At 38.0% G+C, this 72089-nt stretch overlaps 2 protein-coding genes across 4 annotated transcripts; one reads left to right on the forward strand and one right to left on the reverse strand.

Annotated features, from left to right (window-relative positions):
- The first annotated feature begins 1651 nt into the window (after positions 1–1651).
- Positions 1652–20448, forward strand: FRRS1 (ferric chelate reductase 1). Of its 3 annotated transcripts, none has more exons than XM_057373278.1 (17): positions 1652–1726; positions 5646–5793; positions 8432–8627; positions 8860–8996; positions 9631–9725; positions 10393–10543; positions 11372–11551; positions 12427–12525; positions 13046–13193; positions 13722–13838; positions 14616–14731; positions 15058–15144; positions 16070–16167; positions 16350–16408; positions 17164–17307; positions 18393–18454; positions 18559–20448. In XM_057373278.1, the coding sequence occupies exons 2-17, from the start codon at positions 5743–5745 to the stop codon at positions 18649–18651; spliced, it is 1833 nt and encodes a 610-aa protein (XP_057229261.1). In that variant the 5' UTR covers positions 1652–1726; positions 5646–5742; the 3' UTR covers positions 18652–20448. The 3 variants fall into 3 exon arrangements, with proteins under 3 accessions (XP_057229261.1, XP_057229251.1, XP_057229268.1); XM_057373268.1 differs by lacking the exon at positions 1652–1726 and adding an exon at positions 4472–4697; XM_057373285.1 differs by lacking the exon at positions 1652–1726 and adding an exon at positions 7080–7195 and having other exon boundaries at positions 5773–5793.
- A 2151-nt stretch (positions 20449–22599) lies between these two features.
- On the reverse strand, positions 22600–48387 carry PALMD (palmdelphin). Its single transcript, XM_057373298.1, has 8 exons — positions 48066–48387; positions 42800–42880; positions 37150–37280; positions 30590–30704; positions 29684–29717; positions 29477–29587; positions 27659–28756; positions 22600–23538 (listed from the first exon to the last, which is right to left on the reverse strand). The coding sequence occupies exons 1-8, from the start codon at positions 48108–48110 to the stop codon at positions 23495–23497; spliced, it is 1659 nt and encodes a 552-aa protein (XP_057229281.1). The 5' UTR covers positions 48111–48387; the 3' UTR covers positions 22600–23494.
- Between the last annotated feature and the right edge of the window lie 23702 nt (positions 48388–72089).

A 72089-nucleotide genomic window follows, 5' to 3' on the forward strand; every position in this document is an offset into this window, starting at 1 on the left:
ACAGCATCAGATTAATTTGATATTAATAACTGCAAACATGGTGACTTGACAAACAAAACTAAGTATCTGAATTATATTCTTATACCATTTAACTTAGTTAAGTATAAAATAAATTCACATATGCTTGACCAATTTTTGTTGTAGAAAGAGAACATATACCAGTGTGCTGAACCACTACCAACACTTTTATCTTCCTGTGAACTGTTCCATTGAGCACTAGTGAGATATGCTGAGATTTAAGACTTCAGTGTATCTATTCCTAAATGAACTGTAGCAATGTCTTACCAAGTAAATCTACTACTTCAGTTTTATATTTTCTCCTCAAAAATAAATATTCAGAGTGTCTCTTGCACACTCCATCTCATTTATGAGATTCCTTCCTAATATATTAAGCTATACTGAGAACACCATGAATATTTTTCTGGTACATTAAAATAATAATTCTTAAATCTTACATAGATAGCTCTTTAAGTTCAAATGGGAAACACCTGACTGTGCTTTTCTGTTCTCTAATTTTGACATTTGTTTTTTAAGCAAAGAAATATTTACCTGATGTTATCTGAAAGCTTATATTTAGGACTGTAGTCCTGCTCTGTTATCTTTCAGTGCAGACAGAATTCAAGCCAGGGTAATTTAATCAGCCTAACATGGTGTAACATGTTGCAGAAGGACAATATTTCATCAAATGCATGACTACAGCAAGCATTTCTTCTAAAAGATGTTAAATATGAGAAGGAAGAACAGGAAAGATGATACAAGAGTGATTTGCTCTAGAGTACTAYAAAACTAGAATTCAGACTGGCAAACCTTTTGCTCTACAGCAATCAGAGCACCTGCTTCAACATTTACAGTTGAATCATCACCAAATGATGCTACCAGAAAATATAAGTTCTTATTTAGTGTTTGTCTTATTGATGCAATCATGTCTTTTGGTTATCCACAAATTTAAGTTTAGGATTACTGACAGGAAGTAGTTTGCCCCTAACTGGGCAGTGGCTCCCGTATGAACACCCAGGACCTAGGAATCAGTCCTGTACTTTGGGGCAAACTGCTGCTGCTGCCCAGTTTTTTTGAGTATCCTACCTCTGCACAAAGCACTGGCTCTCCATTTCCACTGGAGGAATTAATGTCTTATGCAATAGAGCAGCTTTGATATTTTGCTTCTGAGAAAATTTGGAACATCCTTGGATTAGCTTCCAAAGTAACTATGTACTAACCTGACAGTGCAGGAGGCAGCTTTCCATAACATCTCTGGATGGGGTCACTTTACACCTTGCTTGATATTCATTCCTCTGTGCTTATCAGTCCAGGATTGCTGCTTACAGGACTTGAAAACAGGTACAGAACAAACTTCTCTCCCTTATTCTTCTCACAACTCTCCTATGCTGGATATGCCTTTTACCAGCTCTGTCATTGTCTGACCAGTTTATTGGCTTTTGAAAGTCTCCGCAGACATTTAGGTGAGACTTGCTAAAGTAAGATCTAAAATCCCTGCAGCCATTCCCATGGAGCATACTCAAACGTGACCACATGATTCTCCCTCAGGGCCACTGGCCATGTACTAACAAGAACATTTCTACAACTCACAGTGCTGCGCATCGTCCCTCCAGCAGGATTGCTTGTGCTTTAACTCAGAGAAACTGCAAAACCCACAGACACTCTGGATCTGAACAAATAATGCATTTAGAAGCCATGAAGGAGTCAAATCAGGAGCTGCTGAGWAAAGGTGAAAGAAATARAAATGGGTTGTCTGTGAAAGGATATCTRAGATGAGATGAAAAAGGGTAGGAAAATTAGTTCCTGATGCAAGTGAAAGAGCAGAGGAAAAAAGCTGKGGGCAAAGGGGGAATTGAGATTGGCTGGCAAAGAAGCTGATAAGTGTGTGAAAGCTCTCTACAAGATTTCACTTAACCTTAGCTTCACATTATGAATTCTGTAATCAGGTCTAAAGTGCCTTAAACTGAAGCACTTAAAGGTCAATGCCTTTGCCAGCAAGCTCTTTGCTCCCTGTAAAGCAGAATAGAAACTTATCACATCTTGCAGATATAATAAAATTAATAATTAAAAAAAAAAGATAGCAATGGTCAGAAAATGTAGAAAACTCAATGAGGTTAATAATGCAGTACTTTCATTAAATAAAATATTCAAATAGTATGCCTCAGATAAAGCACTGACCCACATCACTTGAACTGGGTGAAATAATTTTACTGAAGCCCTGTATCCATTCATTTAATTGTGTTGTGCACTACATTAAGTGGAGACTCTCAAAAAAGTGACAGGTTGTGTGTCATTTTATCATAACACCTATACAGATCTGTCTCAACATTAGAGAACCAGTCTTAATTATTTCGTTTCAGATAAACAAGGCAGTAATTTTTAAAAAAATAATCTATTTAAGTCAAAGTGGATACATGTTTTGGTAGAAAGCTATGGTGCTGGTACTTCAGCTATTGTGTCAGAATAGACGTGCAAAAATTAAGTTAATTCCCGTGCAGTCGACTGCCAAACTTCGAGTGGCTACTGCCACCAGGTGGCTTGTTACAGTCATTGACTGAAAACTGAAAGTCGTTTTACTTCTAGATAAACAAGTACTTTTGTATAAATACGATTGCGAATTTAAACTTTATGTGTGACATAAAAAAGAAATTAAAAATTATTAATTAATTATTTGTTAGTAAAGAGAAATAAGAACCAAGAATGCATACTGTAGAAGGAAATTTCTAAACATAAGAGGAATACGTTAACCTAGTTTGCAAATTAACAGTTAGTTAGTAAAAAAGGTAAGTATGAAACACTGCCAAAGCTCAAGGGAAAAGAAATTATTAATTAGGGAGAACAACATCTCATYCTACATTGTGACTTTATCATCATGATGACTTCTCATGGTCAGAATTGTTTCAATAACTCAACATTCTCCTGTCTTTGGGAGGAAGAAACCCCATCATGTGCAAATTGATTTGGCAGGAAGAATTCTTCCCATCTAAGATAAAAATACTGTTATTGTTTCCCTAAATGCTGAAAACTTAAAAAATCTTGAAACGCATAGTCTCGCATGTGTGGGATATGCAAGAGAGAGGTAAGTAAATATTGGTGCCAGAACAGCCACTTTCAGAGAAAGCCCAGTATCCAGCATGTATTTGGCCAAATCCAAATGCACTTTTTCAAGCATGTCAGTATTTCAAAATAGATAACACTAGTAACAAAAAAATTATTTGATCCAAGTTATCCATCATCAAAACAATCAGATAGGGATTCAGCCTCTTTGCACATCACTTGATTTGAACTCAAGTGATGTTTTATGGCCATAACCTTGCCAGTAACAGAGCCCAATGCACATGTATATGAAACTTGTGCAAGGTCTGACCTTCAAAAAGACCACAGTTTTGCTGAATAGTTAGGTTAATAACTAAGAGGAAAGTTGATTACAAGGAACYACATAGTAACACAGCTTCTYTTCAGATCRAGCTTGTATGGCTTATTGTTTTCCRTAGAGCTTTGGGCTTAAAAAATAGAATAGTTATCAGTATAGAAGTTGGACTGCACAAAAGTTAATTTCCAAAATGATATATATTTTACTTAATTATTTCCTCGGTTCTTAAACAAAAGAGATTCTTTTCTATACACTTGGAATGAAGTCTCCTTCATTGCCACTGCTTTCAAAATTATAAGCTTTCCCTTACTTCCTAAAGTCCCTATAATATACTATGCAAGAAGACTCATCAGCTTCTTTTCATGTTAGGTAATGTGTTATGCATTTGCTACTTGACATCCTCATCCTCTGAGACAGGTCAGTAGTAGGTTACACAGCTCTGTATCTCTTCAGGCTTGCACAAAGATTCAAACCCACACCCCGGCACTCTTATGTCTCTATTTCATTTGGTTAAGCCAGACACTTCTGCTTTGCAAGAAATACAGAATTGTTATGAACACACTAACAACGGTTGCAATACACTTTACAAAGAAGATGCAATAATTGTATTTTTGTGCCACTTCATCAGCAATTGAGAACTTGAATTTTAAAGTCAGAGAAGYCTGTGTAAGCAATTGCAGTTTCTGCCAACAAAGCCCCAGTTACAGCCAGTACTTATTTGCTTTCTTGATAAGAAAGGCCTGATTTTGCAAGCCTGTATATGTGACCACCTTTCGGCACACGAATAGCATCGCGAATGAGCTCTGCAAGCTTTGACAAGGACAATCTCTCAGTAAAACTAGTTGTAAAACCAGGACGGCCATGCAGACCTCCAACCTTGGGAGGCTGCAGAGAAATCCGTGCCCTAACCCCTTTCCCCGGGGCCCCGGTTCTGGGGGCTCCCGGCGAGCAGCACCCCGGGAGGCTGCAGAGAAATTCCGTGCCCTAACCCGTTCCCGCGGGGCCCCGGCTCTCCGGGCGGGCACACGGAGCGTTCGCAGCGCGCCGATTGGCGGCTCCCCGGGCGCGGCTCCGCGCCCCGCCCCGCCCCGGCCCTCCCGCGCCCCTCAGCACCGCATGCGGGCCGCCCCCGCAGCCAGAAAAGCGCCGCTGCCTCGGGGCAGGCTTTAGTAGAGCAAGGGGCGGACTGGCCCAGCCGCACCTTTCCCCCCCTCCCGCCTTTTTCCTCGGCAGCGGTGCTGGAGAGGAGAGTGCGGCTCCTGGAGCGAGGGCGTGCGAGGCTGAGGAGCTGCTGTGGCCCCACACTGCTTTGGTTAAACTGACGCAAGTGAGTTCTCATAGTGTGGATGCTACAAGCTTTTTGGAAAGTGTATTTGATTAATAGAACATCTATAGCAGGTATGAAGCAAAGTAATATCTGGTGGCATTTTTAAAGTACCTTGTAGCTGCTGCCTGTCATGCAATATTTTTGAATTGCTTTAGAGAAAACTAAACCTGTGTGCCTTAATGAGTAAAAGTAAGCTATGGCTTATTTTAGCTGGGAGCCATACCAACCATATTCCTCTGGCATCTTGTTTGCTTCTTGTTATGTGACTATTAGTTTTTTATTTTGTTTTTTTCATTAATGTGCATAGGAGATGGCTCTATGATAACTGATAATAAATGTGCTCATGCTGTAGTTGAATTTACTTGTTGGGGTAACACACTATGGCTTTTTAGGTCAGTCTCTGACTTTATGTTCTTCATATAAATAAAAGTTTGCAAGATTAGAGCCTTAAAGATAATGTGCAGAGCAGCTGCTCAAGTAAAATAATTAAAGTAAAGAATTGAACAGGGCAAAATCCTTGCATCCTGTTCATTCTTAGTGAGATATATGGAAAAAAAGATGAAGTTTCCATATTTTTAAGATTGTTTCTTCTTGTTTTAAAATAAAGTGCCTCTTTGATAGGGAATAAATGCATAATGAGCTGTAAAATAATGCTGCAAATTTGTGTCAACTGATACTTGGAGGAAGAAGGTATCAGAAATTGGTTGTAGGTTCTCTTCTCCCGTAACTGCACCTGGAGATAATTAAATAATTACTTAGTATCAAACTCTTTAAGGTCTGGGGAAGTAAATGTGTGACAAAGCAAAGGAAGCTGCAGAGTCAGTGTTTCATTACTGCTTCATGCATTTCAGCTGAAGTGTAGGGAAGTCGTATGAAATACGTGCCTGAAGTAAAGACGCTCTTACAAACCTTAGTTTTTTTCTGTATGTATTGTTTCTTTTTTTCCAGATATGCTTCCCGGATGCGGTGAAGGTTAATGCTGTTAGATGCAAGCTAAATAGAAGAGATTACAAAGTAATATAAGTTTACTACAAGTAGAGAGCCAATGGCAGTTTTACTCAGACTTTGTCACTGTAACAGAAGGACTGGCTGTAAGGTAAGTACCTTCACTCAAATTGTTATAAAAAGTAATTTTGAAACACACAAGCCCTTGAAATTCTCTTTTGTAGAAAGAACGAGATGCTGAGGTGTGTATGTTTTGTTGTTTTGTGTGCATGGGGTGTGAATGTGTTTTACAAGTAATGAATTATTATGAATGTCAACACTAAAATTTTTTTGTCCTTGCTCAATCCAGCTGGTGTGATATGACCACTTTTAACTAAGCAGTAGAAGTCAATCCAAGCTTTTTTTTTATTATTTTTTTTTTAAATTTTTTTTTAAAATTTTTTTTTTAAACTCGGAGGGAAGGTGACTCTTGGACAGCAAGACTGCTTTCTCTTTGCTGAGGTATATTTCTAAAGGAATGGGTCATAAACCCTTTATATTAATACAGCTTATTCCCTTTCAGGTGGCTCTCTCCTTTTTTGCTTACCCTCTTGTCTGATRGTGCTCRGGAGAAAATGYCTGTGGTAGTTTTTGTGCYTTTGAATTAACAATATGTTTGCCTTGCCTGTTGTCTTATCTCTTGTTCACCTCTGAAATGAGGTTTTAATTTCACAGTATGCAGCTTATGTTAAACAGTTAATAGAAGACTAACTTCTGATAAACAGCTGATAGAAGATAATTTGTGTGAAAAGATCCTGTATTGGAGTGTAAGCATTGTGCTTATGAGCTATTAGACTACCAGGGCCCTCTTAGATGTTGATACCTGCAGGGTCTGTAGGAGTTGTTTTCAACACAGGAAGGAGTAACTTGCTGCTCTCTGTTAATCCAAATATTTTTCAAATGTCTGTTAATCCAAATATTTTTGGTCTTTTTTGAAAATTATATTAATCTCTACTTAATCTTTTTCTTCTGCTAGCTTTTGAGTTGGTTGAATCTGATAAAGAATATTTCTTGTTTCATTTCAGTCCCTACCACATCCTTTGCTACTTAAAGCGGAATACTAYCCTATTTTTTTTCTTGYCTCTGCARTATGCAGYCTTATCTCTTCTTGTTTTGAAGATTTCTCTGTTACATATAATTGTACTGAACCTTAGTTTTTAGCTTTCTATAGGCTTCTTTAAGTTATGAATAAAATCACATTGATGTAAACTTTTGACAGTTTGGAGAAGCATTGGAACTAGAAGGAAATATTTTAACAACTAGAAGTTGAAGATATGGTCATAATGTTATCTTGAATATTTGAGAGGAACTGAGTGTTGGGTTTTTATTTTCTAGTTCCTGAAACCTAAATATTCAACACTTTCTTGCCTCTGATTTTCTTCTCTTGATTGATGTAAGGTTGCTGAGGAGCCCTTATGTTGAAGTGCACATATAGCATTGCCTTGGAAATTGTGGATTTTTGGCACTGAATATATGAGAACTTTGGAGGAGTTCCTGTTGATGACTCCTATTGTGTAAGACTAATGATTTGCCTTTCTCTGCATTTGACTGCTTTTTAGGTGTCAAGAGTTCAGTCTGAAATGACWGTGTGTTTCTTATCTTCCTGTCCATCCGTGCTGTCAGGGAACTTCATAACCTGATACTTCTTATCTCCTGCTGCAAAATGGGCATGGCCCTTCCAGAAGACAGACCTGCTTGCCTGGTCTGTGTTCCACTAGAGCTCATAACTCATTTCTTGTACCTAAGGATTGAAAGGTTTATCTCTGTTTCCTGGCCTTTTGGATATGGAGACACTTTCTTTTGTGGGTTGAAGTATTCTGTAAACCACAGTACAGCTGTAAGCCCTGCATGCTACTGAGTAGCAAAACAATTATCACTGCTTTTATAGAAACAGTATTGTGGTGGAGCAAAACACTGTATGGTGAAAGCTGAGATTAGGAGTTCATATAACTTTGAGGATCTGTGGTCCTACTACCCCATGTCTTTCRTGCATACTATTCCCTTGACAAGAGTGTGACAAGTAACCCATTGTTTGACTAGTTGTCTGGAGGTCCAATATCCAAAAGGAAAAGTTCAAAGAAGGAGTCTAGTGCTTGTCTGCAACAAACGTACATATTTCTTTGTCTAAATCTTCATACCAAATTCTCACTCTTGCATATATAAAATTGATTTCTGATATTTGGCAATTTCAGTTTTCTTGCAGAAAGAAGAACTTGTTACTGGGGAATTATTTGTCATATGTGAAGAAGTAGACACGGGATGTGGAAAGAAATGGCAGTCTGTAATGATGTAAAAGTTGAAGCTATGATTAATAAAAGTGGGCCTAATACTAGCTGTGTAGTTCCTCAATACTGTCAACTTCTAGACACTGTGAAGCATACTTTAAGATCCATCTGTYCCGTGTTTAAGGAATKTGATTTTTTTTTGAGAGAGGGAACAGGAGAGGGATAGGCAAAAGACATTTTACAAGTGCAATCTAAATGCATGGAAGGAAATAATCCACCCAGTGGATGGAGGTATCCACCAACAATCCATAGATGTCCTGAAATACAGTATTTGAACATTCCTGCAATGTCTACCAGTTATTGGAAGCAGAAGTTATTCAGCAGCTGGGAGTGGTATCTTCTCATGAAGGCTTTTTCTAAACACAGTTTTGTATTTTACCATTCAACTCATTTTTAAAGATGAGTGGTGACTTGTAATGTAAATATTTTTGTAAGTAAGTGCCTGTAAATGTTATTTTAATACAGATGGAACTGCCTGATTTTGCTGTTGCTGTTTGGATGTTCGTTTGCTTCTGTGCACCTGTGGGTGGCTATCCAAATGGAAAAGTAAGAGAAGCCTGCACTAGCATGGTGCCCTGTCATGGTAGCTCTCCTCAACTGTCACCTGAGCACACCATTACAGTGAATGGGACTGAATTTAAAGCAGGGGACCACATAGAAGGTATTGTGTCAGTTCCAACGAAGAGTTTAATTTACCATTTCTTTGTATTATAGTGTGCCTTTCTTCAGTTTTCTATGCTGGATTTATCTAAGCAATTGAATCTTGTTTAGGTAATCCATTAACCATCATTCAGTACTTGTGAAATGAGCATCTGGTAGTCATTGCCATAGAAATATTTCCTTCTTCCTCTGGAGTAGAGTTAAACTTTCTTTTATTTTTCTTCTTGCTTCAGTTCATCTCTCTGGACCAGATTTTGAAGGATTTTTCATCCAAGCCCGTGATGCAGAACACCTGGATAGGCCTGCAATAGGTTCTTTTGTGTTAGCTGACCGGAGACGTTCTCAGCTTCTGACGTGTGGTCGTACCAAGGTATAGTCCAGTGCCTTAAAATGAAGTATTGGGCACTGAGGGCTTTGTACTAGACTATGCAGGAATAGGACAAAGCTAATCTATGTAATCCTATTTGAGTTCAGTGAGCCTCTTGGAAAATTTGTCCAACTTGAAGTATAGAGGCRTGACTTACTGCAGCTCTGAACTGACCTTATGAGGTGTTTAAACTWTCCTACTGACAGAAGGCTATTGACTTCTGCAGGAAGATGCAGCATTTGTAACAGAATTTTCCCTTGTCCACAATGAATGTAGTGTATTCCTAATATTAAAAGAAGTCATTTTACTGTCTCTTATTGTCAAAAAGTGGAGCATTATCTTACTAAAAAAACCTCACAATTTCTGCATAAATGCTACAGGGACCTCTGTCTCATTGCTGGAATCATTTGGGTTGAAAGTCATTCCTTTTAGCCTTGAAGTTTGTTAGTATGCCTAAATTGCAGTGTTGCACTTCACCTGAGCTGATCATGACTGACTGGGGAAAAATCAGTTGCCCTGTGGCTATGCAGTGTAACAGTGCAGTGCCTCTTTAGGATTTTGTTGCAGCCTCTGCTGAATGTGTTAACTAACAAAATGCATATCCCGTGTGTGACTCTTGATATGTGTTTGTTTCTAGAATTCAGCTGTCAGTCACACAAGTAAAGCAAAAAAGAAAGACATAAAAGTTTATTGGATTGCTCCTGGAGATGCTCCAAAACATGTACAGTTTCTGTAAGTAAACCTAGTACCAATTCTAATTTATTAAAATGCAAACAAGGGAAACCTGTACCATTGTCTGTGTCAAATATTGTCCAGCAACTGAAAAGTCATTGGACCAATGGCCTGAAAAGTCAACATCCCTTACTTGCTGCAGAGTCTACGATGATGTGGACATTTGTTTTTTAGGGAAAGCTTGAAGGTGATTTTCTTTTTTCTTTCAGGGAGAGTATAAGGGGATTTGGAGAGGGGTTCCTTTAGTCTTTCTAGTTAACTTCTCATACCTGCAATATACAGTGTTAAGAATCTTTTTCTTTGCTTGTATCTAATCAAATGATATGTATACACTCCTGTTACACTACCAGCTTTTTGCAGACTGCAGGATAAAAACAATGCAGCTCTTTTCTGAAGTTCTATTCTATGCTATAGGCATGAATGTTTCTTATATCCTCTGCATGTGGTATTATGTTTGCAAATTATTTTTTTCTACTGAGATTTAAGATATTTTCCTACTTTAATCCTACTTATAAAATAATAGAGCTCTCCATAAAGATGAAGATTTTACAAATAACTTTTTTGCACTAGATTTATTTTTCCTTTTTTATTTTTCCTTTTTTAAAGTGGCAGTCACCTATAAATGTATGCACTAATGACTCTGTGTGTGTTATGTGTTTTTTTTAAGAGCCACAGTTGTGAAGAAATACAGGATTTTCTGGGTAAAGATTCCAGGTCCCATTGTTTCTCAGCCTGATGCACTGTCCCCAACACCATCTTTGCCTGCAATATCAGAGGCTATGTCAACTTCATACCCAGTTTCCTACATATCAAAGCCAGTAAGTAAGGATAAACCTAAATCAAGCTCTCTTGTGATGAATGGAGTTTAAYGAGACTACATTGATACAGGCTATTAACAGAAAAGGGGAGATGATGGGTGAGTAAATTTGATATGACTTAAGAACATGGACAGCTACTCTTCTGTTTTAGTTGAGTTGCCTGAACTTCTCGGGGTTAAATGTTCTTGTGCTGCACACAGGTCAGAAGATTAACAGAACATTTAGAAATCAATGGTCAGAAAATATTATGCATACTTGTCATGAGAAATGAGAGAAGACTTACTTAGTCTTTACTAATCACTTCCTATTTAGCTTCTGAGCCTATSGTTGCTTTCTTCTCTGAATTCATCTGTTACTGACTTTYATTATTGAGTTTGAATGGATTGAGCCAGCATTGCTGTTTGATATAGGATAACTGTAACTTATCAGTGTATTTTCTTTRTATGTTATCAGTGGAGTTTATACCTTAAAAAGCAAACTAAAAGCTGGAGTCCCCTTAATTTCCTCTTCATMTTACAGCTGATATTACCTCTCCAAATATTAAACCAAAGGAAGTTTGTTTTTTTTTTCTGAAGTGTTTGCTGTAGTTTCAAAGATATTCTATTGTAATGTCTTTAAAGTGAAAGTTTAACTCAAATGTAGCTTGGAGTTCACCATTGTTTTACTTAGTAGTCCTAGGATAATTGTAGATGTGGTTTAAGAGATTGGTGTGTAGATGTAGATGACATTGTTGTTCCTTGTGTGCTTTTTTTCTACCATGGGTAGAAAGGGAGGAAGAGAATGGAAAGTTTCATTGCTCACAATTTGTTTGTTTGTCTAATTGTCTAGTTTAGTGCATCAGGTTGTGGAAGTATGAAGTTCTGCATTAGGAACCCTTCAAACTGTGATCCTGGAAGTGCTTCCTGTTTTTTTCTATCCTTCCAACAAGAGGAGAGTTCAGTTTTTATTGAAATGAGTGGTCCAAGTGAAGGATATTTAGCATTTGCATTGTCCCATGACCAGTGGATGGTGAGTGTTCTATTTTATTTTCCATAGTTCCTTTTGTGATGATAGTGAAGTTTGAATGAAAATGCATATGGAAAATAGAAATACTGTCAGATGTCACACAGCATGTGACTCTCCCGTAGTGCTAAAACACAGGTTGTCTCTTATAGATGGATTGTCTCTTATAGCTCAGGACTGACTAATTGCAGCAGAATTTTCCTATAAATAACTGTTACAGCAGAATTCAGCCTGTCTGACTGAAATTCCTGGTTAAATCAATTTTTATTTACCCATCCAAAAAAATCTTACCTCTGACAAGCTAAGTTGTTAGTTGAAAATAATTTGCATTTGATCCTTGAATGTCACTCCTATGCAGTCTTAAAAAATGTTTAAACGTACTTCTTTCTAACTTTCGTGTTAAAATGAAGGGATGATGTTGCTGACAAATGCATAATCCATAAGCTATTTGTTGCACAAAGGAGATGCTGTTTATATCCAAATCCCTAGTGCAGAAACATTTAGTTCTTAACAACACTTCTTTAACAGCWGTCAAGGAAAAAAAATCTTGTAATTGAAGTGGATTTTTCAATAGCTTCAACATCCATCTCTCTCTTGTCTAGTTAATTTAGTAAATCTTAAATAATTAAAGAAACTTCTGATAATGTGGTTGTTACTGTGGGARGGGAGTGTGAATCATAATGCGTATTTCTATGTGTCATCTCTTTGACTTAATGTGGCTCCTCAGTAATAATACTGATGTTTTTAATAGATGGATAATGGACAGCAACACCTTAGATATTTTTGTAGTTATCAAGCTGTTATCTTAAATCAAAGACCTTTTGAAGACTGCCAGTAGTGTTTTTATTGGGCTAAAGAAATTTTTCTTTTCAACTCTGCAGGGTGGTGATGATGCATATCTGTGTGTTAATGAGGATCACYGTGTTCACGTAAGCACTGCCCGTCTGAAGGAGCGAAGTCATCCTCTCTTGGATTCAGAGGTTTGTTTGAAATCAACCCAGACGCTTTGACATATGTAGCTTTAAAGCAAGATATTCTGCTGCTTTGTGCTTTTATTTTGCACAGCAGGTGTAAATTCTAAGGTGGATTCCATAATTCATAGGGAGACAGTGGCTGGGCTCACACTTCCTAGTAAATGTTAACTTTGAAAGTCTAAATTTAACTTGTAAAAACATTCACATGATGGGAGCTTGCTCTCTTTAGAAACTTTGTGCCTGTTGTTACTCTGTCCCTTTGCTAGAACTGCAATTGCAACTGATATATCCTGGGTTAAAGATTGTTATGAGTTGTAAAATTTGGTGATAATAGCAACCTGTATTTTGCTGTGTTGGCTTACTGACAGACCTCTTGCCTGCCAATTTGAAGGTATCCCCCTTCCCTGGATCATTCATATTCTTTCCTTCTGCATCAATGAAATTCTTGTCTTTTGCRGGGTTACTTTAAAGCCAATTACTTTGCCAATCTGAAAACACTAGGTATTAAATACTTCCTGTTTTACAGAATGCCCTTGAAGATGTGTCATGGAGGCTTGCGGATGGTGTTCTTCAATGTTCTTTCAGAAGGAGTATTCATCTCCCTGCTTATAAAGGGAGATTTAATCTGGATAACAGTTATTACATCTTTCTGGCAGATGGGGAAGCTAGTGAAGGTAAACTTGACTTATATGTTTGKTTTTTTTTGAACAGCTAAAATGAGTTAGTAACCCTTCTGTAAGACATAGCTTAGCTGAGAATTGGTGTCTGAACTAAGGTTTCCAAGTTAGAGGTGTTTAATTCAGTCACCTTTACTGCTTCTCTGGATCATGGGTTTGCTTGTGGAAGTTGTTGCAAATTTGCTCATTTATGTGTTGTGTGCTCACTTGATGATAGGAACCAGTAGTTTTTTGAGAACTGGCTAAATCCTTTTATTAAATGGCAACTAGCATCAAAGGGAATTATTCTTCATGTCTTGTGCATGTAGTGGAGAAAGGCATTTTCTGTAGCTGGGTGAGTTGGGTTTTGTACATTAAGTGTGCAGGATAGCTTAGATGACAGGTTCTTACCAGATTGTGTGTTAGCTTGTATGATTATGCTCTGCAGTCACAACTGGGCTTGCATTCATGAATAAGGAGTGGGCGCACTTACAAGTGCAGTGGCTTTTGTTAGTGGTAAATAAACCCCTTTATGTCACTGCTCAGGTGGACTAATACACAAACACCATCGTCAGCCCCTGGTCACCGATGGACTGTACAATGTCACAGGTCTTCCTCAGGATATCGGAGGTTCCCGGTCCCCACGACTTATCAAGGCTCATGGTAAGCTGCAGTTTTTAGTTTTGTCTTCCAGYTCTAGACTTGCTAGGGCTGGAGAGTTATTGCAGATTGGTCTTGTCTTTTTGGCATTTATGTTGTATGTTCTGTTGTCTAGCAAGGTCTGAWACTCTTGTGGCAGAGTGAAGTTGCTAATAATTTTTCATTTCAAGAACAGTGTTGTAAAATTCTTTTTCCCAGAAAAATGAGCCCTCACTTGCCTTTTCCCTTAATTTATAATTAGGACYTGTTTATCTCTTTCTCTCTATTTCAAGTTGGTTGTTCTAGTTGCATTTTTGGTTTTGTTCTATTTGAAATGAGAAACCACTCAGCTGGCAGTCTGAAGACAGTGAAATTAATGTTTRTTTTTTCTCCATACTAACTGGACTTTTATGCAGGTCTGTGAGAGAGCTGTCATGCATTCTTTGTCACACAGATTGTAGCAATGCATATTTCATCMTCTCATGGCTGAGTTGGTTTAGAATGGCTTCTCTCACCACTATGTACCAAGTATATTAGTATGTATGAAATGTGCAGTATCCAGAGCTGCTCTGTGGTGATGTGTGGGCAAAGTATGATTATCTTTTGCATGGATGTTTCTGTCCTCTAGCAAGAGAAAGGCTGTAAAGCTGTAGCCTGAACCAGGTGATAGGTTWGTAATCATTTGTACATTCTGACCCACATGCATATGGACTAAACTATTATATAATCATTGAAGATGTATTCACTTAAATTACTAATTTACCTTGTTGGGTTTTTTGTTTGCTTGTTTTCAATTTTCAGGAGCACTAATGTTTGTTGCTTGGATTACCACAGTTAGTATTGGTGTTATTGTTGCACGATTCTTCAAACCCGTCTGGTCTCATTCATTCCTTTTTGGAAAGGAGTTGTGGTTTCAGGTGGGCAAAATCTCTACATATGTCCAGCTGCATTTCCTAGCATTATTGTAAGCAGAATTATAAACCTGCTAGATCCAGGAAATAGACTAAACATGGTGTGACTAAACATCTTTCTTAAATCTTATGAAATGGAGCAATTGCAAACCCGAAGTTTACTAGTAAAAGTAGTTTAAAGCAGGCACTAAGGATCTTCTAACTGTATTGGTCTGTTTAATAATGTAAGGTAAATAGAGGTAAGRTAAATAGGCAATAAGGTCTATTTAATGTCTTTTATTTATGTGTTAAGAACGCTGTAGAGTTTCTAAATGCAGGCTTTACTTTTCTAGGTGCATCGTATGCTTATGTTGACCACAGTCATGCTTACAAGCATTTCTTTTGTGTTGCCTTTTGTATACCGAGGAGGTTGGAGCCAAGTAAGTGTGTACTTTTTGTACTGTTTGTTAACTCAAAGTTAAAGGTGGGACCAAATGAATGAGGAAGTCMATTGGCAACTAAGAAGTTACGACTATTTCTAAGCAAATTTCTGTGAAAGATGTTCTTAAGTAGGCTGGTGTCAAATCCTAGCAGCACAGAAGAAGAATATTGTCTCATTTAAACTACAGCTGAAAAATTTCAGTGTTTTCCTTCCTTCCTCTCTCTCCCAAATAAATTCCATGTTCACAGTTTATTTATATGTCCTATTTCGGTCTTACTATTTCCTTATAGAATATGAATTTGGGAAGAGAGTAAGGATGTGATGGCTGACATCAGCATGGTAAACCTGCTGGGAATAAGTGTTCTTGTGAACTTAGATGTATCTGCATCCAGTGATAAGCTTGGTTTGGAGCAGTAGCTACATAGAGATTGTATACGAATTGCTGTCACCTGTTCTGTTTGCTGCAAGGTGACATCAAAAATTGGGAAGTCTACAGAGTGTCTGGATTCAAGGTGGAAGAATAAGGTCATGGGTGTGAATTAAGGGAATTGAAAAAATGTTTTTGGGTAAGAGAATACCGGTGCTGGGATGAGTTATGAAATAGGCCTATCCTGAAGACACAGGATTGAGGCTGGAGAGCTCAGACTATGATTTCTATAGTTGTATTAGTCTCCCCTTCAGTTGATAGAATTTCTTAATACAGCAAAAAGGTGGGACAAACCCTGGGCAGACATACCACTGTGTCTGCTACCAAGGCAAACAATCTCCATCTGGCTGCAGGGCAGCTTGTTGTGTCCTGTTGCCTCTGCCAGTGCTKCTCCATTGCAACTTACTAATAAAAGAATGAATAAAATTTTCAACTTTTTTGTGTCTTATCTSTGTTTATATAGATACTATATTTATGAAAAATGTCCTCTGTTTAGCAAGCAGGTTTTCATCCCTATCTTGGCTGTACTGTGATGGCTTTGACAATCTTTCAACYGCTTATGGCAGGTTTCAGACCATCTCGTCATGCACCAAGGTACAACCAACTCATTAACATTTCATTAAGTTACAGCCTCAGCAATTAAATGTGACTGTTTCTTTAAAAATTCTTTTTACAATGGAAAGTTTTTACAACTGGAAAGAGCACAATAATGTTCTTTGATTTCTGCCCTCTTCCCCAAATATGTAATCAATAAAATGTGTTTCACTGTTTTGCAGGAGGCAATTGTTTAACTGGTTTCACTGGAGTACTGGTACAACAGCTAGAATATTAGCTGGTGAGTAGAAGTAATAGTTGTAACTGCCATTTAACTGATTTAAAGGAGCTTTGTTCWTTGTCTGGGCTGCTGTTTATCTAAAGCACCTGTGGAGACATCCAGTCCAGGCATGTCTGAAGATCCTTTTTCTTGTTGGCTGTCTTTTGTATGTGTTTTAAGTGGCCATTGGATACAACTTCAGAGAGAAAAAGTGGCTTTAAAACCAAAGGAATTACCAACAAATCTGAAATACCTCTGTAATGAGGACCTATTATTATCTTCATAATTTTTTTTGTCTTGGAAGATATGAGGATAGTGTTCTTACAGTAGCATAGTTCAAGGTCATTTAATGCGAGAATTTCACTTATAGACCCAGAAGCTAAATTAAATTCTATTAATGGATGCAAGTTTCCACAGGAAGCCTAAGCACTAATATTGTGTTGACTGGTCTTGTTGGTAATCACAAATACTAGTGGTTGTGTGGCTGGAATGTGGTAGGGCACTAAGCAGGTTGAAAACCATCTTGGCCTTTTCCCCATTTTTCCAGTCTTGGTCTTCACACTACCAAACAAGCCCAAAACAACCCCACCCAAACAGTCCCCTATGCCCTCCCAGAAAACCTCAACAGCTTTCAGCAGCATTAACTCTACCCTCATTCCTCAAGCAGTTTTAGGCAATTCATGGGAAATCTATTTACAAAAGCATTCAGAGCATATTTTAAGCACGCTGGCGCAATATTCTTACTGGATTTTTTTAATCTTGTTTTTACTGAATAGTGGTGACTATGTTCTTGGGAATGGATCTGCCAGCACTTGACCTGCCAGACCCATGGGACACCTATGCAATGATTGGCTTTGTAGCTTGGCATGTCGGTACTGATGTTCTTCTGGAAATACACAGCTACTGTCTCGTTCGTAAAGGTACAAACTCAGGAAAACTCCCGTTGTCCTCTTGCTTGTTGAGCATAAAACCAATGTGGGTTGAATTTCAGGAGGTGTTCTTTAGCCTCTAAAGAACAAGCTGAAAGGGAGTAACTCAAGTAATAGTGTCCTATCTTCTCTATATAAATAAATATGGAAATAAACCAGTTTTCAAGAAAAAACTGTTCTAGAAAAGTGCATTTGTGCCATTTTAAATAGTAGCTTCTCATTTCTCAAACCACAGTTCATAGGGGACTGAAATGTGCAGTCTAAAATGTGTAAGTATTCTCCGAGAACCTCTTATTTTTGGCCATAATTTTGATCCCAGATGGGTATGTTAAATCCAGKTAAAGTCATGCAGATTTAATCTGCATTTTATTGTTGACAAATTGCTATTATGCATGGCTGTTATTGCAGGAGCAAGGTTGAATGTTTGCAATTTTGACTGAATAGGGAAATTAATGTGAAATCGTGCCTCCAATAGTGAAGATGAGTGGTAACTTCATTGGAAATTGTTAGCTTCACTGGCTGGGGTCTGTGAGAGGTGACTGCACATGTGAATGACCTGAGTCTAAGGCTGAGATGAGACAGCTGCAGAATTGAAGAAGCGTGATTAATTAAGAGGCTGTATAAGGTGGCATGTAAGGAAGGACTGATTATAAAAGATGTGGATTTAAATTTAACTGCAGTAATTAGTTCCTAGAAATAGACAAATTAATCTGAAATGTTTGGACAATGARTGTTCTCATGTTGGCTAATGAAAAATACTTTTTTAATGAAACCTAGTTATCTTAAAACACAAAAGGAAAAGGTGTTAGCTCAAAACCCAGTGTTTTGTTTATTCAATCTAGCAAGAGACAAAATGTTTTTTTACTTCAATGTCCAGAATTTACTTTCTTTAGGTCAGCTACAGAATAATTTTTCATTTGTGTTGTTATGGTAGTAACAGGTTATGAAATGAGGCTTCCAAGTCCTTTACAGAYTTGATGCTCTGTAAGACAGGATCGAGACTTCTGCAGTATAAAATGATGCTCCCCCTTCCTCCTAAGGGCAGACATGACTTCTGTTTTTCTTCCCATGAACAGTTGAAGTGATAGATGAGGACAGAGTACAGATACTGCAGTCTCTCACATCTGCAGAAGCAGAGGTAAATCACAATTTGACAATTAACTACTATGAATTGGGATGATTCTTAGTTTAAGCCATGTTTCAAAAGCCTGTTCAATGACCTTTCTTTCCCTTTTCTTKCAGGGTCGTCTGTTTAAACAGATCGTGTTAACCATCTATGTATGTGGAAATATAGTATTCCTTGTTGCCTTCCTGATAGCAATCAACCAAGTATGAAATAAGTGTTTGGGGATTTTATAATGAAATACTGTGCACTTGAAAATCTACAAGGAATACTTTTTACTACTACTTTTTTTCTCCACATGTCCCTGAAGGTATAATTGAAGAATAACAGCACATGTGTGTCATACTCAGTGTTAGGGAGATCTGGAATGCAAAAACCCCTCTGTCTGCTCTGAGAGCAGTGACTTACACAACAAGCATAGGAGTTTGAGAACTTCAGTCCTTTAGTAAAACCACCATTTGCCTCCCCCAAAATACTGCTCTGTCTCATCCCTCTTGGTGCTTCTGAACCATAAAGAGAAAATGTGTTTGCAAAATATAATGCATTAAATCCCATTGTAACTTGTCCAAAACTTAAACCAGGAAGAATCTAGATGTGTTTATGGATTTTTGTTTTGCTGTCATTGGTTGCTTATGGCTTCTGAATTACTTGACTGTGTGAACAAGATGGATTTATGCCAATTGATGCTTTAATGGAAGTGAAAATATTTGCTCTGGAATGTTGCAGTTGTATTTGTGCTGTTGASCAAAACATGATTTGGGAGCTAGGCTGGCTTCAGGAAAAGCAGCTTCTGTTAGTGTTTAATGAGAATTCTTTGAGCTGGCATATCTAGAAAACAGAACTATAAGAATTCTATAACAATTCTATTGTGGAAGAATATCGCAGCGCAATTTTTAGTCAACAAAAAGGTTCTCCAGATATATGAACTACATACAAAGGATAAAAGAGACACTATTGTGTAAGTTTTTTGGTTCCTGGTTTGCCTACCATGAAATGGAATTTTAAAAATGAAACCTTAATATGCCATGGAGTTACCGTGCTTTGCAGTTGTGTTTTGTGGCTCTGAACAGCTTGCTTCTGCACATCTTTGTTTTTGTTACTGGAAAGTATCAATTTTTAGTTACAACAATTTAAAAAAAATATTTTTAGGCTAGTGCTACTAAACTAGCTGCGAATGAAGGTGTTGGGAGTATTGAATAGGATAGTAAGTAGTGAGGCCTGACTGGGTACAGACTTCTACAGCAGCAGCTCTACAAGTATGGCCAGCTCTAAAATACTTGCAGGGGTGGGCCASGTGGTGGTTCTCTGCAGTTACTAAAGCTGCCTGGTTTCTTCCTCCACCTCCCCAAGTCCATAGTGCAGCCTGTTGCATGGACAGGTAATATTTAGGAAGCTACAAGTTTGTTTATAGTCAGTGATCTTCTTGGCTGCTCAGATATCTGATTTAGCCATAAGGGCATTTATAGAACTGGGATTATTCCCTTTGTCAGCAGCAGCTGGCTGTGAGTGTCTCAGTTGAATCATCTTCCTTAAAAAAGTCCTGTGCAGTTTGGGAAAGGGGGATTATGAAGAAATGAGTCACAACCCAGGCTGAAGAGCAAGAAGCATGGGGCCAGCTGTGTGGGTGTGTGGAATTTTTAGAGAATTGTGATCTCAAGAGCCTGGGCATCTCTKCCTCATATAGTGCTGAAGTTTTGAGGGACTCTTTTGTATACTGTGAGTTTAGAGAAGAAAAATCACTCAACCTAGGCATGATTGATGGCTTTTTAAATTAAGGTTAATACCATATTCTTTCTGTAATRTAATAGCTGTACTCTGGGTTGTTTCATTTACTTGTGGCAATGAACATGGGTTTTAAAACATGAATGTAAATATCTCAATAAATGTTCTTGTCCCTTTTAGTAATGTGAAAATGCTGTTAAATGGAAACCAGAAAAGTCTTGCCTAGGMGCAAAATGGATTGTCTGTTTTTTGTAGCTGTTGTTTTATAAATTAAAGCTATCTCAATACTTCCTGGAGAAACTATTATTGAAATTGAATGTTAAAATAGTTTCACTTTTAAATGAAGTTTCTTTTCCTCAAGAAGAAAAAACAATTTCCAATTGAATACAACTTCAAAATTGGTAAAAGTGTCAGTTGCTCTGGGTAGCTTGTTTCATCACAATATTGTGTAGTTTCTTATGGGAGCCCTTATGTGCAGTATTGTAACTTAATTGGTTGAAAGACTTGCTAATTTTATCTAATTTCTGTTCACACCACCACCCCTGCCCTTTTCCTGCATGACTAGTAAGAGGAAGTAATGTGTCATTGTATTCTAGTGACTTCCAAAGTTTCTGGTGTACTCCTGGAAAAAAAAAAACAAACTGTGGAAGTGTTTGATATTGGCAGGAAAGTAGGTGATAGGTAGTTTTGTTCTACGGGCACAGGAGGCTGCTGTATTTTCTTCTTTTCTTGAGTGATACAATATTGAATAGAAGAAAATATGTGTTGCTTTGCTTCTTAAAAGAATCCCGCTGAAATGAAGAAAACTTCCTCACCAGAAAAGATCAAGAAGGTTTCAGTCTTCTCTTTAATTTCAAACTTCCTACATGAAGTTGAAGTTGGCATATTTGTTGGGCTTGTAGACAGGCAAACACTTCCAGTCAAGTAGAAATTTGTGATCAGTGTCACAAGTAGTTTACTGTTTTGATTAAGTTGTTAGATGAAGCCTCCAAATACTGTCATATGTTGTTGTCTTGGCTAAAAACGTTCTTTGCTGTATTTTAAACAAAAAAATTGATTGGTGCACTTTACTCAAATGTAATGGAGTTTACAGCTACTTTGTTGTACTTGAAGTAGTTTTTAGCTACTTGACATTTCAGACTGCAGAATGAACCAGAGGAAGGTGTATTTAGTTTCTCCTTCTTTCACTGAGTGCTACATTGTTTTCTGTTTTGTCAAAAATCACAAGATGGGGAGACTTGCAGTTCAGTGAGATAATGGCCATGTTTGTCCTTTAACCAGGGAATGCTAAGGAGAGATTGATTGCCTGCTTTGTGTTCCATCACAATTTGTAACACTACGTGGCGCCCTTGTTCAAATAACAGCGCTTGTATTTTGCTTGCTTTCTATAAGACCTCAGTGAAGGTTGAGGCAYGTAAAGGTTGTCGGAAATAGGAAGTGTTCCTAAATGAACTATATTGTTTAAGTTTGCTARTACAGGTTGTTGGAGAAGGCAGAGGATGAGTCCCCATAGCCATATGATTCTGTTACAAAAGCTGCTTATGACTACTTCATATCACTCACCTACTGTCACTTTTTGATGTATCCTTCCTTAAGAGTTGAGGGTGAAGCCTTCTACTCCCACAAACAGCAAACAGCAGAAGAAGCATAAGGAAAAAACGTACTATGAAACAACAACAAATAACAGGATAGACATAGAGGAAGTGTACTATAATAAARTTTATTTGTTCTTATCGACTCTTCCATTCTCCAGGTAACCATTTCTGACAAGTCTTAAAATTTGAGATTATTACCCACAGGAGGCACCAAATGTTTAGAGGCTAAAGTCAATTACTACCATCGTGCCTCTGTATGAGGTAGTAACTTCAGTTTCCTGCTTTGAAAAGGAGACCAGYGAAAAAGTTAGCGGGTGTTTTTTTTCTGCTGGTGCGTAATTTGAGTCAGCTATACCAGAGTAACACAACCTGAGCTTTATCTGTTTAGTGTTTCAAACAAGGCTGMGACCTAGCAAATCAAAGCTATTGCACTAATTTGAATGTAAGGGTGTAGTGTGCTATGAGGCACTTTTTCCCAAGAACTATGTAGTGGAAAATCTGACTTGGATGTGATGTTTCTAGGTGTGACTGTAGCTGCTTTTTGAGCCCTTACCTCCTCCATYATGTGGAAAGAATTAACCTGTTCCGTGGTGGGAGCCTTGAAATTTGCTGGGGAACKCCCAGGAGTGGCTGCACCTGTAACAGACCTTTGTTTGCACTTGCAATACAAGCCATTGGCAACTCAGTATTTCTGGTGGGAGGCTGGCTGGATTTTAGCTTCTCAGTCAGCTGAAACCTGAATGGTAAACGCTATGGTTCTTGTTGGTGTTTTTTGTGTTGTTTGTTTGTTTTGTGGGTTATTTGTTTTGAGGGGGGGGGTGGTTTTTTTGTTTTTTTGTTTTTTTTTTTTGGGTTTTTTTTTTTTTTTTTTTTTTTTTTTTTTTTTTTTTTTTTTTTTTGATGGACAGGTACTGCCTGTCTGGCAACCAGTTTCTTGGAAAAACAGGGCTTTCTTAGCAAGCTTGGAGGTGAAACCATAGTCAGGAGGTCAGGCTGTTCATAGTATTATGCATGGGATTGATCTGTGAGGTTGTGGGTGGGCAGCATGTTTGTGGGATGGTGAAGAGAGCAGGGTGTGAGGATGGCTACACTGTCATAGGTAACATAGAGGGGTGAATGGACTGTGGAGGTCGAGAAGGTGGCTAAACATTTAAATATGCTAACTTAATTATTTTTGGTTTGTTTTGCTATCACTTAYAAGGAATGCTTTACATTTTGTCCAAGGTAGTGTAACTGAAAAGCACTTTTTATATTTACATTTCTTCCTGCTCCTCTCTCACATTTTTCTTTGTTTTAACCAATGCTTTTACAAAAAGAATGCTGTAACAGCAATTTCAGTCAAAATCAGATAGATTGGCACTCTTTAATGGGAAACAATGTCTAATGAAGTTCCATGGAGATGGATATTTATCTGCTCTGTGTATCTAGCAACAGCATATTTCTGATAGAAAGAACAGGTATGCACATGTCTTCATACTTSTATATACACTGCATTTATGGCCTTAGGTAACGGCAGCTTTCCACTACTATTAACAAAATCCAGGATATGATTTGTGTGTATGTGGCAGTTGGTCAAATCTGAGTCTGTTAAAGTCCATTGGAATATGCAGGGGGCAAAATAGCCCATGAAACAGAGGAGCAAAACAAGCATTATGATCCATAAAARGTATGTGGAAGAAAGTCTTCTTAGCTTTATCTGCTTTGAGTGGTAAATTTTACTTCCATGTCATTACAGCTGTTAAAGCACCTTTTTCCCCAGCTTTGCCATTCTCATCCTCAGAGCTGCAAAAATAAACAAACAAAGCCATTGCATTTTAAGTATGTCTTTCTATTCCTGAAGCAAAATATCCTTATTTAGAAAAATGAAGAATACACATACCTCCAGTGGTTAATCCAGCAGAATAAGCATTGTTTAAGTGTTATAGAAAGAAATCAGTAGAAGGTGTTAGTTCTGGTAATTTTGCAATAAAGTGAGTATATTAAAAAACTAATCCATTATCACTATTTAAAAATTAGCACAGCTGTCTTCTGTTTTGTCTGTTACCTTACTAACACAWTAYRCAGAGTTTGTTTTGCCCTTGACTGSATGCTGACAGATTAAAAAGATGCATGAATAATTAAACAAACTTTTTTGTTTAAACTAAACTCCTCTGTGGGAGTCGTAACTGTTTGGAAACCTTTTCCTTTTCTGTGAAGCTCAGAGAAAACTTTCCTCTYTTCCCGGTGTTGTGAGTCAGAGTGGGAGTTAGTCATGTTCCTGCTTTCATCGGATGCAGTAACAGTATCTGTATAAACATTAGTAGGGCTATTGTCTGTAGCTGAGTATAATGTGGGTAAGTTTGAAAGTGACAGTGCAAGGCAAATGATTTAAGGTTAAGGTTATTTTAAGAACAGCAATATAATGCTGTTGTTTGATATGTAAAGGCCTCCCCCCAGCACACTGTTGTTCTGAGAATGCAGTGGGAATAATCTCCAGTACTCTGACCTGTTAGTTTGAAGAGCCACCCAAAATAGCACATCTCATTCCTTCATCCTGCATATGTTCTACTGAGACACGAGGGGTCAAAGCAGCTGTTTACTTGATTTATACGTGTCAGCAAGTGTCTGACTCCAGTTATGTTTTGAATGCTGAAGTTGTTGCAAATCATAGAGCATCTGAATGTAACTTTATATTGTAGAGTCACTGATGTTAACCTTAGCTCTTACAAAGACACTGTGTACTTTTTACAGRCTGAAGAATTCTGAAGGATTCAAGTCCTGGACATGGTTTGAGAACAGTCAGTTTGATGCTTCACTTGTAGCTCATAGTCTGTTTTTGTCTTGCTCTATACATTACAGAAACAGATGGTGTACATGAGTCTTCATTAAAAATGATTTTTTGTATTTTACTTTCTTCAACACAAATAGGGCTGTCTCCACTGTGTTATTTGAAGGTTGCAAAGCTGCCAGTGTTAAGGAAAAAAAAAAAAWAGCTYATCTAGACTCRCTAGCTGCCAAAAGCCTTGGACCTTCATGTCCCATGAGAGCCTGTTCCACACTGTCAGTAGGTTTTGCTGCTTATTCAGCTTTAGTTTTGCATTTCCTTATTCATTTCACTATGTCTAGCCTTTGTTCCCTCCCAAGGACTTATTTCTCTAATGAGTATTGCATCTTCAAAACATTTGCACTTGAATAAATTTGCCTGAAATTTGGAGTAGAATATAAGTTCTAATAATGCAAATACTAGTGTACTTATTATAGCCTCGTCATTCTTTCCTCTGTATGATTTTTTTGAAGGCATGTACWCTGAGATATTGGTGGGGAAAGGAAAATTGCTGCTACATCAAAAGAGGCATGCCCTATATCTTTGTAAATTTGTGGGCATGAAAGCTCCTAATTTAATCTGATATTTCTCTGTATAAATTGGCACATGGAACAATGCCTTTGTCTCCTGTCCTTGACCATGACTAACTATTTCAGAAACCTTCTGAAGGTTGATTTCTTTCCTGAAGAAGGATTGTTACCTAAGGGGCCATCATCCTGGTCTGTCCTGTGTTTCTTAGCTTTCCATTGTCTTTCAGAGAGTCTTCAGTCCTTATTTAATGTTTAAATGCTCCAAGTGCCTCCCAAAGCTTTGAGAGAGGATTAGTTTTTCATTTTTCCTGTTTGTTGTTTTAGTAATGGATGATGAGTTACCAAAAATAACTGACTCCCTTCTTTTCCCTAGCAGTGTTTAGGGTGAACCTGCTAGGCCAGCCATCAATGACTGGTTTGAAAACAATATATTTCTCTAAGAAATAGCTCTGTGTAATACATTGTTTTAGATCTAGACTGAGAGGCTTTCCTGGCTTTGTTTCCCTTTTAGAAGTCTCAGTAGGATTATAGTTCTGCTTGGGAAAAATTGAGTCACTTCCTGGCTTTTTTTCCACTGATCAAAAATGTCCCAGGGAGTGGCAATAAATAAATGGAAGGCTAAAGAAGAATATGGCTTAGTTCCAAATCCTACTAGGCATTAAGATACTCAGAGGCAGTGSTGACTGGATGCATTTTTGAGGCAGTTGCCAAACTGCTTGTAATTTATTTGGGATCCATTTTTCACAATTGGCCGTTTAAGTAAATAGATGAGGCCAAATACAGATTTACAGGACAAATTCTCAAATACTTTTCCTAGATTTACACTTATTCCCCTTTGCTGAAACTCAGTATTAATTTTCCATTGACCTCAAATGAYAGAGAACCCATATTGGTTTGGGAAGTGTCTGAGTGGAAGGGAAAAATCTAGAAATTTCAGATGTTTCTCCTGGGAGACAAAAATCAGCTGGGATTGTTACAGCTAGAGGTAGTCAGCTAACATCTCATGACCTGTATAGGGCCCACCTGAATAATACTGCCAGCTCATAGTTACTGTTTGGAAAACTCTTTTCTGGGATACATTCAKGAATACCCACTCACCAGGCTGTAGGATGAATGACCTGTTGCAGTARAAACCTGCTGGTGGGTGGGTGAGTGTCCCTTCTCCATTATCTTATACTGATGTGATGGGGGAATTAAGGTACTATCCCCAAAATATWATGGGCTGGAGTGGTTTCTGGGGGGATTTATGGTTCCTGTACTATCTACTTCTGCTTTCAGTTGTTGGCATAAGAGCTACTGGCTACTGTCCTCCTTAGTACTGGAGGACACAGGCAAGTGCACAGATGGCAGGATGGGTGCTTGAGAAAAGCAGAGGTCCTCTCAAGTGATAGAAAATTGTAGTGGCCTTATTGACCAGAAAGGCTGGGCAGTGCTGCTGGAATATTTCTGGCTATTGTGTGTATGAATTCATGATGTTGACACTCCTAAAAGCTGAAAGAATTGCTTGCTGAACAGCTCTTCCCAATCAATGCCTACTGATGTAAAAATGCTTGAAAGTTCTTACATGATCYAATGATCATCCTCTTTCCTAGCTTTATGTCTAGTGTAACGGATTCCTGGGCTATCAGTACAGATTTAGGCAGGCCCCAAACTTACACTGCAAATTGTCTGGAGGGAGAGAATGTGGGATCAGGACCCCTGATCTTCCTGTAATTCAACCACAGWGTGCTTTCCTTGAAGTGGAATGTGACTACTGTGGGAAATCTGCTGCTCTGTAAGTATACTTAAATGCAGTTTAATTGTATGCATTAAAGTGCAACATAATCATAAAGTTTTCTATCTTTCTGGAAGATTTTGCTATTGCATTCTGTTATAAAACTTTTTAGTAAGAAATAGATACTGTGTGTATTAATAGAATATAAAAAGTATACAAAATAACTCTGGAATATTGGACTAAACCTGTGTAGTGATGAAAACTGTTTCATTATCTTTCAGAAGCTATAAAACTAACTTGGGTTAATGAAAAAACATTAAAACTTGCATAAACACTATCAAGACAATGTTGGCAATGTTAATTCCTTAAAATTGCAAAATAAAACTAGTTATTAAGCAGTCTTTCTGATTTAAGGAGTAATTTGGATGATCTAGGAAGTAGTTGGAATGCAGACAGGCACAAAACATGCCAGTTAGGGAGGAGGAAGTGTTAAGTAGCAATGCTGTTAGTTACCTGCAAGAAGTGAAAACTAATTCTGCTAATTGTGGTAGCATTAATGGAACTTGAAGGAGAACCAAATTTAATCTTTGAAGGTTACAGGAACRGCTTTTCTGGGATAGTTTATTTTCCAAATTTTGATATGGTAACTAGTGCATTGCTAAAGACAAAACAATTCAACAGATTCAAAATGTAGATTGGTATTTGTTAACAAACAAGAGCAAAGAAATTATTATTGATAGCAGATTAGTCTGTGAAACCATCAAAACAATATAAGAAGTGACACAGTCTGCAGCAGATGAGTATCAGTTTGCTACATGAGCAGACAGCAGTGACATGATTTTCCTTTTCTGTTACCTGTGAGTGAGGGATCTTCTGTACCATCTCCAGACACCTGGCTCTGAAGATGAGCATGCTGTGTTGGTGAGCTTAAGCATTCCTCTTGTTCTTGCCGGGAGATGGAATTTTTGTGGGGTACCTTGTTCAGGCTCGCACCCAGACTGCTCACRGGGCTTGTCTGTGGGACTTCTGTGGTTTTCCTGTTAGGTGGCTGATAAACCTGACTGTAATGGCCTATGGGATGATATGCTGGTTTCTCTGATTTGCTGTCATCTTCTTCATCATCATCATCAATGACAACTAGTTCTGCACGGATAACTCCATCATATTGGGACARCTTTTGGTTTGCCTCTGCATCATCATCATCAATGCGCTGATAACCCATGAAAACCATTGTCACTGGCTCAGATTCATCCACGTAACAAGGTACAGCCTGGACAATGTTGTATCGAACATCTTCCTCATCCTGAAGTGCAGGGTATGTTTCATTAGTATGGGAGGGATTTGAAAACCTTGTCTCATTATGTTTTTCTCTTGTATTCTGGTAAGGTTTTAATTCCTCATGTGCAGCTTTTATTTCTTCATTATGAATCATCCTGTTCTCAGGATTAGAGTGCATTTTCCTCTCTGAATGRGAAATTACTGGAGAGGGAGACTTTGGTTGCGTTACCTTTGAAAGATCAAACCCATTCTCTTTATKTTGCTGCATAAAGGGCTCTGGTTTGGAGAACTCTGTCTGATGATTGYTAAATCCATTCATCTCTCTTTTGTCAGTGCCTTCTGCTTTTGGTCCAGGGACTACTATGTCTTTCTGAGGAGTAACTGGCCTGCAGAATTTGTTTGCAAACACAGGTTCATGGTACTCTGTGGGAGACTGAGAATTTTTTTCAGTTGCCTGCCTTAGCAGGTCTTCGACTTCAACAGGAGCAAGTTCATCCATCCCATTTTGTGTTGTGCTGCCATTCGAGSACACTGCAAAGACTGACTTTCTGCCATCATCATAGACTTTAATTCCTGTCTCTTTGAACTCCTTGGAGGGAAGAGGTATTGTTGATAACACTGTGTTTTCTCCTGTCTTCATGTCTTTTTCAACCTTAATTTCCATGGCAAACAAAGCTGTTGAAAGAAACAAGTTAAACAAGCTTAAATTGGTAATGCAGTAGCTGCRAGAAATACAGGAGTTCTGACAGTGATAGAGAATGACTGTCAGAATTAATTGTTAAATATGTGAAATTAACACACACACAACTAATACATTAGATTCTCATTTTGAAAACCTCTTTTTAAACTGTGGTAAAAAAGAATTTTCATTTAGATGTAATTCTGTGAGGAAAAATCAGCTGTTGAGGAGACAGTTTTTATTACATGTTGGACTGAGAAATCGAGATTTAACCTTGGCCCCTGGTATTATGCTGGGCAATAGCAGCACAGTGAAAGAGCTCAATGTGCTGCAATGCTGGAGAGTCTTGGGTACTCTGAAGGGTTAGAGAGCTTTGTAGTGGTTTGGAAATAAGCAGACTACTGCTGGCTGCCCAACAGCTGTAAGTGCAGATAGAAAATGTGGAATGATATGAAGGGAGTCTGTAACTAGTTATGACAGGCAGAGGAATGAAGTGTTGGAAAGAAGTGTCAATGGTGAAAAGAGTTATTCTCAGTGGCACATACCTTACACCACTGTCTCACCTCTCAGTTTTGATGACCTGACTTATAACACAGTTTAAATGAGAATAAGTGTCTCATCTATAATGTCTATTCTTTGTTTAAAGTATATTAGATTCAATAAATGGGAAGCTTTTGTACATATTGACACCTTCTGGAGTTACTAATAAGCAGTACCTTTTCTTTTTTCTTCATYATCTGTGTCAGCATGTGCTGTGCTTCTCAGTGCAGAAGGTTTGAAATACTTGGGAAGGTCAGGTATGCTGGCATATATGTAGTCTGCTGCCTCTGAGTAAAGAAGATCCACAGATTCACAAAGCATTAGTATGTTTTAACTTGCTTCTACATGAACCTTTTTGAAAATATTCTTTTGACTAAACGTACCTTTTTCAAATCCTGCTTTTTCAGTCTTCACAGACTAGGTGGGAAAGAGAACCATTAACAATAAATGCGATAGTTACTTTTAAGATGTTAACTAGACAGTGCTTTGGTTTCCCTGATAGTTTTAACCTTTGGTGTGCACAGCTTCATACAGAGAAAGGGCAAAAGTGAAACGTGCTCAGTTGGAGCATGGCAAGTGAGAAAGTGATATTTCTGTGGTCCTTTTTGCCAATATGTCACACAGGGAAGGACAAAAATATTATGAAGCATTAAACAGTRACCTAGCCTCCCTCTGTGGCCCAACCTGGTTGGCTTCAAAGATTTTTTTAAAGGTTTTGCTTTGGCTTTCCAGTTTCACTTATCTCCCTGTGTATCTTTAGGGAATGTGTGTGGGTATGTGAGAACAACTGGAGATCTGAAGTTTGGTTTCATTGCTGTGTTTTTTGAGGTGGTTTAAGATTATTTTAAAATATTAAAATGACCTTTTGACMAAGACTTTTGGCTGATAACATTAAGATGTGTTTCATCATAACCTCTGTCAGGATCTTGGGGGAGAGCATGATGCAGTTTAGCAGAGCACATCACCCGAAGGAATATGAATACCCCAGCCTCTGTACCCGATCTGTACCTGTTGTGTCTGTCTGCAAAGTTGCTGGTTGGTGGCAGTGGCAGTGCTGTGTTGTGGGGATGTGCTATAGATGAGTAAAGACAGGAATCATCCACCCACCCCCATAAATAAGCAAAGGGAGACATAAAATCACTTAATGTAACATCTTGACCCCTCTTGTTTTTGAACTGCTGTCACTTCAGACAAAASCTCATGAGCACTCATGGGATCCAGCTAGTTCCCCTTTTCCTGGATATGATGATAAGTAATAAATTCTGTTCCTGGAAWAATATAGCACTAACCTTTATTATGTCTTCTGTTGTTTTCTCAACAGACTTCAACTTCTTTAAAATTGCTTCTTCCTTTGCTGAGACTTCCATTTCTTGTCTTTCCAGAGCCTCAATTTCCTTCTCCAGTCTGTAACCACAGTTACATTTGATTTAATACCGGGCAGAGAACACTGGGGAGTTGATACACTGGGAGTATGGACATTAGTAGGGCTGGTTCTACTTACCTTGACAAACTTTGGTCTTATATGAGATTGGTTTATAATTTCACACACATTGGGAAATAAGCATGAAATAGTATTTTCATTTAAAAAGAAAAAAACAAAACAAAAACCAACAACAAACAAAGCCTTCTGTTTGTAAACATGARCTATTGTGTCAGTTAAGTCTTGGCTGATGTGCTATCTATTTTCCTTTAAAAATATCTATTGTTATAWAAAAGGAGTATTGAAGCTCTTCAGTCACAATTTCTTTTGAGCTACTGACACTTGCTGTAGGTTTGTAGGTTACAGTTCCCTTCCCTGCCTTTCTTGTTATGTGTTAAGTCTGTGTTGCATAGTTTCTTGCATGTTAAAATGTTTAAAGTATCTTTTTTCCTGATTAGAGTTTTTATTTTCTTAGCATAAGACAAACACTTCTAGACAGAGAAGTCCAGGATAAAAAAATGAAAGTCTGTATGAGAGAGGGAGGAAGCTATGCCTGGTTGTCCTGGGTTAGAGCACACCTCTAAGGTAAAGTATCTCAGTCAAATTCTTTTGTCTGTTGAGTAAGGCAGTGACTTAAGCACGTGTCCTGTGTCCTATTTTTTTATTCTTTCTAGTCAAGACTGTTTCTTTCTGTTTAAGTGCTTATTTGTTGGGTTTTACATAGAATTTGCATTATTAGCTGAGCAGTTGGAAAGTCACCTTTCCACAAAGATCCAGAATCCARCCCCAGATTTCACTCTGAAGTGGGAATTGAACTGAATGCCATATGCTGTAGGATAGTGCTGTATAACTACAGTGTCCTGGTTCTTTTTAAAAGAACTGTTCAACTTAAAGGAAAAAAAAAAAACATTTAGCAAGCTTCCATGTCTGAGTGACATACACCTTCCATTGTTTTTGAATCCMTGCTGGAAATCAATGACTGTAGGCCTGAGGCAGCTGTGACTGCGGAGAGCAGTCAGAATARTTATAACTAGATGATCTCAGACAAAGTTAAAAAACAGGGTTGTAGAGCTGTTGGCCTTTAACCCTGAGGGAAAAAATTGGCGTATTGTGACTTCTTGACTTTGTGCTAGGATTCACAATATCATACCAAAGTTAACATGAATGACTAAAGTCTGTCATCCCTTAAAACAACCAGAGTAGAAAAGCTGAATGTGGGTTGACATAAGCATTAGATAAGCATTATTTATTTCCTTCTATGTGTCTGAGGAATCTGAATTAACATTATGCCTTTTGCCCTATTAAAATTCAGATATGTAGWGGTACACTAACAGGCCTCTGCATGGACTTTCATCTGTTAGTGACAACATCCTGTTTGATATTCAAAGGTATCATGGACCTCAGACTTGAGATGGGAAAAAAATGCTTTGAGGATGAAATTAAAAGCTGCTAACACTTTGAACCTGAGCTCTGCAAGATGGCCTTAGAACCCTGATCAAAAGTGTTGATTATAGTATTAAAATTAATAAAATTTGCAAGGGGGATGAATGTTTTTGGACAGCTATAAAAGGAAGTAATGACTATGTGCCACATTTTTGCATTTGTTATAGAATAGTCTTTGTTTAATGCATTGAGATGTCTTTTTAAATGAGACTTGATTGATATATTACCATAATGTRAAAATTATTAAAATCCCACAGAAGCATAAAGAACTGAAAAATCATTAACTTATACTGTGGGCTTATTTCAGTCTTGGCTTTAAAYACTCCTAGACACACAGGTGAAAAAAAGAGGAAAAATCTTTGAGATATTAAAAAAAGAGAGGTGGGGAAAATGAGAAAACACAACTCCAAATAAATCAAAGATTATGAACACCATATATTTACCTGGGTGATCAAGAAATGAATTAAAGTTATAGATGCTCTTACACCCATACCAGCACCCATTTTATATGGTAATTAAGAGAACTTGTTCAATTCTCAGTGGATTTAGAGAGAAATTCTCATACCCATGTAATGAGAATTGCATCTAGACTCTAAATATCTCTTTTACACTTACACTCACAAAAATAGATTTTATGGTTCATTTTTAGGGTGTGTTGTGAGTATGCACACTGGAATTTTTGGAAAAGAAACTTCTAAGAGGTGCAATTTGTATRGTTCAAAGAAACTGAAGCCCTTATAACATCATGCAGTTGAAAAGTTAGGCCAGGATCTTTCTGGTGTGTTTGAATGTTTAGAAACTTCTAAATCAATGACRTGTTTAAGGAGTTATATCACAGTTTGTCTTGAAAGGGTCTAGCAACTATTCTAGCAATTATAAGAAACTCTCTTTTGACAGTAGTGCATTTTTTCAGAGAGAAATGGAAGTATGCCATAGCTACTGTGCTAAATCAATCCTTTGAATATTTGTCTTTTTCTTTTCGAGTAGCACTTGTTATTTGAGAGGGGAAAATTAGTACTATAAAGGTGTGGATGAGAGAAGAAACATTAGAAATCAAAGCACTAAATGGAAGCTTTCTTTGCCAACGTTGCAGCTGAATTAAGAAAATCTGTGGAGTTTGYCTGGCTACTCCTGGCCACCAGATGATCTGCTGGAGCTGGCATCACTGCCACCCCAGSAAAAGAAAAGGCTTAAGAATGAAAAGCAGACGGGAAGAGAGCACACTGCCATGCTGAAGAATTCCAGACTGAGGAGGAAGGGCAGTTTAGCCAGTCCTCACATGTTCTGAGGTGAGTCAAATGCTTTAGCATCTGGAGTATAGCCTGAGTCCACCTTCACGCATCACATTGCAAGCAGTTGCATAAACCTTAGTTGTTTTGCATTTTTAAATATGTTGTTTAGCAACTAATTCCACCAAGAATGAGTGTTATTAGCTGAAGATTAAATGAGAGAATGGGACTCCTATTTCTTCATTCAGCTTGTACCCTGACCAAGGACGTGTTCACTCGGCCCACTGAAGCTTCTAACACGTAAAGAGGGTAAACAGGACAGATAATGTAAGTGAAATCTTTTTGTCTGTAACCAAAGCATTCAGCCATTTGTCTACAACGTGCTTCAGGCTGCTTGTTMTTCACTGTTTTGTCATTGATACAAAGAGTGGAACTCTCCCTTTTCTAAAAAAATGCTCAAATCGAAATTAATTAGCAGACATACATTAGCTCAATTTGATACCCAGGTAAAGAATGTTTCAAAGCAGAGGTCACATTTAGGAGGGTGATAGGAAGGCCCATGCCACTACAGTGAATAATCTGCCTACAATTGCAATTGTCCTCTCAGCAGAAAGAAACAAAGACTGGTCTAAGGGTATTCAAAAAGTCTTTTAAGTGACTCATATTTTTTTAACTGAAGACAAAACACACACAGCACAGTCAACAGAGTGAACTGAATATGTCTGAATSAAGTGAATTTTAATAGTCAGATGCTCAGAAGAAGAAATTCTACTGAGGCTCTGAATTTGTTATTTCTATGTGTGACCTGCCTATGCAATCAGTTTAGCAATGTTTGATTTACAGGGCAGGTCAAAGGTCAAGCAAGATCTTGTTAGCTTTGGTGATATCCATGGCAGAGCAAAAGCACTGTGCAACTACTGTATGGTGCATATTTTGTATTTACTAGTGGACTTTATTCCTAGGCTTCTGTATCACCACTGGCTGGTTTGAAACTGGCCTAGGCATGTATAAACAAGATGTAATGCTATTTAGAAGGTGATGTGGATGTTTTTCTAGATGCCCTTGCTCAACAGCTATTGGGGAATGGTAGGAAATACAGTTTATAGCAAAAAACTGTACATGTGAATAAACCTGCCTAAATTCTTAACACAGAGGGAAATTCCCACATGACTTTGGGTRTGTTCTTCTGCCTCCACTCTCCATCTCTAAAATTAAATGTCTTTGAGTCCTCTGTTTATAGTGAAGATGGAAGATGCCAAATACTTCAAGGTTTTTTGATTGTTTATTCATGAGAGTAAATAGATCAGTAATGTGCAGTCTGCCCACTCACAGCATCTTCACATCTAGGCCTTGCAATGAGCAAAAAATAGAAACTGGCTGAAATGTTACTCTAGGATCCATGTTTTGGATTTTGGAAAGCAGCTGGGGACAAATGATGGGTTTGACATTTAAATTTCTCCTTCCCTAAAGAAAAAATATATTTAGAAATCTTTCTTTAAGTGCCTGCACTTATCTTTTAAAATATAAACTTTAAAATTTATAACCCCTTGTCAAGTTTTGGATCTGTAGATCTCAAGCAGAGGAAATATTCCTTTGATGTTAATTTTTCCTACATGAATTCAAGGCTTTTTTTCTGGTTTGAAACCCCAGCTGAATTACTATTTCACTGTTTGTAATAGTGATAAATTCTTATCATCCTAAAAAAAAAGTTTGTATGGCTGCATTCAGAAAAGTAAAGCTCACTGTGTGTTCAGTTTTGGTATCTGAGGAACTAAAAATTAAGGCCACTGAGCTGATGACAAGTTCAGGCCAATAGCTTTTTAAAAAAAAAAAAACAACAAAAAGACTCTACAACTGTAGTTATAAACCCAGGTTTCTGCAAGAGGTCAAGATGACATATATGAACAATGCACCCTAATTGCTGACATCCATGAACTAGTACTGGAGGAAGGTTTTTGTCCTAATCCTGAATTCCAGGTATTTCCAGGCACAGGCCAGGAGGACCCACTGCCAGCATTGCTGTGAGATAGCTCAATTACAGTGGCTCAGGTGCAGAGAATCTTAGAGGTGTGTTATGAAGTGACAGACTAGATTTAGATACAGTTCCTACTCGTACATTGTTTTTAAGGCCATCACTATGTCAGGAGTTCAGTAACTTTCCTTTTTTGTGGCATAGGCATTCTTAGACCTCCTTTACAGTAGCTTTGCTTGTTACCTGGGTGTCATCTAATGAATTGGCAACAGATAGGCCACRTCAGGAGAATAAAAATATCCTGTCACCAACACAGCCACATATCAAATCCAGACCTTGACATGGTTTTAAAAAAACCCTATTGTTTTCAAAATTTCCCATTACTAATTTCTAAATGCATGGAGGTATCTGTTAAATTTCTAAATGAAGGAGGTATCTGCTAAATTTTCAGGCTTTGCTCATGGTCAACAGGACTGAGAATCTAATCTCTCCTCTCACTACGTAGAGATGGGCTGAATTTCTAGTGGTCTGATGGGGAAATACTTGCTCAGTGCAAGTTCCTTGCTGCTCCTTAGCCCGTTCTATCCCTGGATGGTGTTCTTTCCTGGCARTCACATTGTCCTGTAGACCCCTCTTGCATGCCTTCAGAATGGCAGCCTCCTGGGATGTTTACCCTGTCTACCTCCTATCTCTGCAGCAAGGAATTCTACAGAGGTGTGTGAAAAGCTGTTCTGTTGAGAAAAGTGCTTTTGAGGAAGAAGTCAGCATAATTATAGGACAAACTAGCACAAGGCTGCTCTCTGTCAGCCAAGAGAATTATTATCTGTGTCAGAGAAGGAGTAAGGCGGGAAGAGGATGGAAGATCACCACAGAAAGTAATCTTAGTGACAGCTTTGCCAAAAGAGTGTGTGTGGGAGGACAGTGGAAGAAAAGCATAGGGGAAAATGGTATTGAATTGAAATAGAGGAAGAGGCTTTGGAAAAGGATGATGAAACTTTCCAGAATCTAAAGGAATAGGAACATTTCATCTTTTCTGTAGGTGCTAAGGGGCAATACCAGTCAGTATGCTTGGACCCAGGGAAGGAGCTGATAGTGTACACAGACCTGTGGTATTTGGGAAGGGCTAACTGAAGCTGATAAGCACCTGCATTCATGTCCATAGCAAATAAAAGAGTCATTCATGAGACAGTTTCTGCAGTTTAATATTAGCATTGTGTAGTAGGGAGGCACTAGTTAATGAGATTTCATGAGAACATCTCTCATGAAAGGTAGAAAAAACCTTTTACTGCAGCAGATTTCTGGGAATAAACTGAATAAAAAACAGCACAGAGAAGTGAAGATAAGTATTACTAATAGGTCTGGGGAGCCTGTACTGAAGCACTGTTAAGGTGAAAGCYAGGTATTAAAGCCTGTGCCAGGACCTAGTGAAACTAAAGAATTTTCAAAATCTACTGTTATTTTTAAGTTCTGATTCACCAATTGCTATCTCAGAGCAAGCCCCATATGTTGTGGCTTGCACCTACTGAATACATCATGGAAAGRTTATCTGGAATTAGAGAAACAAATATAATTATTGTGCAGTTTGATAGAATTTACAGTATGGAAAACTGCATTGTGTATTTTCTAATTCTAAACTACTAGAAAACACTACAAAGATTGTTTGTTTTGTTTAAACACTCTACATGTGTTTAGCACTTCTTGACATTTTTATCTTTTACAAAATGCAGTAGGACTTTTAAGAAGAGACCATTTTAACCCAGTCACAAGGGCAGGGTACTTCCCTACCTGAAAATGTCTTGTTCCAGCTCGTGAGTCCGTTGTTGGTCCTCCTGGTTCTGCCTTTGCATTTCTTCTTCTTCTTTTGGAGTCATAGAACTAAAGCCATCCAAGAGCCATTTCTCTCGCAAGGCTTTTTTCTGGTGGGGAAAAATAGACAAGTAAATGGATGCTAAAAGTTAGAGTATTCAGCCATTTACTTATTTGTCTTGKTGCCACAGATGTGATCCACAGCATTGTGATCTATCCACCATAAAGCAACCTGACCACAGTAAGTCCCACTGGAAGAGAAACACTGGAAGAGAAACAATTTTGCATTTTGAGATTGGCTTAAAATCAAAATCTTTAGGGACAATGTCCCACTTTATTAGTTCATCCAACAAAAATGCAAAGCATGTCAGCTGCTATCCATAAGAGATTAATATTGGTAAGTGGATCCAGTGGTTTGTGTGCCTTCAATAAAGCGAACCACTTGTACAACCAGAAAACAGAATCCTGTGAAAGGCTGCTGTCAGAAGCACAATAGTTTTGTTTCAATAGCCCTGACTTCTGGGGTCTTGGCATTGCATAGGTTCTGGAAGGCGGTATAAAAGATGAAAATTTTCTGTAAATAAAATTGTATAGAAGTAAGAGATCTGTAGGGAGTTAGGGATGCAGTGCTACCCCTAGAATTTACAAGGATCTTGGGTAATTATGATAGTGAACTCACATTTCTTCTAGGGAAGATGTGTGGGATGAGAGTGGGGATAGAAAGGTAGAGTATGGGCAGCTGGTGACTGGTTAGTGYTTCAGCAGCCCTGTTATGTATTTAGAACTGCTGTAGTAGGGGCAATCCAGAGCTTAGGTATTTAGGTCCTGACCTGGTTAGTGCCTGTGGAGTTCTTTCTGTGCAGTGGTGACTTATAAGTGGGTGTATTGCATGAGCACAGGTAAGTGTATCTCTCTCAGCTGTGTTTCCAAATTCTGAAAATACAGTTATATGTGCTGATTGCTTCCTACAACTGTTTTACGCTATGAAAGGTGGTACCTGAAAGTCATCAGAGCTCTCAAAAATACTGCTGATGTAAAAAAAAATACTCATGGAGATGAGTTCATATTTGCAGGCTAAAACTTGTAAACCATGTCAACTTTCTTGCACTCTTTTTACTCCTTTCAGTCTAACCCAGGGGTAGAAATCCAGTTGCTGCCTTGGAGAAGGAGTTGGAACTCTAGAAATACTCTTTCAACAGGCGAAAAAAGAGCACACATATGAACTCTTTAATTAACCATGAATRTTCCAGTTATAATTTAGATTCCTTGAGCTGTGTAATTTCCATGTTAAGTTTTTGGGTTTTTTTTTCCCTCTTTATAGTTTGGTTAATTGCAGGATGTGGATGCAGGATTAAATTGAATTTTGACTACTGCTGCTTGAGGCAGAGTGTGCCCAGCACTGGTGAGATGGCTGCATTAACCTCAGTGCTGCTTGCAGGAGCTGTTGGAATCCCTGCCTGCATCCTGTGTTGAGTTACTTAAACTCTTGCTTCCTACACCTTTCTATTTATTGTGTACTTTACATGAGGTTATTACTAAGGCCCAGCTGGCAGAGGAATATATATGTAGAGCCTGATTGCAGTTAAAAGCAATTTTCCACTTGGTGTATAATGCCATAGAAGGTGTGTCTAAAATAGCCTTGTTGAGAAGTCTGTGTACTCCATGGTGTTTTTATTTTTTGCTTGTGGGATGTAAGAGCAATGTTTACAGTTGCCTTAGCCCTGCAGGACAGTATTCTGTCTCATTCAACACTTCAAAGATGTTTCCAACATCCTGGAAATCTTGGTAAACACAGGTTGCTCAAAACTGATGTCCTGTAGAATCACTTGGCAGCACTTAATGGCAGTCGTGTTTTAGGCTCTAATGAAATAACTGCAGATTTTTATAAGATATTTTTACCCAATCTGGTAGATGCAGGTAGCATGGTGTTGGCACAACCCTTACTGACCACAAAATACTGTGTTCTCAAACTGCAGGGAACATAGTTATTAATTCCCTTTCTGTCAACTGTTTAGATTTTAATAAGTAGGGCTCCTAGAAAAGTGAGGTTTTCATCCTGATTAGAATGGTGTTAGTCTAGCATGATATCTCCAAAAATAAATCTGTAATTCCTTGTGAGATTTACAGCAGGGCTGGCACTCAGACCTCAGAAACYGATACCATCTATTGAAACCAACAAAAGCTTCTGTGTATGTATAGGGTTAGGYTCAAGAAAACAAACTCCCTAAATACGAGCGTAAAACAATAGTGTTATTTTTGCATTTTTCTAGWGCAGTTTGCTGCTGCTCTCAACTAAATGCCATGTAATCTTTTTCATTTAATTAGCCATTTTTGAAAGAAAGACGCATTGTGTGGTTTGGAAACAGCCTTTGAATAAAAGATGGTTTCAACTCTGTTCCATCCAGGCAGCGACACAAGCCAGTGCAGGAGCAGCTGCTTTGAGCCTGACAGGTTTTTTTCTGCTGTGTAGTCTTTCCTTCCGTGAAAAAGCATCTCTAGCTCAGAACTAGGTTGTGCATGTGTTACAGGACTGACATGAAAGCACTTTCCTTTTGGATTAGGCTCCATTTATTAAGGGAAAGTGATAATCATACACTGTGATGTGTTAAAATCCCAGGAATGGCCAGAGTGCTGGAAAGTAATTGCTTTGTTTTTGTGGTTCATGGTCACATCAAAAGTACTGTGACAATATTCTGCAGATTCTGTGAATAGTTTACACTGTGTCCTCCAGTATAACTCCACTGTAATCCTTAACAAGGCTGGACTAGCACTGAAAGATTCATCCTTCACTGGAAAGCAGGGGTGTTGTGAGTTTTTGGCTCTTGGTCTCCCAGGGTTAGAACAGATTACCTTACAACATTTTGGGGAAGGCATAAATAATTTTAACAAAAATATGTGGTTCAACATGGTTAACTATTGGAAGCAGGAGGTGTGTAATCAGCACACACAAGGTAGCACTAATGGAGTTCAGGCCCATCAGAAGCCTGAAACWTAATGAGCTAAACTACAAAAGCTCTTGGAAAGTACATGCAAATCAGTGCTGACTGCACTTTTCAAACAACTCTGTCTGGTCCTTTCCCTTGTTGCCTCAGTGAGAAGGAATCCAGGTACAAGGACGGATTAGCTGTTGGTGCATCTAGAAATACTTGATGAAGTTTCCCCTGTACTCTCACTGGCAGCCTCCCAATACCCCTTGCAGTTCTGTGAAGCCTTGTCCACACAGGTCTATTTACTTGGATGCCCTCCACTTCACGTGRTAGAAGTGCACATGTAGGGAAGAAATGTTCCTTCTCCAGTTCCACCAGATAAGTAAGATCTGTTAGGATGCCTCATCTGTGTCTTTCTAGTAAGACATTTGCTTGGGGGACAGCAAACAAAGYCATTGGGAAGCCAGAGCAGGGATTCCTGTTTAAAAAATGTGAGTTTAAAAAAAAAACAACCCCCAACAAACAGAAAACACACAAAAAAAATCTCCCATCAAAAAACTCCTGCAAACCAAACCAACAGCCTTTTAATAAACCTGTTGCTAAGGGTTATAAATAGAAAGGACAAAATGAGGAACAGGATAGTGATATCCATTGAACAAGAACATCTCTATGGCAGTGAGATTTACTAACCTGCAATAGTTTCCTAGGGGCCAGGTGTGAGTTAATACATCATGGAGCTTTGGATTTCACCATGCACAACTGGTACGTGCATAAATGAGTGAAACCAGCCTGAATCGCTAGGGAAATAATCCCTCAATGAAATTTACTGAAGTGTTTAAATGTTTGAGAAGTTTTAATCTGTTTTAAAGCAGTTTATGAGCTGGATCCTTTTGCTGTTTGACTCTATTGAAATACCGGGCTTAGTCTGAAACGTGAATGTTCATTAAAGGACAAAGCTTTTAGGGCATCAAGCAAAAGATGTTCATGTACTAATATTGTATTTCATATTAGGTGTCTGTCTTATTCTTGAGTTGGAAAAAGTAGTCTTCATTTTGTGTGCTCTAAATAAGTAATGATACATACATATTTTATACAGCACACATGTGCATGTAAGCAAATATTTAAATGTGTGTTTGATCCTTCTTTTCCAAGTGAATCATTTCCTCAACAGATCCTTTTCTTCATATATGCAATAGGACTGGTTTCATTTAGAAGCTTTTCTSTGTGATATCTGTATGATCTTTCATAGAATAGGCAAGGAAATCACATCCTCTATTCCATTCCGAAGGAAAACCATTCCAGTAGTATTTTTCCAAGAGTGTTTTTGCCTCTCAAAAAACTCCATAAAATTTCTTCAGAATARGTGCAAGGTTGGTTTTTGTTTTCTTAACTTTTGAAGCTCCATTGTACCTATTAACTTCAGCTACAAACATACTAAGCCTGTAAGGAAACTGCCCTAGGGCTCTGTCTGCACACAGCAGTGGTGAGGATTAGCTGGTTGTCTAGAACAGATCAGTTGATCCGTCTGTAAAGAAGGGCAAAAGAGTCATCTGGATTTATAGACATGGAAACTTGAAATATAACTTCCGCTACTTAATGTAGCCATGCATGATGATAGAGGAATAGAGTCACATATTTGCTACTCWAAGGTTACAGGATGTGGAAAAGATATTCCTCTCCCTTTTAGCCAAGATGTTACACAWATGGTCAAGCCTGTCCTTGGAGTAACTACCTTCCAATAAAACCTGAGCCCGGCGCTGTGTTGGCTTGCCTGGCCCACTGAACYAGTTTATCATAGCTTCTCATTTTTTTTGGCTTGACACAAAAGAAAAGGGTGGATGAAACTCAGGATCTGGTGTCTGTTCTAAGAGGAGTCTTTTAAATATGCTTCTCTCACATTTGCTCGAGGAGATGCGCCATGCTCCTGATGTTACATTCAATATATCTTTCTTGAAACTGTTTATCTGCTCACATAATGAAAAGAGTATGTAAAATACCACGCCTTGCATATTTTTGAAGCATAGATTTTGTCTCATCTCTCTAAACGACATGTGTTGCCAAATTGCAATAAACATTTTGAGAATAATGATGTTGGGTAGAAATCTCTGCAATTTCAGTTATCTACAGAGGTGGATCTTTAGGTTTCTTAATATTTTTGGACTTTGTAATCCTGAGTTTGCTAGTCCATATTTGAGAACAATATTTGTAACAATTATACTTTWAAAAAAATATACAAAGAAACAGCATTATTTTACTAAAGAATAATTAAACAAGCTGACAAAAGCCTATAGCCAAATAAAAATAGGCTGGTTGTTTTTTTTCTAGAAAAAGAAGTGTGATTAGACCTCATGATTGTGCTGCACCCTGTATGAAGTGAGGTTGCTGTTGTGGGATTAGGGAGTGAACACACCCAGTCTGAAATGTGAGGCTTAATTTTCATCTGTGAGTTTTTCCTGGTTATGATCTCATTTTATGCTGTGAAAGTGATCAAGTAACATTAGCTCCACAGTGTAATTTTTTTCAAAGAGTGATGCTTATTAAARTCAAATGGAGTCCTGGCAAGACTCCAAAAAGCTGTGAAAATTTGACAGTAAAAGCATGACTTAAATTCATGAAGATTTGCATTCCAAAATCCCAAACCTTTATTCATGCTGTATGACTTGAGGCTATCTTTAGTTACATAAATCTGATACTTTACTTACCTTTAAATGTTGGTGTTTCATTTTCTCCTCTTCTACTTTTAGACGTTTCTGTGTAATTTCTTCTTGCAGTTTTCTTTTGTCCTACACATTAAGARCAGTAAAAATTTGTTTAGAGAAATTACTTGTTAATGAAATTATTATATAAGTGTTGTTGAGTAGGGTGAAATCAATCCATGCAAATAAAATCCTATTTTAAAGTTTATGTGGTGCTTAGGCAGTGCATAATTTTTTGCAGCAACAATTTGGTCCTACATAGGTATGCTCTCCACTGCTCTTTCTCCAAAGTGCATTTAAAYGTGTTAATGACCACAAAGGAGGGATGATGCAAAATAAAAATTTAGCCTTTGGAAGGGTAGGGGTTGAAAACAGGAAGGAAGTGTATTTGAGTGGAATTGTACATGCAGAGTGAGACTAAAAATGGGTCCTGACCAAAATCCTTAAGGCAACCCACACATGGTTTAGGAGAGGAAAGTCTGCATGGCCTACACTGAGCAGCTGTGATACATCACTAAATGAAATGGGCTGTCGGTGAATCCAGCATTGAGTTTATGTATCCTGTGGCTAATAGCTGAAATAAACAGGAATAAACAAAGACAGGAATTTATTTCATTAGATAATGGTAAAGATGAGAAAGAGAAATACAATATACTTCATATATGTTGTTGCTACTTCTCAATTAAAAAAAAATGCCTGTGCACTTGTTTTCAGCCTGCTGATCTTTAGAAGGAAAAACCTCAAGTATTGCTGGTCTATCATAGTGCCACCTTTATCCTTTTGATTACAAATTAGAGGAAAATGTAAATGGGTGAACAATATCTGAATACTGGCMGCACTTGAGCCTCTCCTGTTTTTGGACAACACTGTCACGTGGAATAACCTTGTGGCTCCTCAGTGTGAGGCCAAAYGCTGTTTTAGTACCTTGTGTCCTCAGCAGCCAGTGGGAAAGAAATCATGCCAAAGGAAAGTAACTTTAATAAGGTGTATTAATAGGCTATTCTCTTGGTCAGCCTTAATGCTACGAAATTCTGTTATAGGGCATGGCATATTTTGTACTTGTTTCTTGATACATTTTAGGGAAGTAGATGGAGTCTCCTATYGTCCTGTTTGCAGAAGTGTTTGCTGACTGGAGGTTAATTCCTCTTTCCTTTCAATTRGAACAGCTTGGTTGTGTTTAAAAAGTGATAGATTTTTTTTTWAAAGAGTCTGTTTTCAGATAAATGTGGTTTAGGAAGGAGTTAACTTCTTCACAGAGGAAGAGCCTTGCTCTTTCAGCCCACCTGAGGAACCAGCTGTGGGTAAGGACTGTAAAAAGTYAGTAAGGAAGTGCTGGACATCAGAYTGGGAGTTGTTCTCCACCTTTTCCCTAGGATCTGAGATTTGGAAACAGGAAGAATGGGGTGTGCTTGGCTGAATCACTTCACTGTTACTGGAAATTAGAAATTAGCAGTGGGATCACAGGCTCTAAGGACTGCTGAAGGATAGGAAGAGGAAGAAACCYCCTAGATTTATGGACTGAGGGCAGGATACAGGCTGGCCAGGCACTACTGATACTATGCTGGGRTTTCGTGGGTGAACATCAGGGTATCACTGATCTCTTGCAGTCTGCAAAGTATAGTAGTTATCTATAAACACTTTATAATTTTTCCTTGATGATGTTAATTTKCTTTTTTAATATTCCAAACAGAATAGGTGGGCCTCTTGCCTCAAAGATGCAATTTTCATTTCACCATGCTATTTTCACCTCTGCAGTGGTTTTGTGTTTTGCCAATGATCTTTAAAAAATTAACAAAGTTACTGATTCAGGATCATTACAGTATGTAATTTTTCTGCCGTTGTCCCTTGTCAGACTTTATCCAAGAGCTTCTGTGCTTGATTTTTCTTGGCCAGTCCTGATTTTGAAGATATAATATCTGGTCTCTGTTCTTCACACTTTTTCTTACTTTGGAAATTTTCCTGATCTCATTGTATAAATGGCCTTTAAACTACCCATCATTAGATGAGCAGTGTTACAAGAGCTTGTGTTTACAGATTATTACAAGTCTTAAGGAAACATTTTTTTTTGTCTTTACTAAAGTTCTGGAAAAGATTCTTAGCCAGAGAGCAAGCTTTTATCTGGTTTATACTATTAAAAATATTCTAAGTCAATTTGAATATTCTTTTTGTAATAGTGGAGATGTAATAAGAATTTAGGCAGGCTGAAATGAGTATTTGTACATAAACTACTATGCAGAAGGAAATCTGAGTATAAATGTATAAATTAGTGCATTTTAGACTGTGTAATAAGGAATCTATTCAGTAAAAAAAAATTTGCCTTTCTTTTTTTAAAGGGCAATGTTTGTTTTATATCCAATGCTTTTTCTCTGAAAGTTTTCTACTTTTATCCCTTGGTGTTTTAGCATGTTTTAATTTCACTGGTTGRTATTAAATATTCATTATACAATTATCCAGATTAAATAGGTTGAAATAGATTGTCTTTTATATATCTAGTCTATATATTTTATAGATATAGTCTAGTCTAATTCCAGGAGTTAGGAAGTATCAGGAATCTTTTTGAACCTTGTGTGCCAAAAAAACTTTGAAAACCTGTTTCTGCTTTCTGCAGTGTATTCTGCTATGCTTTGTCTGCACGTCATGTTTTGCTTTATGAAGCTTTGACTGTACATCTGATAGAATAAATGTTTATTCCTGGATAGCTACGGAACCCATGCTTCCACCAAACCTCRTGCTCTGCCCCTGCAGATAATCATGTTGCTGGCAGAAGTCCCTRAATCCTCTCTTACTATGCTCTTTTTAATGAGAGCAGGATTTGMTTTTTATGAAAGAGCATCTTCAGCCATTTCTTTCTGTTGTGAATCAATGAAAAGTAGCACTTGAGCCTTGGTGTTAATTTTCACTCCTACATGTGGGASTCTCTGCTGACTTTTGTGCATAGAAATGGACTGTGTTCTAAACTAGATCTGTCTGAAAGAAAGAGAATTGTACCAGCGGAGGGGTGTCTTGTGAAGTATCTTGTTAGTTTGTGTCAGTGTTCTATAGTGGTGCCAAAGGCAGTGGTCTTGGTCCCTGAGCAAATCCGGCAAATGCCACACAGTGTTAAATTCCATGGAGCAACTAATGTTTTACCTAATGCATTTTTCTTTTCATATAATTTCCCAGARATYAAAACACATTTAGCATCAAAAATATTAAAGCTTTCCTATTTTAAGGTATGAAAATCTTGCTAAAAAATGGAGGCTTTTGACTTTTTTTACTTTTTATATTCTATATACACCAGCAGCAGGTGTTAGCTACATACTAAAACAAAAAGTTTCCTTTTCAGAGCCGTGAGAGCACGAAAGTATTTCATAACAATCACATCATGACCAACAACAATAATCATGCTTTCCTTATTTGTTTGCTACCTGGAGAAGATTTGAAAAAGAGTTTGAAAGCTCCCACTGGCTCTGTGGGAGCCTTTTGCTGTCAAGGAGCCAGGCATTTGCCAACAGAAACCAATAAGATTTAGTGCAGGTGCTGTTGTTTACTGCTCTGAGTACCCCTTGCTGTCCTGTGTTAGATCCTTTGCAGTGAACATCTGGTAGGTAGCACTTGAAATTCCCAGGTRAGTTCCTTGAGACAACCCTTCCCAGAGCCACTGAGTATCTTGCTATTGTAACTGCAGAGTGTTGTTTTTCTAGGCAGCTCATACTGCACACGGTTAAGGCTGATAACTTCACCTTATTCAGGCTATTTTATTTCTGCTGTCAGAACACTGTGTTTCAATTAAAAGCTCTTAATTGATGAAAGTAGAGAGCAAATAGCTCCTTTACACAGCAAGTGCAATSATGAAGCCACAGCCAGAACCCAACGATGATTTCTGATTTCTTCTAATGGAAGATACTGGAAGCTGCCCCTGTTTCTTAAAAAAAATACTTCTTAGTATTCATCTGGAAGCAAAGGTGCAGCTGGAGGACTCCAACCTGAGTGTATTCATAGGAATCCTCATCAGAAAAGCCTGYTGCCCCATTCCCTCTCCTTGTTCCCTATTCCCTCTCCTAGATYCCAGGGAGTGTCAAACATTGCGAGGCCTGGGCTCCTCTGGAGTACCGATGACATTTGTTATCTTTTGAGCCCATACATGAGACACAAAGTCCAGGTTATGACCCTGGTTCAAACAACATTGCAGTTAAACAAATACACTCTAAACCCTCTAAAACATTTCAAATTACCTGATTGTGTCAGGTCTCAAGTAAATACCATAAATGGTATTGTTGCCTTTTATCAAGCGTCACAATTAAAGCTCAACTAAATTAGAGCCCAACTTATTACATTCCTGTAGATTTCCAGTTATGCCTCCTCAAATTTATTTTGATTCCAATTATGTAGTTTTTAACTCTSCCTAACATTCATTCTGGCAGTAGTGTTTGTTTCACTGCTAATCTGTCATATTAAGGGTGTGCTAAATACTTTTGTTTTCATTATTTGTTTTTAACTAATGCCTGAGAGAGTGAGTGATCCTTTTGGAGGTTTCCTTTTCATCTCAGAGGGCCAAATTTTGTTTCAGTTTACATCTTTTGTAACTGAATAAGTTTYAGTGGAGATCAAAGCAGAGAACAATTTGGATTCAGCCATTTTTTATTACATCAAGTTGTATTACTTTAAAAATAGTTCAGTTGTTCCTTTTACACACTATTAATAATCACTTGGATTTCCTTTTAGAAGAGAAACTGATAATGTTTTTTAACATCTTTGGCATAAACTTCACTGAGTCCTTCCTCTGAAAACTGACAGGTAGGAATTTGCCTAATCCAAGYTTGTCCTTTTTAACTTTTCAGACAGCACTACTTATGACAGATCATAAATAATTGAGAAATTGTATTTAATTCCACAATAAAAGCTAAAAATCTTTAATCTCACATTGTGAAAYGTGAAAATTGATTTGTTCTGGAGTTCTCTAGCTGTCTTTTGACCTTCAGGCAAACATTCAGTATGATAACAGYAATGTGTATTTTAGACTGTGCAGTAGTGATTTGCACACATACTTTCACTACTTTGAATTTAAAGTGCAATGCAACCCCTAATAAAGTCAGTACAGTAAACTTAGCTGTCTTAAAACAATAGCTTATAAACCAGAATTATAGTAACGTTTTCAACCAGACATAAAGCCTTTTCTTTTTCTGTCCTGGGATAAATCATTATTCAGCAAACACACAGCAGCTCATTAGCAATATCACTTCTAAGCCCTTTTTTTTTTTTTTTTTAAATAGCGAATTATAACCGTACTTACTGTTATGGCCTGGAATCTTTCTTTCAGCAATTCGGCTTCCTCCATTCTACAAATCAAAAACAGACAGGTAGTAAAGCAAACAGAATGAGACCATAAGCAGAAAGCCTCCTGGTGGGCTACAAAAAAAAAAAAAAAAGCTGAAGTGATTTGATCCAATTCCAGAGCAGAAAGAAGGCAGAATTTTTGACTTGTCAGAAGAGTCCCTGAACAGATGAGCAGATCAGTCCAGACAGACACATGTAATGAGGGTGTGGAGGAGAGGCAGACAAGGAGAGTGCTGGCATGAGTTGACTGACAAGTTGGAACAGTGGAACACAAGCTCTTTTCCTTCAGGAGCTGCCAACTCTTTGTTTTAATGTGCTCGGTTAGCGTGCCATTGCTTCTTTAACTGTTAAATGCCCAAAACAGGCTCTTACAGGACCATAGTCAAAGTAAACTTTTATTATGTTCCTATTTCTCTTTCCTCTCTTTTTCTATGCTTTTGGTAATAAACAGGTATTTTCAACTTATTAAGTTTATTTAAACTTATAAAATTTATTATTTAAATTATGAATCTTATTTCACCTGTATGTTTTAATCTGTTGTAATATTAGCATTGTAGGAGGCATAGATTTATTTTGAGATGGCAGTTTCAATTTAGTTTGGTAGATAAAATTTTTAGAAAAGCTGTACTCATAGCTGGAAGAGTTTAAGACTGCTAACCTAAAGTAAGATAAACTTTAAGCAGCCAGGTCTTTCATTAAATGCAAGTGTTAATCTGTGCAATTACTGGTCAGCTATCTGGGACTCAGGGGAAGCTTTGTCTAAGTAAGGATTTCAGGATCATCGTTGCAGTGTTACCGAGATGAATCTAAAATGCTAGTGGCTCTCATGCTGGATTTTTATTCAGCTGACTTGCTGCGGACTTYTGCTGAAAGCAGCATTCTGTGCCTCAAGGGACGGCGCATTCTGACCTTTCCATTTACCTGAGHGAGAGTCAGCCGTCCAAAATCAATCTGGGAAACTTGCAGAACAAGTGGAACTGCCTTAGTCAAATCCAGTTGTGGAAAAAAATCTAAGCAAACCAAACAGCATAAAGATGTAATGTGAATCTGGAATCCCTTAGTTACCTTCAGTGTCACGTAACTGGAGTCTTTTTAAGGACACCAGCAGAATAGTCAGTGTGTTTGGGTTTTTATTGCTAATTCACTGACATGACCAAACTCAGCAGGATTTGGTGAGAGGGTTTATTTTACATGTCTGTATAGTGACCTGAATCTTAGTGGTAAAACAAGCTCATTATTAGCAAATTCTAAGATGCTACAGAGCTGAACCCTTGATGGTGAAATTACAACCTCATAATTCAATAGAAATTAATATTTAATTTCAATTTCCCCCTTTCTTGTATGTTATCACTGTTCTGTATATATGAGCAGATTTCCCCCCTCCACTGGGATTAAGGATTCATTAATGTTTTGTTTATACTCTGATCGACCCTGAGGTTTTGTTCAAACTTACAAAGATCCMAATTTTATTCTTCAGTCAAGATGTTATTTCTATTTTTTAAAATATTATTATATGTTTCTTTTGGTCAGCACCTGAAATTTTAAAATTACYATATAAAAGCAAATGCAAAGTTCAAAGGCGAGTATATTGAGGTGTATCAAGAGACAAATTACATGGGAATTTAAACGTGTTTGGCTTATGGATTTGAGAATAAATTCAGCCACCCTGTGRAAATAAATGTATTGCTGCTGAAGAAGCCAAGAGACACAGTCTTTCTGTTTAAACTTCCATAAGTTTGTATAGCCTGTTTTACCAAAATCTGAAAAAAACTCAAACCAACTTATTCCATTTTTGTCTTCTCTGAAGTTCATTGTAAAATTTGAGTTTGTATGTGGAATTCAGAATGTTTAAAAAAAAATCAAAGCAACAAATGATTACATTGGAAATAAGGACACAATGATTGCATCTGTTTTGCACCAGAATCTATACTCTGATGTAAATGGGATCTATTCTCAATGGGTGGCAGAATGAGATCTGTATTTCGAGACCAAATTAAAATCAATAGGATTGCATTGCTTTGAATTTTTATGATCTAAAGTATTCTCCCAAATTTATGCTCAGATGTTATTTAAATGCTTTAAAAAATTCTACTTTTGGATGTTATATAGTTACAGACTATAACTAGTCTGAAAAGTAATCCATACCAGTAAATTGAGATAATCTGAAGTAGGTTTCTAGAATGTTGCTTCTGTTTTTAGGCGATCATTATTAAGAAAGTATTTAAAACCCACTTTAAATATTTTAAATTGTTTGACTTATATATATCCCCTAGCTAGGCAGGATTTTTTGTTCAGTCAATAGGTTGTTTTCCAGTTTTCTTAATCCTATTCTAAATGGGATTTATGTGCCAGAGAAGAAATGGACCAGCTGTCATTTTGTCTGCCCCATAAGCCTGCCTTACCAATAGGAGTATCCATGGAGTAAGGGTTAGATCAGTGAATCTGAACAGCTGTGTTTTCAGTCTGCAGGTTTCTTGGAATAARGTTTCTCAGAACTTGCCTGCCAGAAACATATCCAGAAGAAACTATCTACCTATTCTGCAACTTTAAGAAAAGGTTTATTTTTCTTTTGGTAGAACAGATTCTCGGAGTGATGCAGAAAATGTTTGTGTATCATATAATGAGTCATACAGGTTGGATTGTTTGGCTTCACTTATTTCTTTGTTMGTTTCCATTTTGCACTGTGTGCCTAATTTAGGAGTAACAATGAAAATCTACAGCACAAAGTGAAAGAGTTGCATCATGAAGTTTTACAGAAAAGTGGTTGGGAATTTAGAAGAATGCAGTCTCATGAACCAAAATCTAGGAGGACTCTAGAAGCACTTTCACTGCTGTAAATGCAAGTTCTGTTCATTTCTGGAATAATATCTGAGTCCTGGAATAATCTTCAGAACTGTTGAAGCTTTCCCTGACCATACTCTACATACAAAGCCATCCTCAGTTCTACAGTTGCTTGTTATACTGGGATTTCTTTTGAAACACATAATTAACCTAAGGTACAGMGAGATATAGATTATTGTAGTTGCTAACAATTGCCTCTGAGAAGAAACATTGCATTTAAGGTAAGAAGAAAGAGGCTTTCACTTTTTCAAAAAGTGAGTTTGAAGTGAATGGAGTTGATTAGATTGTTATCAGCTGAAAACATAGCCTATACTTTCTGGAAGGAGTGGTTACTGAGTTCATGAATTCACACTTTGTGCATTGTAACTAGTTTGATAATTTTGCTTTGTGATGAGCTGCCTTTGGTAACTGTATTTAAAACATTAAAAGGTGTTTTGGACTCAGTACAAAAGGGAATTCTATACCATTACAATGAGCAAATGTACTGCCTCTGCATTTGTCTGCATGTAGCCTTGAATCTCTGACAGCAGGAATGGAGAGGAGATAAATTTCATTGAAGGTCTTGTATTAAAAATATTTACTGCAGCCATCCTGTCAATTGACCCAAAAGTCTATTATCAGCATTGCCTCAATTGATTGAGAGACAGTCTCTTCTCCAGCTRGAGCCACTATTTTGCATTTTACAGGTGGAAAATAAAGCAACGAGAAATAGAAATTTGAAAATCTAAATAAGCCTCATGTCCCTCCATCAAATTATACATTKAAGTTTTTATACACTTTAGGATCTCAGAGGAAGTTCATAACAAAACATCTGTGAGCTCTCAAGGGGGATTTAATTTTGCTTTGAAGGCCAATTTTGGTTAAGTAATGCTCTATTAGGCAGGTCTTTTAACATAATGAATTTCCGGGGTCCTTTCACTGAAGCAAAACAACATCCAAATATCTCAGATTTATTCAGTTTTATGAAGCTGAATTCTACCTAATTTAATTGTTTGAGTAGATGCATCCCCTGAATCTCTGGGAGGAAAAGCCTTGGACTATTATGTTTCAGTTGGTACAACTCCCTTCCTGTGCTATTCATAACTATAAATATATTAATTCTCTAAACTCAAACTAAAGAAACAGCTAATTGTCATTATCTTCAGTTTTCTTTTAACACATTGATTTTTTAAAATTGTATTTTATAGTACATCTGCTGTTCAGACATCTTTTAATGCTACTGAGAGGTTTTAGAATGCAGCATGGGCTTAGGTGTCTCTTCTGTGTATCGTATGTGAATAGTTGAACCCAGCTCAACGTGTTATTGTGCTAAATATGGACCATCTTGCCCTTATTTTCTAAAATTACACAGTGAACTTTGTTGAAGTATACTGATTATTTTTTAATCAGTTAATCATGTTTTGTGTAGCCTTTTTCATGTTCCCAGATTTGTCAGTTCTTAGTCTTGTGTATTTTATGAACCTCTGGTTGTGGGAGGCTTTCCAAAGCACCTTTATCACTCTGTTGTGCCTCATTTAAARATCACATTGCAATGAGTAGTTTAAGTGTAATTACAGTGGTGGTATTAAAGGTGAGACTCTTAATAGAAAGTGTTCAGGTGTCTAGATAAGTGATAGGACTGTGCTTGCTTTGTGGTTTTTTTTTTTCTCCTTTTTTCTTTTTTTCTTATTTTTTTAATGTAAACTGAAACAAACGCACAGAGAATCTCAAATACTCAGGATCTGTGCCTTAAACATGTTGTGGAATGCGTTGCTTGCAGCCCAGCATTTTCCAACTGCTGCAGATACGCACTTCTAAGAATAGGGCAGAGTTTTAAATCCCACCCAGCCAACTGCGTGGGGAATTTTTAGCAGGGCTCTGAGAACCAGCTTTAGTTATTGCATAGTTTGGTTATGTTTTATTAAGTGAAAACAAACACGCTATGACCAAGGCCAAATCCTGGGCAAAGTAACAAAACCAAAACAAGTATTGTGCTGCCCATAGTAAGGAAACKACACCTCATATTCTTCTGAATCTTATTTTCTGATGCTCTTGGAGAGCACAAAGAGAACAGTCATGGTGTTTGGGTCTAAGACGCCTCAGTAAGATTGCAGAGCAAAACTGGGGCCTTGCAGACACGTTTTTGTGAACACTTGGTGCCTGGTGTGGTTTCTCTGAGTACCAAGTGCTACTGGTGAAAGCCTTAAATGAACAGATAATTTGCTCTAGAAGATGAGCTGAAGTAGGGACTCCTCATGAGAAAAACTTTTTCTGCACAGGAGCTGGGGAGGGTGTGGTGCAGAAGAGGCAGGGACAAGACTGGACGTGGTGAAGCTCTGCAGTGCCTGTGTGGGTTACATCAGCTGATTCCCTTCTCCCGAGGCACGGGCAGAGCTCTCACGCTGCTCTGGGAGAAGCTGCCCAACCAGTCTGTGCCTGCAGCACTGGAGCTCAGACCTTCTGCAAGATGAGATGAACCTTATCTGATAGCTCCCAGCAGAGCAAAGAGGAATGACTGCTTTCTCCTCCCACACTTCCAGCCACATTTTCCTGTCACTTCCCTTCGTCTGATTAATGTGTGAAGCAATTAAACTTGCTAATCCATCAGGAAAGTAATTAAAGAGAAAACAAACGTAAATCCCCAAATCCATGGAGTATCTACTGTGTCAGTGAGCTGAATAGGCTCAATGGGAGATGAGAGGAACAGTAGCATTAGGGAGTAAGAAGAACTGGAATTCTGGCTGGGAGACAAGCAGCAAGAGGAGAAAGGTGTAGGAAATGGGATTTCTGGCAGAGGTGAGATGGCCTCAGCCACCTTGCAGGCCTCAGGCTTACTTTACTGAGTGGTCCAGGGACCATGGGAGACCTATGCTGACATATATGATAAGCATGTATGCTTAGCTATTTATCTGAAGCTTGAAACTGCTGTGAAAACATGGTGACTTCAGCCCCTGGCAATCCTTCCTGTGCTTCCAGATATTCAGTATCCTCCACGGTGGGTGGGCAAAAAATATCCCACATATAATTTGTTTTGTGTAAGTCTTTCCAAGTATTAATGGAAAAACCCAAACCTAAACATGATAAGATTATGCAAAACTTTATTGTTAGCRGAGGTGATAAGATTGTTTATGTCAGATAATGTATGTTGCAAATACAGGCCTAGTTTCTTCAGTGAAGACCTGTTGTTTTTTTGCCGAGGAGTTATTTGGAAGCAGAGGCTGAGGAAAAGCTCTCAGCTTGTCAGTCACTCAAAGTGTTAATTTCAGCTGTCCCCTGTTTGTTCCCAGAGCCAGGGAGGTCATCTCAATAACACGGGCTCTGGCCAGCTGACGCTGGCTGTGGGGAGTGCCAAGCGATGCAGCACAAGCAGCTGAACCTGAGGAGTCATCTGGATGCCTGTGAGAGTGTGTCACCAACTCAGATTTTTSAACGGATTCAAACAATTCATAAAGTAAATACACAGTGTTTCTCACAGCACTGTATATTTACTTAACCCTTTACCTTAAAGTGGTGAATAACTAGGAGCAAAAAACTTGGTAGAATAAAGTTTCCTTATTTTTCTTGTAMGATTTCCTTTGGTTGTCAGGATTTCAAACCTGTTTCACAGCTACATTTTCTTATCAGAGAGGTATTACTGTCCTTATTTTCACCTGAATCTGAAGTGGATCCTCTTAGTSATATTSTACTCTTTGCTTGGTATTCTCTTACAGTGAAATTTCATGATAAGTTTCAACTGATATAGTGGCTCTGTGGTGCTGAGAGGAGGCATCATGCTTCTGTCTCCATAKCCCATATTCCCACAGTTAGCGTGGTTGTTTGCTCATTGAATCTGCTTACTAAGCTGGTTGAGAACTCACCAAGCTAAAAGGTGGATATTGCTGGGCTGATGAGTCACATCATTGTCCAGGGAAGGCTGATGAGTGCCAAAATGTGGTAAAGGGAGAGCATGGAAGGTGAAACTGGCTACTGGAAAATGCAAAGGAGGGGAAAGAGCAGTCAAAGAGGAGGGACAAGCAGGAAAAAAGGGAAAGTGGTGGTAAACTGTTAGATGAACTAAACTGTTAAATGTGAATTTACCTTTACAGACTATTTAACACAATGTTTAACACAACTTCCTTTATTTTTTCCTTTTCTTSCCCCTGGAGGCTAAATAGACCTTTGAAATGCTTTTGGCAGATCAAAGGTTAATATTTTATTATCATTCATGAATRCAAATAATAATCTGGTTGTATGAAAGAATATTTTGGGGAATATAGAAGCTCTTTCTTATTCATATCTTCTTAAGATGTGAATAGGCTCTACCCAGTGACTTAAGGAAAGCCAAGGTAATCTCCAATTGATGGTTTTGCTTCATTAGATATAATTTCTGAAGAGTATCTTTGGAAATTTCTCTTCAGCTGGGCAAGTAGGATCTGTAGTTGGTTTAGAGATCCATTGTGGTCTATAGATTTCTCACTGTCCCAATGCACTTGGAGACTGGTGGCCTGCAAAGKCTGGAGTTAAATATTATTTTAATAATCTATCTTAACAAAAGATTAAAAAATTATTAAAAAAGATATAATGAACTTGCATTTTTTAAGACTATACCTCTACCACCACAAATTGAGCAAATTTTGCAAATGAGAGACATCTTTGGGATGGCCATTCTTGGCAAAGGCTGTAAATTACTTTTCATTAACCGTTTGCCTTCAAGGAAACTTTGGAAACAAGTTCCCATTACTGGGAGATTTGATCACTGAGACAATTCTACAAAATAGGTGCATGAGTTCTCAAGAAGTGAAAAACATTAGAAATTTCTACAGATTATGACCACACTTCCTAGCTATGTTTATTTTAGTTTCTCTGTATTCAGATAGTGACTCAGGGACTTGACCTGAAAAATAAGTGTGTTGGGGTTTTCAGAGCTGTGTGAGTATCCTGTACTGGCACTAATGGGGTTTTCCAGAGCTGATCTAACACTGCAGCTGTGTGAAAATTAGCAATTAGAATTGACAGTGCTGGTAGTAGAATGGGTCTCTTTGGTGGCTCCCACTAGAGAGCCACTTAAAAGCARCTCTTCTTCCAAGTTCTCATTCCTTTGACTGCAACCTTTTTCCTTATTTGCCCTACTATGCTGATACCTTCAGCAGAACTGACTGCAGTACCTCAGGTACTGCTTTGTACTTTCTCCAGACTGATAACTGCTGCTTTCCAAAGAAACCTTGTGAGAGCCTCAACCCCTTCCACCTCCTCCTCCTACTTCTGCTAGACATTACCCTAATCCTCAGTCTTTCTCCTATCTTATAATAATCCCATAAATCCTGAGCAAATCTGCCTACCTCTGTCAGTATTTGATGAAGAAGGTCCAGGGTGACAGCTCCCAGTGTGCGCCGTCTGCACTGCCAGGCTGCAGACAAAACTGACCACAGCTTCAATCTCCCCATTTAATTGTCCCTAACAAGCAGTTATAAAATCCACAGAGCAGMTTTAAGTGCTTATAAGACATTCTGAAAATGTTCCTTATGTACAGGTCCTTTTAGATTTGTTTTGTATAATGCTTGTAGTATAGGACTGTCTTTGAGTGAGTGAAATTCAAATGCCTTTGAGAAAAMAACATGAATAATACAAGAAGAGGTAAATAGTTCAGACTTTGAAAGATCATGAGTGTGACTCAAACAAGTGGGATTCTGTTCTGGTTACAAAGAGATTTCAATCAGCAAAACATCCTGACTGTWGTTTCTTTTTGTTTCTCTTGTAAAAAATTACTTTAAATTCTCTAATTAACCTGTTATTGAAAGTGCCAATTCACTTGTGATTTTCTAATTCCTGGAAGTAAATGCTATCTGTAGTAGAGCTTGTCAAAAGCAGTTGGTATAAAAGGCTAGAAGCTGACACAAATTCTCCTGTGCTAAAACAAAATMTTGGAATTCATTTTCTGTTCCATTTCTCCCCACTTTTCATGCTCTTTGCATCCTGTCAATGAATCCTAAACTAGTTAGATCCTGCGATCTATCATCTTGTATTATACTTTTTGCTGTATTTTTTAGATCTAGTTTTGACTTTAATTTCCTTATTTTTCTTAAACATTTGAGTTGTTAGCCAACAAGCTTTTGCCTTATTTACAGGAACACTCCTAGTTAATGAGAACAATGACTTATCTCTCTAATATATAGTTACCTCTATTATCTAGATACTCTCAGTTTCAGAAATGAAGGTGGGATAGAAATTAGTTTAATTCTTTGGTTTGTACAACTCTGATTATTTAATTGTCACTTAATCATTCTAAATAATTGGATACTCCTGAGCAATGAAAAGGTTTGCAACAATTTATGAACAAGGTTCTCTCTCTTTCCATCTGTATGTGGAATGATTAATAAGGTTTCAGATCTATCATGCATTCTGGATCTATAGGCTAAATTAGTAGCATACCTGGATTAACTGCAGTACTTCAGAAGTTTAACAGAGAATCTCTGATGGCATCTGCTTCCAGTCTGTTTAATGACAAAACATTTAGATTTGCTAAATAAGGCTTTTGGGCTTTTTCCTTTCAAACTCTGGTTCACAAGGCTCATATCAAAACAAAGCCTTATGTAGGAATAGCTGGAGATTTCTCTTTTCCTTTGGATGTCTACAGGCCATGAAGGCTCTTCCTTAGCAGTGTTTCATATTTTTTCACTGACAGTAATGCCTGCACATGGCAAACAGACCTTTGCTGTGGCCCTCTGCAATTCAGAAATGACAAACTGCTCTATATGTGTTTTGTAGTTCTAAGAAAGTGAATCTTATATATTTTTGCTAAGGCTGACGTGTAAGAATACTATCAAAAGCAGGGCTGTGTGTTTACAAAGGATGAAATTCCTCAGATTAAGGCATGCCCTGACAGGAGATTCTGAGGAGAACTTGGGAGTCATACTGAATCATCAGGTGAAGATTAACTCCAGTAGAAAACCTGTAGCTCAAATGGCTTAATATTCTAAAGAGTTTGAAAGTTCTTCTGAATTGAATTGGGAATAAGTGCAACTCTTGTGGGGAATAGATAGTCCAGTTTTRCTGGAAATATTTCAAGAGGGATACTGAAATCTGTCTGGACTGTTATGAGAGGAATAATAGAAGGATTTAATAGAACAGTATATTCTACAAAATGAGTATAACTCATTAAAATGAAAAGTTAATTGGTTCTTCAGGAAGACAGAGTTTCTTACTGGCTGAAGTTTGACAGTAAAAGTCAGAATTACAACAGAATTCAGTGATTGGATGTTGAAAGCTGAAATTACTGCATGCAAGAGGAGATTTTTAAGAGGGACAATAATTYCAGGGCAGAGACAAAAGCAAAATTATAAAACCTATGACAAAACCTGAGAAATTTCTTAGAAATTTAGGACAAAGAAATGCTGAAGAAAACAACTAATTAGAGGGTACGAGAAGGGCTTAATCAAGGCCAGTTAAAGAAGATTACTTATTGGTGTTTTTTCAATTTCCTTTTGACTTATCACATTTCCTGAAGAAATTCTTAAAAAATTTACAACCTCAGATTTTGCTATTTGTGCTGGGTAGATGGTTATTTTGRCTGTCAGTATTATAATATCATCTACAGTCCTACTGTATCACTTACAGGGTGTATTTACAAGACACGTGACAGTTGCTGAATCCTCTTACTTGCAGCCTWCCTTTTGGAACTTTGTACATTTTAAGCAGTAAGCTTTTATAACCCACAACCAGTGTTTTTCAAACAGGGACTGAATTTGCCATTCTCTTTAGTGTCGTGAATCAAGACACATAACTACAAAGACTGTGTCTTTTCACTATCTTTTCATGAGCCTAGACAAATTGTGAATGAATCTCTGTAAGTCAGGAAAATCAGCCCTGCTTCTCTGTGTATTTCCTGCTTCCCATCTGACAGATGGGGAGAATGGTACTTTCCTAGCTCGCAGAGAAGTGTGCCATTGTTGAATATGGACTGCTCCTTGCACAGCCATTTAGTTGATGTTTGAATTTGGAATGTACCTAAAATGCTGGTTGGTCATTTGGTAAAATAAATGTTGGGAAAAAAATCACTTTAAACAGCCTTTTGATTTATAGATGTCCACTCAAAATAGCAATTTCAACCAACCATAGTTATAAAAGCATAGTACCAAAACTGTGGTACTGAAATTCAGGCCAGCCCAACCCAGAAGAGAATGGAAGTATCTGCTTAATTTTTGGTGAAAAACCTGGAACTCATAAGCGAGTGCTCACCATGAAATATAAACTGCCTATGTTTCAAAGGGTGTCTATGTTCTAATTTATTTCTGTTGCAATAGGCCTCTGTGCCTTATTGGTCTCTAGAACTTTATCTTTTAACAAATTATTTTGGATGGCATGGGCCCAGCAGCAGGCTAATGTACTACAGTCATCATTAGCAAATGTGCTTTGCCCTTGAACAGTCTTCTATGCTAATCATTTTATTACCATTACCATCCTTTCTCAGGAGTAGCTGCCCTTGCTAAAAGCAGCCTGCSCTGTCGATTTGCCACGGGGAGGTCCTGTCATGTGATTTTGTCCCTCTCAAAAAAGGTCTCTGTGTGTGGCTTGGCTGGCTTCTCAGTTGGTTACATGCTGACAGTGAATGCAGCAGGCTGACTATCTCCACAGAGGGCTACAGTTCAGCTGATCTTAGAGGTATTCTCCAGCCCTTAATGATTCTATGATCTCATCTTACTGCCCTCCCTCAGTGAGCGACCAGACTGACGTCACGCATTAACAGATGACAGTGTTGGTTTGGTGATGAGGCGCGCATTTTACTGAAATGTGTATGTAGGAATGTAAAATACATAAATCCAGATACTCTTCTTACGCCTGTATCTCTATAAATAACTGCTCCTGCATTCAGAGGTCTGACCACTGGCAGAGTCACTGCGTGTTGCATGTTGTGATCCAATCATATTGGGTGTTTTACAAATGTTTGGGCAGACAATGATGCCAGTGGTGAGCCTATAAATTAAGAAAGTGCCAGGGGTCTTCATAAAAGTCTTGGCTTTGAATCTGTGACGCYTTGTATGTGCTACCTTTTCTGATGATATTAGAGACCTTATCAATACCAGCAGAAATTGCTGTTTGAAAATGTCTTTAATGTATGTTAAAGAATATAACATGACTCAATGTTTACTGTGATCRAAGCTCATGTAAAGCTAGCTGGAACTATTCAGCCTTCTACTCCCTTAACTTTAGCTGTAACTAGATAACTCCCTTTCTAACTCAGCTGTCTGTGTTTATTCCAGACCATAGCCTGGTTCAGGGTGTTTATGGTGTTTTTTTCCTAATACCTTCCTGGGATAGATGCAGAACATTTCACTACCAGAAAAGTTTAAAAATTTAATGGGAAGGGTAGAGCATAGTRTGTCATTGCCCCAAACACACAAAATATGAGAGCAAAYTGATGTTTCTGATGATCTGTCATTGGTAGAGGGAGATTTCTCTGGGCTTTAGTACTAACAATGAACAAGATGAGGGGAACATTAACCCCAGAAAGAGTACTTAAGACCAGAAGAAGAAAAAAATTAGGAAAGCATGCAGGAAGCCCACTACTTGGTTTTGATTAATTTGGTTTCATTTTATTTTTGGTGCCGTTTCATGTTAATGACTAACTTACAGATGTACCTTAAACACCTCTAGAAACATTCAAATGTTCATGCTTGAACTTCTGGAAGACATCTAATTATAACTGGAACCTCAAAAACACATAAACCAGGGAAGAGATCATGGGCTTAGAGATCATGATGAACACTAGGAAAAAAGTTAACTGATACATGAGAAAGTAAGTTGCTGAAGAAGCAGTTTTGTGATCCATAGTTTGGCCTTTTGTCTGGCCTTCATCAGGTATATAATAACAAAGCTTGAAAGCTCTTTGATCAGCAGTTCAGCTCCCACGCTGGGAATGAGGCAGGGCTTGCTCAGCTGATACCTYATTCTGACAAAGAAATTGAGTTACAGGAGGTACACAGAGCAGGAGTTGGTGCGGCATCACTAAAAACAGTAATAGCATAAACTTGTACCAACCAGTGTTTAGGAGAAATAAGAGCATGGAAAGGTTAACCAACAGCACATCTAGTGTTACTTGTTCAGCTGCAGTGAAGGAAGAACTTTCAAAAAAGGAAACACAGAAACTGGCATTCCTCCTGGGGTGAACCTGCTAGGGCTTGTAGATCTTGGCTGTCTGTGGTGGGTGGGGAGATTGTAGACATGTTCCGTCAGACCCTGGCATCTTTGCCACCTGTGAAAGAGGGCTGTGTTGTGTTCTGACAGGTAAATATGGGGTGACCCAGTAGTTGTGTGGAAACAACTCAGTGACACAATCATCAGACTCATCAGGGCAGAACAACGTTGCTTGAGATGGAATATAATGTAAGAGAGAGYTCTTCCTCTTTTGAAGTCCTGATGTGATAATGGTTCTTTCTGAGGGTACCAGCAATCCCCTTTGCTTTCCATGCTGGATTAAATTAATGTTTCCATGCTGCTTTACACCATGACTCTGTGAGCCACATGTGTACCAGTACATGCTTCACAGTGATTGGTTGTGATCTTTCCAGCCTGCAGCATGGGGAAATTATTATTGATAACTCAATGTTGTCTAGGATTTAATTAATGGAAACTGAAATTTATGAAACCTCGATTTATAGAGCCTGATGCTCTGTGTCTGTTCACCAGTTCACATCTAGTCTAAGTCTCCTAAAACCGATGTGAAACCTTCAAGCCTCTGTCACCAATGCTTAGAATGAGGTCTGTGAGCAGCTTTGGGCACTGTCAGGCAGTGTGAGGTTGCAAAGAGCTTTCGTCCTCTGAGGTATAGCACAAAGCTTGCTCCTGGGGTTTGGCTCAAGGGGGAATAGTTTAATTATTTATTGAGATCAAATTTATCAAAGAAGTTCTAGCTGTTCAATGTGATTTCTTTATAGCATTCACTGTGATAGTGCAAGCTTGGGCTGATGGAGGGGCCAGCCAAGGAGTTTAGCACCTCATCTGCACTGAGTGAGTTGGCCAAAGGAACATTACTCTTTTTGTGCTCAAARTTGTCTGGAAAGCTATAACTAATTTTCAGTGGCATGCTAAAGGTAGGTTTTGGCTCATTCATAGACCCCTGGGGGTAGTTTTCTAAAATAATGTTTCTTGTGGGTGTCCTTCTAAAGACACAAATGCAATCTTTACCCCCCTCCCCCAGCATTGACTTYGTAAGGAGCATTATAATTGTCTTTTATTTTGAGAGATGTTGTAGAGTTGTGCTGGGAGTAATAAACAATCTGGATTTATCCTCTACTTGGAAGCCCTTGAAAAGCTCTGTGTAGATGAGAATTAACTCTTCTTACTGCAGTTCTTACTTCAAGAAGGTAATGTCTGTGTACATCTTGAACAGGAAGTGTTTATTTTGAAACAAAAATTCTTGAACTTCAACCAAAAATCCCACTAAGGGAATGGACTCTGCCCATCCTTATGCTCAGTTTTGCATGGATAACAATGCAAATACCAAAACGGTAGTCATGCATTATTAGTTTAAGTATCTCTGAATTCTAATTCTTAAGTAGAGTAATATGTTGACAGTTAGAATTTAGTTATGTCTCACTGTGCAAAACAATGTCTTGAAATACAAGGATTAACTAGAAAAAGAAGTCTCATCTTGTTGTAAGGAATTTGCTGACTCTTTTTGGACTCAATTGAGTAATCCCAGGGCATGGTAATCTCTGTGATGCAGGAGCTGAAGAGGTAAAGAGCACCTAGAAATTAAGCATTTGTTGTTCAAAACATATAATTACAAAATCTGTCTGGGCAGATTCAAGTTCATTCTTGTTGCTTTGAGACAGAGAATATGGGAAATGACAGCTAAGTATTAAATCTATAGAGGACTGTATTTGCCCCTTGTCCAAATACAAGACAAACTGCATTGGTGTGCTTCAGTACATTGAATTACTCCGCAGCACAAGTGGGAGTTTCTGCCAAAAAGCTCTTTTGAGAACATAAATCTTTGATTTCTAGCAGCAGCAGTAGCATTGACAAATGACAGTCAAGACACACATCATCCTGGGTATTTTGCAGTCAACAGGGAGCTTTATACTCTCTGTATTAGRGGAAAAGGAAATAAGATTACCCTGGCCTTTTCTGAGCCTTTTGGGTTTTGTTTTTGGCTATTGAGCCATTACGAAAACAAACACATCCAAATTCATCCTTTGGGTATTTTTGAAGTCAGAGAAGTTATACCTGTACTAAGTCTGAAGTTTCTTAGTATACAGACTGTGCTGAATCTCACAGGAGAATCCCCTTTTGAGAGCTTTTCTCTAATGGTTGCAATGTTTAGTGTGGCTTTTCATTATTCATGATGAGTCATGCTGCTGCCTGTTCAAAAGCTGCATTTGCAAAGAAGTGGTTTTGCCTTTTCTCAGTTTTCSGTGATACATGAAAAAAATCTCATGAAACAATTAAGAATCATGCCTAGGCCCATCAGTATGCTTGGGAAAATGAGGAGATATGTCAGCTTGGGTAAAAGGCATTTTTGTGACCATGTTCTGTTTCTATAACTGCATTTAAAGGTCTCTTGATGCCTAAAAGACTTCATAGGGTTCCTTTTACTATTTGAGTGCTGTCTCTGCCTCATCTCTCCTGTGTGTAAAGAGTCGTGGTAGGCCTGGTGTCTTTGCAATCTTTCACCTGGGCTGCAGTCAACGTCACTAGCAGGGAAACATATTTATTTTCCTTTCCCTTAACTCTAAATGTAGGGACTGATTTTATCTATAACTTAAGCTRATACAAAAAGTAATGGAAGTTTCTTGCATAAATCTTTTTTGTTTGTATGACACCACTAGGAAGAACATAACGCATGTTCAGATTTTCTTCCACTAGCTGCTTTATATTCGTTCTAATGGTTTTTTTTTTTTTTCTGGAAGAATTGCTTTTTCTGTACCTGATAATCCCCGTGGTAGTTTTCCCCAATACCCCAAATTTAGCATCCCATTATAATGATTTCCACAGGACTGACTCATCACTTGCAACCTAGAGCAAGTTACAAATACTTGGCATTCCAGTTAATGTAGCAGACAAATAATTGCCTTCAAACACTTGCTTTTGGGAGGCCATCACAGTGAAACCAACTGATGGGCAAGCCAAGGCTTGGAGGCAAATATTTGTTGATTTTCCTCCTTTATTCTCTCCCGTGTAACAACTGCTGTATTTTCCAGTTTACTGTTTGCTCAGCTACCACTGCCAACATTAGCCGTTTCCAGACTAATGGAAATGTTCTTCTGAATGAAGCAAGTTGCAAAGCCATCTATTTGAAAATGTAAAACATCAGTAATCTTTACATACAAAGAAATTAGATCTTACCATAAATATAGGAACAAAACACTGTTTGACCCAGACCTCAAATACACCTTTGAAATGGCTGTGAGCTGGAAAAATGTTTGGTAATGTGAAGGAAGATGAGAACTCTAAACATCTCATTACGAAATGTAAAAGGTTATTATTTTATTTTGCTTTTGAGCTCTTTAGTCCCACAGGATGGCCTTTTAAAAAAGGAAATGTGGCAAACAGGAAAAGAAGGCATTTAAGTAATAAGCCCAGCTGTAGCCTGAATTGTTGGCTTGGCCTTATCACATTCTAGATAAAGGAATTGAAGATGAATGGATTCACACCCAAATTCCACTACAGTCATCAGCAGAAACTTTAGGACTGGGCTCAAGGGCCACGTGTCCACCTCCACTTAGAGCTGTTAAAGTGCAAGGRTCTCTGAGCCTTTGTCCTGGTGTACTTTTAGTTTGTTGATCCTGTTCTATAACTGGGAGTAGGTCAGGTATTATGGGTACAGCCACAGTGACAGAGATGTCTGTAACCTAGWCAGGAGAAGTCTAGTGTAATTTCTCTGACAGGGATTCAGGATCCCACAAATCTGGTCTTTTTTGTTCTCTACCCAGCATTTTCAGGTCTCCCAAAAAAMCACAACTGCTGAGTTTATTCATTTTCTGCAATTTGCAGCCTGAGTTGCATAGTATTTTGTTCATGGTTGAAAATGCTGCTATCTTATTTCTCAGATTAACCTAGTGTATGGAATAACTGTATAGTTAAGGCAGTTTTGCACATTTAAAAACTGAACTGCAGAAATGATGCTACAAGTAAATGGACAAGTAAAAAAATTATTCAGACTTTCTGTTACAAGCTTTARACAGACCAGATTTCATCATTAAATATTAAGATATTGTGATCGCCCCATCTTAAAGTCAGATTAGGAAATGGAAATAGATCATTATCTGAATGGCAATTCTGTTTAAGKCTATATATTACAGAGGGAGCCAGCCTTTTCTGTCTCTTTAATGCAGCAATTGCCAGAAAAGAACAAGTGAAAAAAACAGCAAAAAGTCCTGTTTTATATAAGTTTATTTGCTTATTTCTATAGAATATGTAATTGCTAGAAATGGTGGCTATGTAAGAATAGTGTGTGACAAGTCATCCATCAATTGATGCCTGGACCCCAGCAGACATTTTGAGAGAAATGAGAACTTCAGTAGCTTCTATGTGTTTGTTTTCATAAGATCATTTGTTGGCAGGCCTGTCAAGTGTTAGCTGTGTCAATGATCTCTCCAAAGTCTTTCTTATTTGTTAATTGCCTGAAAATTGCTTTTCTATGCTCACTTCAGGGACTGTATTTTAAACTGAAAGTAAGTACAGTGTTATAAAGTAAACATGAAAAATAATTCTCTTCTGTGATTTCATTTGTTTACAAGTCTATGTTGACTATTTCAATCAATGCATGGCTCATCCAAAGTACATATGAAATAACAATCCAAATTACATATGAATTTGAGAATTAAACAGCATAGCATCACTGAGTTTAGTTAATTTATACCTCAATTAATCTGTATTGTTTGCATTGCTTGACAAGCTTTAAATGTTAGACTAATATTATTATCAGCTACTAAGGATGAGTCCTTCCCATGCTGGGARTATTCCTTATCAAATCTGGGTAATCTTTCTGTTGAAATCTCTCTCAGGCAACAGATGGAGTGGGAGTCTCCTTAGCTAATGGCTAATAGGTAAGTGCTGCTCACTGGTGGTTTCCCTTTCATACTCACTGCCTGCCATCAGCCTCCAGGAAACCTGGCTCTTGTACCCTCTTTAGTAATCAGTATGGACAAAGGTACTTCAAGGTGTGCAGGAATTTAAAGGAATGGGAGCAGTGTGTTTGCTTTAGCATAAGCAAAGGAATACTTTCTAAAATGAAAATAAAAGAAGGTTTGGTGTAGAAAATTATAGGTAGGAAAAAACCCTRTAGCCACACCTTTGTAGTGTTTGCTAGGAGTCACATTGTCCTGTGGCATGTATGGAAATGTGGAGTGCYGGAGAATCTGACACTGTATTTCCATTGCAGATTGTGAATTCCCACTGGAATTACAAAACRTGAGGTGTCTTTAAATAAATGGAAGCATCTCACTTAAGTCATGAGTGTGGTCTGTGAGTACCAGCTTACTCTGATCCAAATGCTTCCATAAAGTTGCTGTTTTGTTACAGCAAATACCAGCTGGAAACAGCTGGAAAGGTGCTGAATGATGATTTCTACTGCTGAGTCCTGCTCTGTGGCACTGCTGGAAATTGTSTATATTGATAGACTGCAGTTGAACAGGCTGTTACTGCTGTCACTCTGAGTGGGCCCAGACTGCTCCACTACACCCAGCCTTCCTACCCTCCCCTGAGCCCTTTTACCCTCAGACTTTCATGGCAAGACCTATTGTGCCCTTTCTTTCCTGCTTCCAAGTRCTTAAATTAGTGAAATCATCCAGGCTCCTGTTGCTCTGTGTGCAGATAAACTTTGGTATCAGTTGCATGGCTGGTTGGGACTGCTCTGTACAAGTCCCAGGCTGAAGGTGACATGGACAGTGCCAGGCTGCTGGCAGCCAGCCTTTCGCTCTATAGAGCCACGTTCTGTCACTTCTGACACAGTCACACCAGGAATGTTTTTAAAGCATTTTTCTGATGCAAACTGGAAAAGGAATGGCACTGGACCACAGCTGAAAAATTGGAAAACCTTTATGATTGTCTAGGTCCTGGATTTCTGAGAGGAATTTACTATGGTATTTAGTCAACAGAAGCACACAAATGCTTTAGGTCAGACTAAAGCTTCATGAGAATGTGACTTCTGGTAATGGAATCATCACAAAAAGACAGCAGGAAACTCAGTGTGGGGGGTGTTTAAGATGATTCATTGCTGGCTATAGCTCTGAGGTCCAAAAAATATGCACRAAGAAAAGCAGAAGCAAGTATATATATTTGTTTATACTTGGTAGTTGGTGATGGCTCCTCTAACAGTGCCTCACAGGTTAATTACTGTATAAATACTAAAATAAATTATTCTAGTTCTGACAATGAAAAAGTCTGGTTTAAAYTAAGGCCAAACCATATGATCTGTGTATCTATGTAAATTGGTATGATTGCAATTAAAGCAGCTGCTTTGCTGATGGCCAAATCAGCACAGTGACCACTGTATTCTTCTGTATTCAAAGCCACTCTCTGATGCTATTTAACATCACAGAAGCAGGTTTAGAACAATTAGATTAAATCCAACTGCTTTTCAACAACCCTGGCTTCTTTCTTCTCCACCAGTTTTTTTTATCCTCTCTCACCATTTCCCACTTGTCTCTCAAGAGTAGCTGTAGTCAAACGTATAATTTGAGGCTTGTGTAGCTCTAACTTCGAAATAGATACACATCCATTGTGAGCTGGCACAAATGCATTGAAGGTATAGTGCATTCATACAAATTGTTCTCTGTCCTTTCCTCCCACATCTGAAAGCACTCTCAAAGAACTAATTCTCCACATCCACATCATAACTGTAGGTGTATGAACTAGGATTTTTTTTTTGTAATTAAGGAAAGCAGAATGAAGAGCAGGATCAAAGTACTATGTAAAGACAGATTTGATAGRTGTATTTCTTAAGAGCAGTGTATGCAGCCCAAACTTTAAGAAATTGTGACCTTACCTTTTTTGCTGTTGCTGTTCAGAAACCAAAGTGTGAGACTGCATTCTGATGTCACATTTATCACCACCACTTTGGAAATGACAAGAAGGTAGAGGACTGGAAGCAGCACAGTCTGAGTTTATAAATCCTTTTGATGCTATGTTATTGGGCTTCCTTCCTGCACATATCTATCCAGGTGAAGCTTTTTTTGGGCTAAGATAAACAGATGAAAATAGGTATTTTAGAAATATCCATGGTGGGCTAAGAATACTTGCTAAAGACTTTTTCTCTGATAAATCAGTTATCATTGAAGGGACCTCCTTGTGTTGTACGTCAGTTATAATCTAGTAAATATTTAACTTGCTAACCAAGACACCTGGGGCTGTGTGATTTATAARTGGGTGTAGCTCTCACTTTGGCATTTATTGTGGCCCTTTGTTCTGGACATATCCTAACTAGATTAGAGGGTGAGGTAAAGACTCTGATTTACGGTAATTTCTGAACCGATAAAAATGCTGGGCAGGTGCTAAAGGTTGTTTTTAACAAAACCGATAAACTTTCATATGATGAACTGCTTTAAGTGAAATTGTGTCTTGACAATACTCASGAAAAATCACAGCAAATGCATTCTAAAATGGAACTTCTGTGATCAGGAATCCTAAATTTTCTTAGAGATACAATGAGAATGCTATATTGGATATATAATCAATATGTGTTTTGTTTAGTGCAAAATTGCTTTGGAAGCAATAATTTCATGGCACCTGTTGGATTTTTCTTTGTCAAGTTGCATGACACCTTTATTTACCCATTTAGTTGTAAGATTGAGAGGAAACGTGGCTCTGTTTCTGACAAAATGCCATGCTTGCCCTCTGAGCCATATGTCAGACTCTGCAGGATTCAACAAACATTTCCATAACAGAGAATATCTCCAGCAGATCTGCAGGGCATTTAGCCAAAAGAATGTTCATTCTGAACTATTCAAGTTGTACATGAGACAAGTTGAATAATCTGGAAAAGCTGCTTCCCTAAACAGATGTGTCAGAAGCAAAGAGCTAAGGAAGCAGGGAGATTGTGAGAGGTAAGAAATGTGAGGGGTCATAGCCTTCTGCAGTGGAGGTTTCATGGACTTATAAATCCCTGTACTATAACAGAAAGGCATGATCTTTTTAATTCTTTCCATTTTGACAATGTGAGATCTCTGATGTGGAAATATTCAAAGGCCAGCTGAGATATGGTTATATGTTTTGTAATATGAATAAAAGCAGGTTGGCACAGGCTTTGKTTGGCACAGGAACACCGGCTGTATGGCAGTCTGTGACCAAGTCCACTCACCTTGGCTGATCCAAGCTTTATTCTGCCAACAGAGTACCCCAGAGGTGAGTCCTGAGGTCGCCAGTTAAAAGTAAAGTCTGTTCCTTGCTGATGGCAGAGATCTACTGATTTTGAGAYTCACTAAACACAGACTTTTGCCTCCTACCAGACTGAAAGGTGGTGAACTCTGTCATGGTGCCACCTCCTAGCTTTCCTTCTTGACTTCTTCCCATCATTTGGGTAGATAAACATTAAAGAACTGGAAAATGTAGCTTTGTGGGTGTCTTTTCTCCTAGTTAGAACTCCTAAAAAGCCTTTGTTCTCCCGTTTGTGTTGGCCTAGTTATTTTTTTCTTCAGGAAAAGATAAGAAAATACGTTAAATACTAGTAAGGAAATAATTTCAAAGGAGATTAAAAGACTAATATTTAACTGCATAGTCTTGAGTGTCAACTTCTTTATTAGAGATTTGCATCTTTCGATTKCATAGGAACCCAAATGCTGTAAGTTTACAAATATTTCTTTTAGAAAGAGATCTCTTCATTGAAGCTCTCCCGGGCTGTCAGCAGCGCGGGTGTCTGCAGCGTGGCCTGTGTTGCTAAAATCGCTGCGGAGCGCGGTCCCGCAGCGGCTCCGGGGCTCTGTGCGGYGCGGGCTCTCCCTGGCGGCCCCAGAAAGGAGCTCTGCATCTCAGCCTCTGTTACTCACCGGTACATCGGGGCACAAGCATTTTCACAGCGATCTAAGAGTCCCAATTGATTTAAAAATTTGTGCTTCTCATACGGACAGAAATATCACATCTTAGGGGTTTGAATAGTTCTCTCTGTTTTTGTGTTTTTTGGGTTTTTGTTGTTTTTTTTTTTTCCTGGCTTTTTTTTTTTTTTTTTTTTTTTTTTTTTTTTTTTTTTCTCTTAAAATACACCCATGGAATTATCTTTTTGCTACCACGCTATCACCCTTTTAAAAAGGGGGTTAGAACTTAAAGTATGCTATAATTACGTAACTTTTATGCATCCCTTATATATATATTTAATGAAGACTTACTGTGTGCCATGTTCAAGTGTTTCAAAGTTTAATTCTGGTCTGCTGTGAATGGTTTGATCGATTTTGAGTAAACCAATGCCTGAGTAATGACATTAAAATCAGGATGAGAATTTAATGAATATACACAAATATTGAGAAAAGGCTGGACAGAGTGGAGATGGACCTGCCAGACTTTGGTGAGAAAATTCACCTTCATAACATTTTTTTTGTTTATTTGTGAAAGCATTATCTGAGTCTGTGCGATGCATAAAGCAAGATCATGCAGTCAGTGCTTTACAATCAAAACTGTGCACACATGTACATTGAGGACCACAGACCATTTTGGCTTTTTGTTATACTRACACTTTTCTTTTGATACAGTAGTGTCTGTAGCTCAAAATTAATATTATTTGCTGGACTACAGGAATTTTATTTGTCTGAAGAGGTAATTTTTGTTTCCAAAACTGTTACACAGTATTATAGATGCCATGATACCTCCTTGATTACTTTCTTTTGACTCTTGCTACTATTGAATTTTAACCCAAATCAGCTTCAAGACAAAAGAACACCTTTTCCTTCTCTGTTATGGTATTATGTTTTTTACTGTTGCTCAGTTTAACCAGAACAGAAAAGGAGTAGCACAGTAAGTTGGCAACTGAACAGCTCAGGGAAACTAATGGCTTTGTGCTTCATTGTTTTTGTTCTACTGGCCAGGTCTGAGAGGCAGCAAAGTATGCAAAGTCTCAGCTTTCCTATGTGGTTCTCATGTAGAGCCGCTTAAATCAGTCAAGAGCTGTATATACTTAGGTTTTCTTAAAAATGGGGTAAAACTGTTGAGATCTTGAAATGCAAGTTCACACCTTGACTTGAAGTCTCTACAGATTTGCAAAATTTCTATGATCATTAAGAACTGAACAATTGCAGTAGATAAAAATTGTGTTTCATTTGGCACCGGATCACCATTGACATTAGCATCCTTGAAATTCCTTAATTAAGAAAGCAATTCTTAAGTGTGTTGTAAACATTTTTCAGATAAATAAATACAATTGCTATTGTCTTCTAGCCTCTGACAGAGTGCTGAGAATAGATTGTTTTGGAGTTTTGTTACTATATTTAATTTCTATCTGAATAAAAACAATTTTGTTCCCATTGAGGTATGTCAAAATACCTTTGATTAATTTTGTGTCATTTGATAAAGAAAAGTTGAGAGTGTCAAAGGTCTTAAGCCTGTAAAAAATCCTGATCTTTTTTCTGTCACTTGAGTGTCACTGGTGAAACATCCACGACRTTAGAGGAGACACTGCTTGGTGCTTAGCTCTCTGGCTTACACTGCATAGRTGCTCTCATTTGATTGAAATATAAAAGCAATTTTTACTCTTAAAGGAAGTAAAATTACATTAAATTGCCCTTTGAATATCTTTGATTTAAAAAAACCTGCCTGCCTATCTGTTTGTCTTTTACATAGCATCGATGCACTTTGGAAGATGCATCCTGATTCCACTTTCAGGGGTGCATCTCTGGGCACAGCACAAAATATGTTTTTTTCCTCTGTATACAGTGCTGTTAGGGTCTCATACAGAAGAATTTATAGTGTGTCTAGATTAGTAGTTTAGTTCAGATCAGGAATGTGCTTCTGAACAGTAATCTGCTTGTCTGTGGTAAATGTGCTTTGATTCATATCATGGAGCAGTCTTGGGGTGCTTCATTGGGTCTCATTCAGATTAAATGGAAAGGACAATGTTTTCCAAGAGCATTTTCAATGCTTGCTGACTGCATTCAGTCCCTAGTGGGCYCAGATTTGTTCTTTTTTGAGATAAACCCTGATGAAATATTCATGGTAGCATGTCAGGTCATCAGCACCAACTGTCTCATTCCACAGCTCT

The sequence above is a fragment of the Malurus melanocephalus genome, unplaced genomic scaffold (genome assembly GCF_030028575.1).
Source record: "Malurus melanocephalus ecotype Western Australia unplaced genomic scaffold, MMel_1.1 scaffold_8, whole genome shotgun sequence".
In the NCBI taxonomy this organism is placed as follows: domain Eukaryota; kingdom Metazoa; phylum Chordata; class Aves; order Passeriformes; family Maluridae; genus Malurus; species Malurus melanocephalus.